Genomic DNA, 72089 nt, shown 5'->3' on the forward strand with positions numbered 1-72089 from the left:
AATTGGATTATGATGTGCTTCAGTGTGTCATCCTTATGTCTCTTGTGCTAAGGGTTCCTTGGTTTTTAGATCTCAGGGATTACAGTTTTTCTCAAATTTAAATTTTTTCAGCCACAGTTTTTTGAAATATTTTTTCTTCTACTCCTCTCCACCTTCTTCAGGAACTCCAATTACACATATATTAGTCCTGTTGGTGCTGATTTTCTGTTCAATTTTTTCCATTATTTTCTCCATGTTCCATTTTTGATAGTTTCTACTGCTACATCTTCCAGTTGACTAATCCTCTTTTGTATAACATCTATTCTATTTTAAATGCCATTTAGTATATTTTTCATCTCAGACGTTGTGTTTTTCATCTCTAAAAGTTCAAGCTGGGTCTTCCATGTCTCTACTTCCATGTTCTAGCTTCCCTTTACTTTCTTCTTGTGGAATGTTATCATTACAATAACTGTTTTAATATCATTGCTTATTAATTCCATCTTATTTGTCATTTCTGCATCTATTGATCAAGTTTTCTTCTCATTATTGAGACATTTCCTTTTTCTTCACATGCCTGGTAATTTTCAGCTGGATGGCAGACAACATGAAATATATCTTATTGTGTGTTGGATATTGTTGGGTTCCTATAATATTATTGAGCTATGTTCTAGGATGCAGTTAAATTATCTGGAAAGATTTTGGTTCTTTGAGGGTTTTCTTTGAGGTCTTGTTAATTAGGACCTTAGCAGCCTCGGCCTAGATCTAATCTTCCGCAATGCTGAGGCAATTCTTTTCTGAGTGTTCCATCCAATCGTCTGGAAAGTATAAGATTTGTCCACTGTTGCTGGTGGGAACACCAAATATGCCTGGTTCTGTGGGAGGTTCAAGCATTGTTCTTTCTGTTTCCTTCAGGTATTTTTTCCACCAGACTTGTAGTTTACACACATACATGTGCTGATAAGTATTTAACTGAAGACTGGAGAGTTTTTGTTTTGTGACTTTGTCTTTTTCAAGCCCTGAATACTCTGCCCTGCAGAGTTTATCTGAGCTTCTTTGGTCTCCCCGGACTCCAGCTTCATCTACTCAACTCAGGACAATCACCAGGCTCAGCCTGGGTTCTCCATCCCTGAGCTGTGGCCTAGAAATGGTCTCCACTCCCTGATTCCTTTCTGTTCACAGCACCTGGGCAGCCCAGAGTCACAAGAAACTCTAGGCCATGTGGCAGAATGCCCATTAGCCCCACTTCACCACACTGTACTCTCTCCATCCAGTGCTAGCTGCAGCCACGCTGTCTCACAGTCCAGAATGCTAGCCAGAGACCAAGCTTTCTGCAGTGCCTTGGCTGGGGCCCACAGATAAGGATGGCCAAGCAGTGCTCACAGAAACCAGCAGATGCCATCAATCGGTTTTACATCCGCCAGGCACTGAGAATCTCTGGACACCAGAAGTGTCCTCTGTTGCCAGAGCTGAACGCTCAAGTGAAGACTCCAGAAGTCCTGAAATGTGGGCAGTCTCCCATCATTGTCTATCAGTGGCCACAAGGACAAACACTCTTTCCATGGCTGGTGAGATGTCCAGCACACTTGGGAATCTGGAAAGCCCCTTTTCAACTTTATGCCTTAGCTGGGCTCTCCATTTACCTCAGGTCCGGCAGTGCACATTATGGGGAACACCACTGGGTGCTGGGATGAGAATGGCACTTGGCATGTGAGCTAGGATTGAGAGCCCACTGCTCTCTTCCCCCGCGAGGCAGTGGCCTGTTACCATCTCTGGCTTCTGTCCCCTTACCAGCCTCCTCTGCTACAATTGCATTTCTGGCAGGCAGTGGATCAGGAAAGCACTGGCAGTTGAGAACCATGTGGAGAACCACTACTGGCCAAGCATTCTAAACCTGAGAGCAGAACAGGAATACAGCAGTGCTGAGGTGAACTTGACAGAGAACTTTGAGACCATGAAGGCAGCCAACACTTCCAACTTACCGCAACCTGCCTCTCCCATAGATTTATTGAAGACCAACTCAACCATCTCCATGTCAACAAGAAATGGTCCTCACTCTAAGCCATCACCCTTGGATTTAGATCATGGGACTGTCCTGTCTTTAGTATGGAACTGAAAAGCTTTAATTTCCACAAAAATGTAAGGTTTTGGGCTACAGCCTTATTAAAACAAAGAAATATGAGCATATTGGTCTACAGATGGAATATCTGGGGCTCTAAACAAACTGCTACTTGAAAGTATAATCACTGTCTTTTTGTCTGTTTCTTTAGCGTGGTAGGAAAATATCAGAAATTTCTTTGGTCATAGGGAATATAAACCATAGTTTGAACAAAAGCAGCAATAAAGCTACAAATTATTTTTTGGTGTATTTGCTTAAGTATAAGATAGCTGATTGGGGCTTTATCATGTGATGTTAGTTTGCTTAGTTTTCATTAAGTTTGTTAAACTTGAATTGTGAATAAATATATGGCTGATTCATACTGTAATTAAACTGCACATTGACAAAAACTGTACATTAAAAGTTGCTGCACATTGTCATCCAAAATAATACTTAGGTAAAACCAAAAATACTATAAACCAATGTCAAGGAACCTACCTTAAAATAAAAATACAGTTAACATGGAATTGCAAAACCAGAATGGGAGAAATATTTACCCATAAAATCTTGTTTGGAACATTGATATAACACTAGAAAATAATTTTTCTAAATAACTACAATGTTCAACTGTGAGTGTGCATCTGTGAAGACCAGGCATTTTGAATCATTGCCCTGTAGTGTGTGGCAGTACAATTTTACAGAAATACACTACAGTAATTAATGAAATTCTCTAATGGGAAGATTTAAGTGAATAAGTATTTACACTGTAAATATTTGTAATATTGGTGCTATTATTTCACAAAATAAAAAAGCTGTATTACAGCCTTTAAAAGCAAATAATAGCCTTACATTTCTAAATAAAGAAAAAATATAAATTTTATGAAATATGGTTAAAAGTAATTGATAAAATAAAAATTGGGGCACAAATTATATTATAGTTTGGACAGAGGCTGAAAAAAGTGGATGAAAATTTTAATGAGCCCTTTTTGCCTGCACTAAACTTAATCTTATAGGAGAACATTATAATATATATAGGGTTCCTACTTGCTATGTAATTTACTTTTCACACAATGTATAAATCCTTGCCTATTGGTCTTAATATTTGAACCTAAAATAACACACAAACATACAAGAGAACAAAATAAGGAAGAAATGTATGGAGACAGTGACATTATCAAAGTGGTGGAAGAGGGGGTCCCTACTTTTGTATTCCCCTGCATCAATAAAAACTAATCATCCATCCATCAACCAAAGTAACTTTATGAGAGATCCAGGCACGGGGGCTCATAACAGTAATCTCCTCCATTTAAGATCCTGAGGCAGGAGGACTGCCAGGCCAGGAGTTCAAGAACAGCCAGGGCAATATAGTGAGCTTTGGGATACAGGGCCTTATGAAACCTTGCTAAAACCCAAGATCGAAAATTGTCATTTTGAGAAGGCAGGCCCTTTGGGTAATAAGGGGTCATGTTATCCAAAGCAATCTGTAAGTTAACTCAAATCCCTATCAAAATCCCTGTCCCAATTTTTATAGTAATAGAAAATGTAAGCCTACAATGTAGGCTGAATCGCCAAACCAATCATGAGGAATAAGAAAAAAGCTGGGGACATCATACTCGTGACTCACACAAAACAGTTCAAAAGTCACTGTTTGTAGATAAACTGGGGAAACCCTGCTAGGTACTCAGTGGAAGCCACACTCAACCACACATCTGCTATTAGTCCCAGCATATAGCAGAACCTGCCCTAGTGCCTGCTCCACAGAACAAAGCCCTGAAAACAATCCAGCCTGCCGAAAAACATGACAGAACTCACAACCATACGTGCTCCTGGCAACAAGCCCACTAAAGGTAAAACTCACTCCAGATTCGGCAGCGACCTTGTGATGCAGCTAGAAGCCTTTTTACTGCAAACCCAGTAAAGATCTCATCAGCCTTGAGACCCAAAAGATGAAGATCTTTACCTACTAAAACCAGTTTATAAAAATGAAAAGAGGTGGCTGGGCACGGTGGCCCAAACCTGTAATCCCAGCATTTTGGGAGGCCGAGGTCAGGTGTTCAAGACCAGCCTGAACAAGATAGTGAAACACTGTCCCTACTAAAAATACAAAAATTAGCCGGGCATGGTTGTTGGCGCCTGTAATCCCAGCTACTCGGGATGCTGAGGCAGAGAATTGCTTGAACCCAGGAGGTGAAGGTTGCAGTGAGCAAAGATCGTGCCACAGCACTCCAGTCTGGGTGACAAAGCGAGACTCCATCTCAAAAACAAAACAACAACAACAACAAAAAAAAATGAAAAGAGGTGTTTGCTCCTTCAAATGCAAAAACACCAATGCAAGTCTATATTATGCCCATTCTAACGGTTCTATTTTAACATAGAACTGGAAGTCCTACATAGAATAATTAAGTCCTACGTCAAAAACTTAAGCAAGAGAAGCTAAAAGATCCAAACTGAAAATAAGAAATACCGTCACTGTTTGTAGATGACATAATATTATATATAAAAAACATAAATAATACATTTAAATAGTGCATTTAATTCATCTATATATAAATAGTGCATCTAATAAATGCACTCAGTAAAGAAGCAGAATATACAATTAACATACAAATATCAGGTTTGTTTCTGTATGCTAGCAACAAACCAATAAAAAAGAAAATTAATCTCATTCACAATAGCAACAAACTAATAGATTTCTTAGCAATAAATTTAACCAATGTGGTGAAAGATCTTTACAATAAAAAATAAAATATACTGATGAAAAAATTTTAAAAAAATACAAATAAATATAAATATATTATATGTTTATGGATTAGAAGAATATAGTCTAAAAGCCATATTATCCAAAGCAATCTGTATATTAATTTAACTTCCTATCAAAATTCCTGTGTCACTTTTTACAGTAATAGAAAATAAATTCTGCAGTGTATATAAAACTATAAGAAATATTGAAAGGCCAAAGCAATCATGAGGAATAAAACGAAATCTGGGGACATTATACTTTATTATTTAAAACTACATTTCAAGACTACAGTAAACATAATAGAATGGTATGTTTATAGGAACCCACAAGAAAACCAATGGAACAGAATACAGAGCCTATAAGTAAATCTATGCATCTAAAGTTAATCTTTGACAAGGGCACTATGAATACACAATACAAAAAGTGCAGCCTTTTCAATACTTAGTGCTGGGAAAACTGGATACTCACAAGCACAATAATAAAACTTGATCATATTTCTTACGCCAGACACAAAAATTGACTTAAGACAAATTTAATACATAAATTCTTAAAATAAAATCTTTAAAAAAGCATAGGAAAAGCCTCCATGATACTGGTCTTGGCAATTTTTTTTAAATATAATATCAAAAGTATAGCAATAAGATCAGACATAAAGTTGTAGTGTATTAAACTATTGTGCACAGGAAAAGATAAGAAAACTTTTAAGATGAGATAAAATATTTGCAAATCATACATGATAAGAGGATAGTATTCAAAATATAGCAGAAACTCATACAAATCAGAAGCTAAACAATAATAATTATAATACCCAACTAAAAAATAGGCAAAAGACTAAACATTATTTTCTAATATTATTATACTTTAACTTTTAGGGTACATGTGCACAATGTTCAAGTTTGTTACATATGTATACATGTGCCATGTTGTTGTGCTGCACCCTTTAACTCGTCATTTAGCATTAGATATATCTCCTAATGCTATACCCCCCCGCCCCCATCCCACAACAGTCCCCAGTGTGTGATGTTCCCCTTCCTGTGTCTATGTGTTCTCATTGTTCAATTCCCATCTATGAGTGAGAACATGCGGTGTTTGGTTTTTTGTCCTTGAGATAGTTTGCTGAGAATGATGGTTTCCAGCTTCATCCATGTCCCTACAAAGGACATGAACTCATCATTTTTCATGGATGCATAGTACTCCATGGGGTATATGTGCCACATTTTCTTAATCCAGTCTATCGTTGTTGGACATTTGGGTTGGTTCCAAGTCTTTGCTATGGTGAATAGTGCCGCAATAAACATATGTGTGCATCTGTCTTTATAGCAGCATGATTTACAATCCTTTGAGTATATACCCAGTAATGGGATGGCTGGGTCAAATGGTATTTCTAGTTCTAGATCCCTGAGGAAATGACACACCGACTTCCACAATAGTTGAACTAGTTTACAGTCCCACCAACATTGTAAAAGTGTTCCTATTTCTCCACATCCTCTCCAGCACCTGTTGTTTCCTGACATTTTAATGATCGCCATTTTAACTGGTGTGAGATGGTATCTCATTGTGGTTTTGATTTGCATTTCTCTGATGGCCAGTGATGATGACCATTTTTTCATCTGTTTTTTGGCTGCATAAATGTCTTCTTTTGAGAATTGTCTCTTCATATCCTTTGCCCACTTTTTGATGGGGTTGTTCGCTTTTTTCTTGTAAATTTGTTGGAGTTCATTGTAGATTGTGGATATTAGCCCTTTGTCAGATGAGGAGATTGCAAAAATTTTCTCCCATTCTGTAGGTTGCCTGTTCACTCTGATGGTGGTTTCTTTTGCTGTGCAGAAGCTCTTTGGTTTAATTAGATCCCATTTGCCAATTTTGGCCTCTGTTGCCATTGCTTTTGGTGTTTTAGACATGAGGTCCTTGCCCATGCCTATGTCCTGAATGGTATTGGCTAGGTTTTCTTCTAGTGTTATTATGGTTTTAGGTCTAACATGTAAGTCTTTAATCCATCTTGAATTAATTTTTGCATAAGGTGTAAAGAAGTGATCCAGTTTCAGCTTTCTACATATGTCTAGCTAGTTTTCCCAGCACCATTTATTAAATAGGGAATCCTTTCCCCATTGCTTGTTTTTCTCAGGTTTGTCAAAGATCAGATAGCTGTATATATGCGGCATTATTTCTGAGGGTTCTGTTTTGTTCCACTGATCTATGACTCTGTTTTGATACCAGTACCATGCTGTTTTGGTTACTGTAGCCTTGTAGTATAGTTTGAAGTCAGGTAGCATGATGCCTGCAGCTTTGTTCTTTTGGCTTAGGATTGACTTGGCGATGCGGGCTCTTTTTTGGTTCCATATGAACTTTAAAGTAGTTTTTTCAATTCTGTGAAGAAAGTCATTGTTAGCTTGATGGGGATGGCATTGAATCTATAAATTACCTTGGGCAGTATGGCAATTTTCACAATATTTATTCTTCCTACCCATGAGCATGGAATGTTCTTCCATTTGTTTGTATCCTATTTTATTTCATTGAGCAGTGGTTTTTAGTTCTCCTTGAAGAGGTCCTTCCCATCTATTGTAAGTTGGATTCCTAGGTATTTTATTCTCTTTGAAGCAATTGTGAATGGGAATTCACTCATGATTTGGCTCTCTGTTTGTCTGTTACTGGTGTATAAGAATGCTTGTGATTTTTGCACATCGATTTTGTATCCTGAGACTTTGCTGAAGTTGCTTATCAGCTAAACGAGGTTTTGGGCTGAGATGATGGGGTTTTCTGGATATACAGTCGTGTCATCACAAACAGGGACAGTGTGACTTCCTCTTTTCCTAATTGAATACCTTTTATTCCCTTATTCTGCCTAATTGCCCTGGCCAGAACTTCCAACACTATGTTGAATAGGAGTGGTGAGAGAGGGCATCCCTGTCTTGTGTCAGTTTTCAAAGGGAATGCTTCCAGTTTTTGTCCACTCAGTATGATATCGGCTGTGGGTTTGTCATAGATAGCTCTTATTATTTTGAGATACGTCCCATCAATACCTAATTTATTAAGAGTTTTTAGCATGAAATGTTGAATTTTGTCAAAGGTCTTTACTGCATCTATTGAGTTAATCATGCGGTTTTTGTCTTTCGTTCTGTTTATATGCTAGATTATGTTTATTGATTTTCGTATGTTGAACCAGCATTGTATCCCCAAGGATGAAGCCCACTTGATCATGGTGGCTAAGCATTTGGATGTGCTGCTGGATTCGGTTTGCCAGTATTTTATTGAGAATATTTGCATCAATGTTAATGAAGGATATTGGTCTAAAATTCTCTTTATTGGTTGTGTCTCTGTCCGGCTATGGTATCAGGATGATGCTGGCCTCATAAGATGAGTTAGGGAGGATTTCCTCTTTTTCTATTGATTGGAATAGTTTCAGAAGGAGTGGTACCAGCTCCTCCTTGTACCTCTGGTAGAATTCCGCTGTGAATCCATCTGGTCCTGGACTTTTTTTGGTTGGTAAGCTAGTAATTATTGCCTCAACTTCAGAACCTGTTATTGGTCTATTCAGAGATTCAACTTCTTCCTGGTTTAGTCTTGGGACAGTGTATGTGTCAAGGAATTTATCCATTTCTTCTACATTTTCTAGTTTATCTATATAGAGGTGTTTATAGTATTCTCTGATGGTAGTTTGTATTTCTGTGGGATCCGTGGTGATATCCCTTTTGTCATTTTTTTTTTTTTGCGTCTATTTGATTCTTCTGTCTTTTCTTCTTTATTAGTCTTGCTAGTGGTCAATCAATTTTGTTGATCTTTTCACAAAACCACCTCCTTGATTCATTGATTTTTTGAAGGGTTTTTTGTGTCTCTATTTCCTTCAGTTCTGCTCTGATTTTAGTTATTTCTTGCCTTCTACTGGCTTATGAATGTGCTTGCTCTTGCTTCTCTAGTTCTTTTAATTGGGATGTTAGGGTGTCAATTTTGGATCTTTCCTGCTTTCACTTGTGGGCATTTAGTGCTATAAATTTCCCTCTACACACTGCTTTGAATGTGTCCCAGAGATTACAGTATGTTGTGTCTTTGTTCTCGTTGGTTTCAAAGAACATCTTTATTTCTGCCTTCATTTCGTTATGTACCCAGTAGTCATTCAGGAGCAGGTTGTTCAGTTTCCATGTGGTTGAGCGGTTTTGAGTGAGTTTCTTCATCTTGAGTTCTAGTTTGATTGCACTGTGGTCTGAGAGACAGTTTGTTATGATTTCTGTTCTTTTACATTTGCTGAGGAGTGCTTTACTTCCAAGTATGTGGTCAATTTTGGAATATGTGTGGTGTGGTGCTGGAAATAATGTATATTCTATTGATTTGGGGTGGCGAGTTCTGTAGTTGCCTATTAGGTCCGCTTGTTGCAGAGCTGAGTTTAATTCCTGGGTATCATTGTTAACTTTCTGTCTCGTTGATCTGTCTAATGTTGACAGTGTGGTGTTAAACCCTCCCATTATTTCTGTGTGAGAGTGTAAGTCTCTTTGTAGGTAACTCAGGACTTGCTTTATGAATCTGGGTGCTCCTGTATTGGGTGCATATATATTTAGGATAGTTAGCTCTTCTTGTTGAAGTGATCCCTTTGCCATTATGTAATGGCCGTCTTTGTCTCTTTTGATCTTTGTTGGTTTAAAGTCTGTTTTATCAGAGACTAGAATTGCAACCCCTGCCTTTTTTTTTCTATTTGTTTGGTAGATCTTCTTCCATCCCTTTATTTTGAGCCTATGTGTGTCTCTGCACGTGAGATGGGTTTCCTGAATACAGCACACTGATGGATCTTCACTCTTTTCCAATTTGCCAGTCTGTGCCTTTTAATTCGAGCATTTAGCCCATTTACATTTAAGGTTAGTATTTTTAAGTGTGAATTTGATCCTATCATTACGATGTTAGCTGGTTATTTTGTTCGTTAGTTGATGCATTTTCTTCCTAGCCTTGATGGTCTTTACAATTTGGCAAGTTTTTGCAGTGACTGTTACCGGTTGTTCCTTTCCTTGTTTAGTGCTTCCTTCAGGAACTCCTTTAGGGCATTTCTGGTGGTGACAAAATCTATCAGCATTTGCTTGTCTGTAAAGGATTTTATTTCTCCTTCACTTATGAAGCTTAGTTTGGCTGGATATGACATTCTGGGTCCAAATTCTTTTCTTTAAGAATGTTGAATATTGGCCTCCACTCTCTTCTTTCTTGTAGAGTTTCTGCTAAGAGATCTGCTGTTAGTCTGATGGGCTTCCCTTTGTGGGTAACCCGACCTTTCTCTCTGGATGCCCTTAACATTTTTTCCTTCATTTCAACTTTGGTGAATCTGACAATGTTGTGTCTTAGAGTTGCTCTTCTCGAGGAGTATCTTTGTGGTGTTCTCTGTATTTTTTGAATTTGAATGTTGGCCTGCCTTGCTTGATTTGGGAAGTTCTCCTTGATAATATCCTGCTGATTGTTTTGCAACTTGGTTTAATTCTCCCGGTCACTTTCAGGTCCACCAATTAGACGTAGATTTGGTCTTTACACATAGTCCCGTATTTCTTGGAGGCTTTGTTCGTTTCTTTTTATTCTTTTTTCTCTAAACTGCTCTTCACACTTCATTCCATTCATTTCATCTTCCATCGCTGATACCATTTCTTCCAGTTGATCGCGTTGGTTACTGAGGCTTGTTTATTCATCACGTAGTTCTGGTGTCATGGTTTTCAGCTCCATCAGGTCCTTTAAGGACTTCTCTGCATTGATTATTCTAGTTATCCATTTGTCTAATTATTTTCAAGGTTTTTAACTTCTTTGCCATTTGTTTGAACTCCCTCCTTTAGCTTGGAGTTGTTTGATCTTCTGAAGTCTTCCTCTCTCAACTCATCAAAGTCATTCTCTATCTAGCTTTGTTCCATTGCTGATGAAGAGCTGCGTTCCTTTGGAGGAGGAGAGGTGCTACGACTTTTAGAGTTTCCGGTTTTTCTGGTCTGTTTTTCCCCATCTTTGTGGTTTTATGTACCTTGGTCTTTGATCATGGTGAAGTACAGATGAGTTTTTGGTGTGGATGTCCTTTCTGTTTGTTAGTTTTCCTTCTAACAGTCAGGACCCTCAGCTGCAGGTCTGTTGGAGTTTGCTAGACGTCCACTCCAGATCCTGTTTGCCTGGGTATCGGCAGCAGTGTTTGCAGAACAGCGGATATTGTTGAATCAAAAATGCTGCTGCCTGATCATTCCTCTAGAAGTTTCATCTCAGAGTAATACCCAGCCTTGTGAGGTGTCAGTCCAACCCTACTGGGGGGTGCCTCCTAGTTAGGCTACTCGGAGTTCTGGGACCCACTTGAGGAGGCAGTCTTCCCATTCTCAGATCTCCAGCTTCATGCTGGGAGAACCACTACTCTCTTCAAAGCTGTGGGACAGGGACATTTATATCTGTAGAGGTTATTGCTGTCTTTTGTTTGTCTGTGCCCTGCCTCCAGAGGGGGAGCCTACAGAGGCAGGCAGTCCTCCTTGAGCTGTGATGGGCTCCACCGATTTCGAGCTTCCCAGCCACTTTGTTTACATACTGAAGCCTGAGCAATGGCGGGCGCACCTCCCCCAGCCTCACTGCCACCTTACAGTTTGATCTCAGACTGCTGTGCTAGCAATGAGCGAGGTTCCGTGGGCATAAGTACCTCTGAGCCAGGTGCAGGATATAATCTCCTGGTGTGCTGTTTGTGAAGCCCATTGGAAAAGCACAGTATTTGGGTGGGAGTGACCCGATTTTCCAGGTGCCATCTGTCACCCCTTTCTTTGACTAGGAAAGGGAATTCCCTGACCCCTTGCAGTTCCCCAGTGAGGTGATGCCTCACCCTGCTTTGGCTTATGTGTGGTGCACTGTACCCACTGTCTGGTACCCACAGACTGGCACTCCACAGTGAGATGAGCCTGATACCTTAGTTGGAAATGCAGAAATCCCCCATCTTCTGCATCTCTCAAGCTGGGATTTGTAGACTGGAGCTATTCCTATTTGGGCATCTTGCCTCCAACGACCAAGACTAAATATTTTTTACAAACATATTCAAAAATCCAACAGGTGTGTAAAAAGATGCTAAACATTACCATTCATGAGAAAATTGCAAATGAAAAGATACCACTTTACAGCAGTTGGAATGGCTAATATCAAAAAAAGAGATATGACAAGTGTTAACAAGGCTGTGACAAAATATTTCTGTACAGTCTTAATGAGTTGTAAACCGGAAGAGTCATTATGAAAATTAGTATGCAGGTTATTTTTAAAAAATTGAACTATTGTACAATCCCCAAATTCCACTTCTGTCTATAAACAAAATAAAATCAGCATCTCAAAAATAATCTGCACCCCTGTATTCAATGCAGCATTATTCACAACTGTCAAGAGTACTTTTTTAAAAAAATGACTTATCTGTAGATGCTGAATGGATAAGAAAAATGTGGTAAAGTAGACAACTGAATATTATTCACCCATAAAAAGGAATGAAATTCTGCTATTTCAACAACATGAATGGACCGGGGTACATTATGCTATGCAAAATAAGCTGGGCACAGAAAAACAAACACTGTATGTTCTCGCTTAAATTGAGAATTTAAAAAGCCTGAATTCACAGAAGCAGAGAGTATAATGGTAATGACCAGGCCTGGAGGTGGAAAAAATGATAAGTTGCTCAAAGAGTACAAACTTTCAGTTATAAGATAAATAAGTTTTGGGGGTCTAATGTATAGCTTTAAAATGTAGTTAATAACAGTTTTTTGTATGCTTAAAATTTGCTACAACAATAGGAGACCTCAAATGCTCTCACTACAAAATCATAACCATGTGAGGTGATATAAATGTTCATGAACTTAATTGTATTAAACATTTTACAATATATATCTATCAAATTATTATAATGTAGACAATGCATTATTATGCAATTTTTATTGGTCAAAAAATTAATGTTATGTACACATGCATATATTCACATAAGTGTGTATATACACATATATAAAACATATAGATATATATCAATTACATATGTTGTTATATATATACTTGTGTGTGTGTGTGTATATATATATATATATATATACACACATACATATCTATGACAAAATCCTAGTAAGCTTCAAAGTAAACAAGAGAAAATTATAAAATGATAACTATTAAAAAATCAGGAAACAAATGGGTATTTAATACATGCTCAGCAATATTCTAAGTTACTCAATGGCAAAGTACATGTTTTAAATGTAGAAAGTAGATACATTAAACCACGTTACAGTTTAGGAATTATGGCACAGAGTGTTTACAGCTTTACCGTCAATACATAACAAAAACTTAAAATTTTGAAGTAAAATAACATTAGGTTTTATTATATGGGGCAGAGGCTTAGTGTTCTGATAAAATTATTGAGTATGAATTTCTGTAGAATCACATTTGAAACCTTCACAGGATATGAAATTATAAATCAGAAAACATACGACATCTGGATGTGGTGTTTCTGCGATTTCTATCTAAACCAAATCCCAATATCTCCACTACTCTCACACATTTTAGACAAGAGTCAAAATGGAAATTAGACAATGTTTAACATAGAGTTCCTTAAAAATCACAGACGGTCCCATGTCCTCAAAAGCAATAAAAGAGCAAGCAGCCAGGTCCTCCAGTCCCTTGCAAGCCATGCAAAGGGTTTGATTTTCTTTGTAACTTAGATGAATGATCGTTGAAGGGGAAGTCCAGTCCTAGAAAACTGAAGAGCATGGGGCAGAAGATGTCTGTCTCTAATAAAAGCAAGAGAAAGAAACTAGGGCTTCTCAGAAAAGATTTCCATTGGAGTATAGCTTCGCAAACCACACTTTAAGATCTGGCTTTCTCCTTGACCTTTGGAAATCTCATCTGTGTCATCTGCCTTATTCACTCCCCCCTCTTTGGATGTTTGGCTACTATCTCCTGTCTCCTCACACTCTGGGGCTTTTTCTTTTTCTCAATGTAGGTGATCAGGTTTAGCTTAGAGAACAGCCAAGGACTCTGTATTAGAAAATGTAATATGACTTATGCTGTGATTTTCCAATTACTACTTAGTACTGTGTTCAGTGGGAAAAAAAAGAACATTATAAAAGAGTCTAAAAATGTAATAACAAATACTATTTCCTCACAGAAACGTTATGATATTTAAAAACTTTTCTAAATTTGTGGGTCCTTAGCTCCACGACCCAGAGCTGCTGAATCAAAACTTGGTGGTGGTTGGCTGGGCATGGTGACTCACACCGCTGATCCCAGCACTTTGAGAGGCCAAGGCAGGCATATCACTTAAGTCCGGGAGTTTGAGGCCAGCCTGGGCAACATGGCGAGACCTAGTCTACGGGTTGAGGGTGGTGAGGAGGGGGACAGGTGATGGTAATGGGAGGTGGTAATGCGATTATAAGGTGTGGACAATCATATTTTGTACCTCTAAATTTGTGGAGTTACCACTAATCTAAAATTAAGGATACATATCAGCTGAAGAAAGAAAAACATTTATGTCGAGATGAAACCTCCTCGTGGGGGTCCGCAGCTGCAATACCGCCAGGAGGCAGCATCCCACCTCTTCTGCCTGGCTGCAGCCTCACCAGGAGCCCGGCTCCAGCTGGGGCGCTGTGGCAGGTACTAGACCCCAAAGGCACAGGCTAGGGTTTCCTGCCCTCCGGGGTGTCTTCCCAATCCCCGGACCCCAGGCAATTCAATTCATTCCTCAAGTGCCACTGCAACTGTCCAAGCTGGGGCAGCAGGTCCCACAGTCGCCAGCCAAGACCTCCACTCCAGAACATGTGGGCTGCTTTCCCCGGGGGAAGGACATTGTTTTCGCCAGCCACGAATAAATCCGTCCCTGTGCACCCTGTTTCCCATTGCCACTGACTTCGTGTAAACTCAAGTCCTGAGGACACAAGAGAGACCCAGGCCTGGCCCCGTGGACACGCTTGGTGCCATGGCTTCCACCTGATGGACGGGTGCACTCTACAAATCTCAGGGACCACCACACCTAGGAGACAGAAGGACCCTATGAAACGCACCCCCAAAGCAGCCAACCAATCCAAGAAAAAAAAAAACCAAACACGTCTCAGGGCTCCGTTGGTTTTCCAACTTGGGCGGTCCTGACCCCCTGTTCTAGCCTGGCCCAAGCACCCTCCACCTCACCCTGGCCTGCTCAAAGTTGCCCTGTCTACCTGAGCAGAGCCTCCTTTTCCAAGGCTCTGTCTCTCTTGCTCTACAACTCCCTCACCGTCTCCCTTTCTCTATTTCCCCCTCCACCTCTCGCTCTTCTGTCACCTTCTGTCTCTCTCCTCTTCCACCTTTCTCTCTCTCCCTACATTTCTATCTCTCCATCCCAGTCTCTGTAGCTCTCTTTCAAGCTGTGTCTCTGTCTTTGCCTGTATGTACTTGTGTGTGTGTCCGTGTGTGTGCTTGTGTGCCTGTGTGCGTGCACGCATGTGTATCTGTGTGTGTGTTGGGGTGGGTTTGCTCGTGGTGTTGGTGTGGTGTGTCTGGATGTCCGTCAGCCCCTCTTTCCCGGGATCAGGCTGCCGGGGATCTAGTGCCAGCGTGGGGCAAATCAGGGCCTACCTTTCCCATTGGCCATGGGCGGGTACTCGTCGGGACAAGCAATGATGGTGTGGGCATTGTGAGATAAAGGGCTGGGCAGGCTGTTCGCCTCTGGGCAGCCCTGGCAGCTCTGGGTCTGTGGGGCAAGAGGGGGCCTTGCAGGAGGGGCAGCGAGGGATCCAAAACAACTTTTCCGTGGTAAGGCAGAGGACTGGAGGGGATCCCAGAACTGTGGGCCCCGGGCCCTGATGCCTCCGAGCACACCCTGTCCTGAGCCGGCGCAATGTGTTGGAAGCTCGGGAGCTCATGAGCCAGGGGAAGGCCTGGAGTGTCAGTGAAAGGGAGGCCTCCTGGTGGGCCTGGAGCCAGAGCAGGGGACTGAGGCATCACAGCCTGATGATGCATTCCTGTTTGCTGCAACATTGGCAGTCTCCAAAATAGCCTGTTTGGAAACTGCAAAGGAGAGTGAAGACACAATGCTGCTTTTCCATGCTTCGCTGGAGGTTTCTGTGTCCCCACAGAGCTCGGGAAACAAACAGTCCACATGGTCACGCTTTTGGGGGCCAGAGACCAGTGAGCAACAGGCCACCTTGCAGAGGGCAAAGGAACGTGGAATCCGGAATCATGGTTCACTCGGCTTGATTGTGACTCCTGTGTGGATGGGAGTATCTGCCTCGTGCTCTGTTGCAGGCTTAGCATGGGGATATGCCATCCGTGAACCATGTGGATGAAAAACAGACAACCATTCGAGTCTCGGCTCTGCTCTTTGGGGAATTCGCTCATTCCTTGGGAGGTAGAATTCATCTTAATCGCTCCCAGATGAATTAACCCAGGCTGAAAATCCCGAGGGCCGGTGAGGGCACCGTCGGCATACACGGCCTTTGGCCGAGCACTCAGCCTGCACTGGGCACCCAACATTTTCCCAGAATTCGAGGTCCTGCTGGTCCTGGAGGCCGAAGACAGCTTTTCTCTTTGCCTTCCTTTCTCTGTTTCTTGCTCATTTTCTCCCTCTGTCCATCCTTCCCTCTATTCTTCCTTCTCTCCCTCTCTCCCTCCCTCTGTTCTTCTCTCCTTCCCTCTCTCCCTCCATCCATACCTCCATTTCTCCCTCCTTCCCTCCCTCCATTCTTCTCTTTTTCTTTCTCTCCCTCCCTCCATCCCTTCCAAGTTCCCTCCGTTCATCCGTCCTTTCCTCCCTCTGTCACTCCCCCTCACTTTGTCTGCATTCCTTTCCCCATCTCTGCCTGGCTTCACTCCTGCCTAGAAAGAGCAGATCCACAGTTTGAGAGATCTCGGGGTCTACATTTAGTTGCCAGGAACTCCACGTGATGCCAGGGAGTATGGCAGGGCATGGGTGCGCGAGTGATGGTGGATCGGGGAGGCAGTGGAGTTGAGCCATGGAAAAGAGAGCAGGCCTGTCCACTGCCCCGGCCGGTGTTTCCCGGAGTGGAGTTCTCCACTTACACCACTGAATAACGCGGGGGCGGGGGGGTACAAGGCGTAGGGGGGCTGGGGAAGGGAAGAGAGCCCTGCCTGGGCTGGTCCCAAACCCTAGCCGGCTGCCCATGGACCCACGCATGGGCAGTAGACGGCCCATCTCTGAGTACCTGTGCTGGCTCTGAAATCCCTGAGATGCTCAGAAAAGAATGACAGCCCTCCTTTCTGTGGAGTCTCTTGCCGAACCTGGACTCAGGAATCCTAGACAGGTCAGCTGGAAGGGAAGACACAGGTCTCCATACCGAGCCAGAGGTTCACTGCGAAAGAAGGGCCACCCTCCTGTCCCCATCCTTTCCCAACCCTGCGTCTGAAAGCTCCTCCAACTGAGCCCAGTGTTCTTCCTGGCTGAGGAGTGGTTCCAGAAAATAGGGCTCTTCCACGTCCTTCAACTGCCCCAGTGGCTCCATTGCTAGGAAACGATGTGCCTTTTGCTGAAATTCTGGGGTCGACAGGAGTTCATATAGCAGGGTGGATGCGAGTGCAGATGTACGCTCCAGCTCCTGGAGCGGTTGGGAGGGTGTCTGATTGGCTTACATCTGCTTCTGACACGCAGAGGCCTCCATGGGCGTGAGCTGCGGAGGTAGATGTGCCTCAGCTTCGCGTCCCCACGTGCCCTGGTGACTTGGAGACTCTGGCCCCAGCCCCAGTACGGACTCATGTGGGACGTGTGCAGTGCAAGCACACCTTGCTCCTGTGACTCAGCCTGAGCGGCTCAAGTTGTCCCACTGAGCAGGTACCTAGAAGGCCACCTTGCTGTGGGTCCTGGTCCCCCTGCCATCTGTTTGACTCAGCGTGAGCGGCCCAAGCTGTCCCATTGAGCACACACACAGAAGGCCACCGTAGTGCGGATCCTGGTCCCCCTGCCGTCTGTTTGGGTGCTGAGGTCACCCAGGTGTCTGAGGGTGGGTCAGCGCCACTTCCGAAGGAGCCAGGACAGCAAACCCAAAATCCCCGTGTTCCACGGCAGGTTGGGAGATTCTGTCTGCCTGGGAAGCCTCGCTGGGCTGCAGTAGAGGGGTGAACATTGCTGCCTGGCTAACAAAATCCCCCTGTACCCCACGCCCTGGTGGGGATGAAGGCGACCAGGGAGGGAGGGTGGCACCCTTGTGGGCTGCATTGCACAGGCCGTCTGCATGCGTGGATTCCCTGCCACCCTGGCCTGGATGCCTGAACCTTCGATTCTGACACGAAATCTGAATCCAGGACTCTAAAAGGCAGGTCTCTCTGGCCAGTTCAGGTAAGGGTTCCACTCAAAGCACGCTGGCAGGGCATCTTTTTCGTTCCGGTTACAAACGAGTCCCTTTGCTGTCCTCGTCCTCAGGCTTCCACGGGGAAAGGGCTGTCAGAAAGTGTCGGGAGAGCCATCATGGGGGCACCTGGCCGGAATTTCATGGAGAGACAAGGGCAGAGAGTGGACGGCAGCTCCCGTGTGCCTCAGTTGGCCTTTGTGCTGCATATAGGTCCAGTCAGGAGTCCGACCCCACCAGTGGCACTTATAAAGACCCACCAGCTTCACCCCTTCACGAATATGCATGAGTACCCAAGGGCCCTGGATAACCCGCCCTCTGAAGCCAGAGACCACAAACACAGGGCCAAGTGTGGTAGATGATGAAGGTGGGGCCAGATCGGCCAGGAAAGTGTGGCTTCTGGGGCTGTCTCTCTGAGTTCTCCAGAATTCTACAGAAACTGGAAGTTTCTCTCTGGGCTCACACACGATTTCAGGGAGAAACCACCTTGGAAGGGTGGAGTGTAGAACTGAACATCCATGATAGTCTTGAGTTTTTCATGCCCTCTCTGTGGAGGCGGCAATGCCTGTGGGTGTTGCTGTTGCCGTGATAGTCTCACACACGCAGGTGTGTGGATCGCATTCATTTTCTTTTTTATTTAATTTTATTTTTTTATTTCTGCCTCTTAAAGTCAATAATAAAGTCACAAGTGTAAAATGAATGCATTTAAAAACATAAAAATACATTTCAATGACAAGAAGTATGCAATGATCATGAAAATCTACTGTACACTTTGCCAAAGTCAAAGAATGAAAGACATTATGGAAAACCCAATCTTCAAATATATCCTTAACAAAAACTCTCTCCTGCATAGTAAAAGCATCATCTAAACAGCAGTTCCAACAGAGAAAAAAAAAACAAAACAGCAGGGTAGATGGGACAGACAACTTTCCCCAGGTTTTCCAGATAAAAACATTTGGTCACCAGGAATTCAAGATAACTTCAAAAGCCACATTTAATTCAGAATAAAATGAACATTTCTGACAGATGACAACAGTATGATACTGATTTTTTTCTTTCCTAGATACAAATCATATGGGGCATTTCTTAGCAGTTTAGCAATCATCTAAGAATAACTGTAGAAATAACCCCAATTCCACCATCCTAGCCACTGGTGTAATACAAATAATCTTCCATTGATACTGCCTTTCACATAACTAAAATATCCTCACTTACTTGGAACAATTTCATGCTTACACATGATCACAAACACTTGTTTTCAGATGTTTTGGAATTATTCGGGCTGAGATTTTTGAAACAATATCTTAATCTTAGCAGAGAGATAATAATCCTTTCATTATACTTTGATTGGGCTTCCTTAACCAAATCTGAGCAACTACTTTAAGAATAATCCTGGTGGTAATCCATGATACTCTCAAATTTTTCCCTTTAAGAAATATATAATCCATGTAACTCTAGCAAGTATGTTACATTGCACACTTTCTTAATAAGTAATGGCTGTTTTCAGGCCTTATTAGGAAAACAAACAAGCAAACAATGGCAATTAATACCTGTTTTTTATCACTGATAAGCTACAATAAAGCTCAAATATGGACAGTTTAATTGTGTGATATTAAGTAAAAAATGAAAACCATTATAGTTTTACCAAAAGAAACACAAAAAATATGGGAAGAAGTCAAATGAGCAGGGCATGAGTCCCAAAGATTACACTATGATTCTGAACAGGATTTTCCAAACAAAAGGTATCTAGATACAATTTCTGTGAATATTTCTTGTACTAGAAAGATCCAAAGCAAGTGTAGGCTCAGCCCTACCTTGTCAAGGATAAATATTCAGGTAAACTAGAAGTTCCATCTGCTAAAGTGCATCCACTGACCAGGTCTACCACGGCCCTGCTACTTACAGACATCTAAGAAAGTGGTCTCACTCATGCTCATTCACTTGTTCTGTGGCCTATCAAGAGTCACACATAATGATGATTTTGCTTTTTAAAAAAAAACAAATACTTTATACAGTGAACTATAGAAAAAACAATTCTAAATATAATTTAAAAATTCTAGAGAGTCGGCGCAGCCAAGATAGCTGAATAGGAACAGCTGCAGTCTACAGCTCCCAGTGTGACTGACACAGAAGACGGGTGATTTCTGAATTTCAATCTGAGGTACCCGGTTCATCTCACTAGAGAGTGCTAGACAGTGGGCACAGGGGAGTGAGTGCAGCGCGCCATGTGCAAGCCGAAGCAGGGCTAGGCATTGCCTCAATCAGGAAGTGCAAGGGGTCAGGGAGTTCCCTTTCCTAGTCAAAGAAAGGAGTGACAGATGGACCTGGAAAATCGGGTCACTCCCACCCTAATACTGCACTTTTCCGACGGGCTTAAAAAAGGGCAAACCAGGAGATTATATCCCGCACCTGGCTCAGAGTGTCCTACACCCACGGAGTCTCACTGATTACTAGCACAGCAGTCTGAGATCAAACTGCAAGGCGGCAGCGAGGCTGGGGGAGGGGTGCCGCCATTGTCCAGGCTTGCCTAGGTAAACAAAGCAGCTGGGAACTTCGAACTGGGTGGAGCCCACCACAGCTCAAGGAGGCCTGCCTGCCTCTATAGGCTCCACCTATGGGGGCAGGGCACAGACAAACAAAAAGACAGCAGTAACCACTGCAGACTTAAATGTCCCTGTCTGACAGTTTGAAGAGAGGAATGGTTCTCCCAGCATGCAGCTGGAGATCTGAGAACGGGCAGACTGCCTCCTTAAGTGGGTTCCTGACCCCTGAACTCCAAGCAGCCTAAGTGGGAGGCACCCTCCAGTAGGGGCAGACTGATACCTCACACGGCCGGGTACTCCTCTGAGTCAAAACTTCCAGAGGAACGATCAGACAGCAGCATTCGTGGTTCATGAAAATCTGCTTTTCTGCAGCCACCGCTGCTGTTACAAAGGCAAACAGCGTCTGGAGTGGACCTCTAGCAAACTCCAACAGACCTGCAGCTGAGGGTCCTGTCTGTTAGAGGGAAACTAACAAACAGAAAGGACATCCACACCAAAAACCCATCTGTACATCACCATCATCAAAGACCAAAAGGAGATAAAACCACAAAGATGGGGAAAAAACAGAGCAGAAAAACTGGAAACTCTAAAAAGCAGAGTGCCTCTCCTCCTCCAAAGGAATTCAGTTCCTCATCAACAACGGAGCAAAGCTGGAGGGAGAATGATTTTGACGAGTTGAGAGAAGTCTTCAGATGATCAAACTACTCCAAGCTACAGGAGGAAATACAAACCAAAGGCAAAGAAGTTAAAAAACATTGAAAAAAAATTAGACGAATGTATAACTAGAATAAACAATACAGAGAAGTGCTTAAAGGAGCTGATGGAGCTGAAATCCAAGGCTTGAGAAATACGTGAAGAGTGCAAAAGTCCCAGGAGCCAATGCAATCAACTGGAAGAAAGGGTATCAGTGATGAAAGATGAAATGAATGAAATGAAGCGAGAAGGGAAGTTTAGAGAAAAAAGAATAAAAAGAAACGAACAAACCCTCCAAGAAATATGGGACTATGTGGAAAGACCAAATCTACGTCTGATTGGTGTACCTGAAAGTGACGGGGAGAATGGAACCAAGTTGGAAAACACTCTGCAGGATATTATCCAAAAGATCTTCCCCAATCTAGCAAGGCAGGCCAACATTCAGATTCAGGAAATACAGAGAACGCCACAAAGATACTCCTCGAGAAGAGCAACTCCAAGACACATAATTGTCAGATTCACCAAAGTTGAAATGAAGGAAAAAATGTTCAGGGAAGCCAGAGAGAAAGGTCGGGTTATGCACAAAGGGTAGTCCATCAGACTAACAGTGAATCTCTCAGCAGAAACTCTACAAGCCAGAAGAGAGTGGTGGCCAATATTCAACATTCTTAAAGAAAAGAATTTGGACCCAGAATGTCATATCCAGCCAAACTAAGATTCATAAGTGAAGGAGAAACAAAATACTTTACAGACAAGTAAATGCTGAGAGATTTTGTCACCACCAGACCTGCCTTAAAAGAGATCTTGAAGGAAGCACTAAACATGGAAAGGAACATCTAATACCAGCAACTGCAAAATCATGCCAAATCGTAAAGACCATCTAGGCTAGGAAGACCCTGCATCAACTAACGAGCAAAATAACCAGCTAACATCATAATGACAGGATCAAATTCACACATAACAATATTAACTTTTAATGTAAACGGACTAAATGCTCCAGTTAAAAGACACAGACTGGCAAACTGGATAAAGAGTGGCGACCCATCAGTATGCTGTATTCAGGAAACCCATCTCACGTGCAGAGACACACATAAGCTCAAAATAAAAGGATGGAGGAAGATCTACCAAGCAAATGGAAAACAAGAAAAGGCAGGGGTTGCAATCCTAGTCTCTGATAAAACAGACTTTAAACCAACAGAGATCAAAAGAGACAAAGAAGGCCATTACATAATGGTAAAGGGATCAATTCAACAAGAAGAGCTAACTATCCTAAATATATATGCACCCAATACAGGAGCACCCAGATTCATATAGCAAGTCCTGAGTTACCTACAAAGAGACTTAGACTCCCACACAATAATAATGGGAGACTTTAACACCCCACTGTCAACATTAGACAGATCAACGAGACAGAAAGTTAACAAGGATACCCAGGAATTGAAATCAGCTCTGCACCAAGTGGACCTAATAGACTTCTACAGAACTCTCCACTCCAAATCAACAGAATATACATTTTTTCAGCACCAAACCTATTCAAAAATTGACCACATAGTTGGAAGTAAAGCTCTAATCAGCAAATGTAAAAGAACAGAAATCGTAACAAACTGTGTCTCAGACCACAGTGCAATCAAACTAGGACCCAGGATGAAGAAACTCACTCAAAACTGCTCAACTACATGGAAACTGAACAACCTGCTCCTGAATAACTACTGCGTACATAACGAAATGAAGGCAGAAATAAAGATGTTCTTTGAAACCAATGACAACAAAGACACAATATACCAGAATCTCTGGGACACATTTAAAGCAGTGTAGAGGGAAATTTATAGCACTAAATGACCACAGGAGGAAGCAGAAAAGATCCAAAATTGACACCCTAACATCAGAATTAAAAGAGCTAGAAAAGCAAGAGCAAACACATTCAAAAGTTAGCAGAAGGCAAGAAATAACTAAAATCAGAGCAGAACTGAAGGAAATAGAGACACAAAAAACCCTTCAAAAAATTAATGAATCCAGGAGCTGGTTTTTTGAAAGGACCAACAAAATTGATAGACTGCTAGCAAGACTAATAAAGAAAAAAAGAGAGAAGAATCAAATAGATGCAATAAAAATGATAAAGGGGATACAATCTCCAATCCCACAGAAATACAAACTACCATCAGGGAATACTACAAACACCTCTATGTAAATAAACTAGAAAATGTAGAAGAAATGGATAAATTCCTCGACACATACACCCTCCCAAGACTAAACCAGGAAGAAGTTGAATCTCTGAATAGACAAATAACAGGCTCTGAAATTGAGGCAATAATCAGTAGCTTACCAACCAAAAAAAGTCCAGGACCAGATGGATTCACAGCCGAATTCTACCAGGGGTACAAGGAGGAACTGGCACCATTCCTTCTGAAATTATTCCAATCAACAGGAAAAGAGGGAATCCTCCATAACTCATTTTATGAGGCCTGCATCATCCTGATACCAAAGTTGGGCAGAGACACAACAAAAAAAGAGAATTTTAGACCAATATCCTTCATTAACATTGAAGCAAAAATCCTCAATAAAATACTGGCAAACCAAATAAAGCAGCACATCAAAAAGCTTATCCACCATGATCAAGTGGGCTTCATCCCTGGGATGCAAGCCTGGTTCAATATACACAAATCAATAAATATAATCCAGCATATAAACACAATGAAAGACAAAAACCACATGATTATCTCAATAGATACAGAAGAGTCCTTTGACAAAATTCAACAACCCTCCATGCTAAAAACTCTCAATAAATTAGGTATTGATGGGACATATCTCAAAATAATAAGAGCTATCTATGACAAACCCACAGCCAATATCATACTGAATGGGCAAAAACTGGAAGAATTCCCTTTGAAAACTGATACAAGACAGGGATGCCCTCTCTCACCACCCCTATTCAACATAGAGTTGGAAGTTCTGGCTAGGGCAATTAGGCAGGAGAAGGAAATAAAGGGTATTCAATTAGGAAAAGAGGAAGTCAAATTGTCCCTGTTTGCAGATGACACGATTATATATCTAGAAAACCCCACTGTCTCAGCCCAAAATCTCCTTAAGCTGATAAGAAATTTCCGCAAAGTGTCAGGATACAAAATCAATGTACAAAAATCACAAGCATTCTTATACACAAATAACAGACTAACAGAGCGAAGTCATGAGTGAACTCCCATTCACAATTCCTTCAAGGAGAATAAAATATCTAGGAATCCAACTTACAAGGGACATGAAAGACCACTTCAAGGAGAACTACAATCCACTGCTCATTGAATTAAAAGAGGATAGAAACAAATGGAAGAACATTCCAAGCTCATGGGTAGGAAGAAACAATATCGTGAAAATGGCCGTTCTGCCCAAGGTAATTTATAGATTCAATGCCATCCCCATCAAGCTACCAATGACTTTCTTCACAGAATTGGAAAAAACTACCTTAAAGTTCATATGGAACCAAAAAAGAGCCACATCGCCAAGTCAATCCTAAGCCAAAAGAGCAACCCTGGAGGCATCACGCTACCTGACTTCAAACTATACTACAAGGCTACAGTAACCAAAACAGCATGGTACTGGTATCAAAAGAGAGTCATAGATCAGTGGAAGAGAACAGAACCCTCAGAAATAATGCCGCATACATACAGCTATCTGATCTTTGACAAACCTGAGAAAAGCAAGCAATGGGGAAAGGATTCCCTATTTAATAAATGGTTCTGGGAAAACTGGCTAGCCATATGTAGAAAGCTGAAACTGGATCCCTTCCTTACACCTTATACAAAAAATAATTCAATATGGATTAAAGACTTAAACATTAGACCTAAAACCATAAAAACCCCAGAAGAAAACCTAGGCATTACCATTCAGGACACAGGCATGGGCAAGGTCTTCATGTCTAAAACACCAAAAGCAATGGCAACAAAAGGCAAAATTGACAAATGGGACCTAATTAAACTAAAGAGCTTCTGTACAGCAAAATAAACTACCATCAGAGTGAGCAGGCAACCTACAAAATGGGAGAAAATTTTCGCAACCTACTAATCTGACAAAGGGCTAATATCCACAATCTACAATGAACTCAAACAAATTTACAAGAAAAAAACAAACAACCCCATCAAAAAGTGGGCGAAGGACATGAACAGACACTTCTGAAAAGAAGACATTTATGCAGCCAAAAAACACACGAAAAAAATGCTCACCATCACTGAACATCAGAGAAATGCAAATCAAAAACACAATGAGATACCATCTCACACCAGTTAGAATGGCGATCATTAAAAAGTCAGGAAACAACAGGTGCTGGAGAGGTTGTGGGGAAATAGGAACACTTTTACACTGTTGGTGGGATTGTAAACTAGTTCAACCATTTTGGAAGTCGGTGTGGTGATTCCTCAAGGATCTAGAACTAGAAATACCATTTGACCCAGCCATCCAATTACTGGGTATATACCCAAAGGACTGTAAATCATGCTGCTATAAAGACACAAGCACAACTATGTTTATTGCAGCATTATTCACAATAGCAAAGACTTGGAACCAACCCAAATGTCCAACAGTGGATTAAGAAAACGTGGCACATATACACCATGGAATACTATGCAGCCATAAAAAATGATGAGTTCATGTCCTTTTTAGGGACATGGATGCAATTGGAAATCATCATTCTCAGTAAACTATCCCAAGGACAAAAAACCGAACACTGCATGTTCTCACTCATAGGTGGGAATTGAACAATGGGAACACACGGACACAGGAAGGTGAGCATCACACTCTGGGGAATGTCGTCGGGTGGGCGGAGGGTGAAGGGTTAACTTTAGAAGATATACCTAATGCTAAATGTCGAGTGCTAAATGGGTGCAGCACACCAGCATGACACATGTATACATATGTAACTAACCTGCACATTTTGCACATGTAATCTAAAACTTAAAGTATAATAATAATAAAAAAATTCTAGAGAGTTAAGATAACCTCATTTTTTAAAATACTGAAAATGTAAAGGGTCCATATAAAAAGTTGTGTTAAGTACATACTTCCTATTTTAATAATTCACTTGCTTTGCTCTTAATAACTCTGTGAAAGAAGTCCATATTTTACTCATGTCTTTTGGAAAGAGATTTAAAAGCAAAAGTAGCTGTGCTGTGAAATTTCATAAAATTTGTGGGATTTATGCAAGCTGAATTATTCAGTATTTTGTATTGTTATTACAGTCATATATTGCCCAGAATATATATACAGCAACCCAGCAACAGTGATTGCAACAAAATTAAGGTAAATAGGTCTACAATCATTTGATTTCCTTATTAGATAAATGAAGTTTTCTTAGAGGAAATGCAAATTCAGATCAGGTTACATAAGTTTAACTATTATTTAAACCTTATATAAAATTAAATCTAACCCTCACAACTGCAAATCTGTAAGGAATCACTGTAAGGAATCTACAGGACTTGGCTCGTATTTTCATGTGACCCACACTTAGAAATTTCATAAATGATGAGATGCAGACCAAGGGGATTCCTCAAAGGGCTCCACCCAAAAGGAAAGGAAAGAGAGTTAAACAGAGAATTACCACTTACGTATTTGTGGGTGATCAGCTTATTCCTCAGCCTCTAGACAGTGAGGAGGATGAAAAAATGGAAGAAGATAGCAAAGAAGAGGAAGAAAAAGATCACAGTGAAGCGATGAAGCCAGAGGAGTAACCTCGAAATTTACTGAGAGAAAAAATCATGAAACTGCCCCTCCCTGAATCTTTAAAAGCTTACTTGACATATTTTAGAGACAAATAACTTAGATCAAGAAGAAAGAATGCCTATTGATAATTCCTTTAGTCCTGAAAATGCAGCATTTGTGAGGAGTTAAAAGAATTATTTCTTTCATCAGAGCAAATTATAGTGGAAAAAATATCACTTGTTACTCTCAGTAACTTAAATTATGTATTGAGTGAATAAAAGAATCCCTTTTATAAAATCTATTTTTCTTTAAATCTTGGAAAACTGTTGTTTTAGCTCAAAGTGATTTCAAAGTGGAATGCAACAGTAGTGAAGACTTGTGTACCATAAATTCTTTTCTGATTCCTTACGAATCTCGTTCATTTTCATGTAGAAAACGAGAGCAAAACTACAGAGAAAAGAAACGCCCGGTGCATCACGGCCTGACGATGGTTTCCTGTTTCCTAAGAAATGGGGAGTCTCCACTATGACCTGTTTCCAAAGAGGAAACTGGAAAGGAGAGCGAAAACAAGATGCTGCTTTTCCACTATTCTCTTGAGGTTTCTGTGTCCCTACAGAGCTCGGGAAACATACAGTCAAAATGTTCACGCTTTCGGGGGCTAGAGACACAAGAGCAACAGGCCCCCTTGCAGAAGACAAAGGAACGTGGAACCCAAAACCATGGTTCAGTCGGCCTGAGTGGGCCGACTCCTGTGTGGGCGGGACTATCCACCTCACGCTCCGCTGCAGGCTCAACGTGGGGCTATCTCATCTGTGAACCATGTGGATGAAAAATGGACAATCATCCGAGTCTCTGCTCATTACTCTCTGGGTAATTCGCTTATTCCTTTGGAGACGAAATTCGTCTGAATCGCTCCCAGATGAGGTAACCCAGGCTGGCGATCCAGAGGGCCGGTGAGAGCCCCGCAGACCGACGGGGCTGTGGGCCGAGCACTTAGCCTGCCCTGGGCACCCAACATTTTCCCGGAGTGCAAGATCCTGCTGGTCGTGGAGCAAGAAGACCGCTTTTCTCTCTGCCTTCCCCTCTTTGTTTCTTGCTCCCACCCTCCATCCCTCTTTCCCTCCGTCCCTCCCTCAGTTCCTCCCTTACTCCCTCCCTTCCTCCTTCCCTCTCTCCCTCCTATCCCTCCAAACCTTCCAAGGTCCCTGGGTCCATCCGTTCTTTTCTCCCTCCATCGCTCCCTTCCTTTCTGTCTCCGTTCCTCTCCCCATCTTTGCCTGAGTTCCCTCTCGCGTATAAAGGGCAGCACCCCAGTTTGCGCGTGGTCTCGGGTCTGCATTTAGCTGTCAGAAACTCCACGGTGATGTCGAGAAAGCTGGCTGGGTAAGGGTAGGCGAGTGACGGTGGGGCGGGGAGACAGAGGTGGCGAGACGCGGAAAGAAGAGTAGGCTTGGCACCTGCCCTGGCCAGTGTTTCCCGGGATGGAGGTCTCCGCCCGCCCCACTGAAGAACGCGGTGGGGTCACAAGAGGGAAGGGATGAGAGCTCCGCCTGAGCTGGTTAGAAAACCTAGGCTGCTGCCTGCTAACCCGCGCATGAGCAGTAGACACTCCACCTCCCGGTACCTGGACGGGCCCTGGGATCCCCGGGATGCTCAGGAAAGAATGACAGCCCTCCTCTGAGTGGAGTCTCTCATGGGACCTGGAACTCAGAGATCCTAGGCAGGTCAGCTGGAAGGGAAGACACGCCTCTCCATACCGAGTCAGAGGTTCACCGAGAAAGAGAGGCCGCCGCCCTGCCCCCACCCCGCCCCATCCTCGCGTCTTAAAGTTTCTCCAGCAGAGCCCGGTGTTCTTCCTGGCTGAGGAGTGGTTCCAGTGGAGCGGGCTCTTCCACTTCCTTCAGCTTCCCCAATGGCGCCGGATCTAGGAAAGGTTGTGCCTTTTGCTGAAACTCTGGGGTTGACAGGAGCTCATCTAACAGGCTGGAGGTGAGTGTAGACGAGCGCCCCGGCTCCTGAAGCGGTTGAGAGGTGCCTGGATGGCTTGCATCTGTGCTTGATGCGGAGGCCTCTTGGGTCAGTAGCTTCGGAGGTGGAGGTGCCCCTTCTTTGGTTTCCCACACCGCCCTGGCGACCTGGGGCTCCAGACCCACCGCAGACTCCGGTGGGACATGGGTGGTGCAAACACACCTTGCCCCTGTGACTCAGCTTAAGGGGGCCCAAGCTGTCCCACTGAGCATGCGCCCAGCAGGCCGCCATGCTGCGGATCCTCATCCTCCTGGCATTTGTTGGGGTGCAGAGGCCACCAAGGTGTCTGAGGGTGGGACAGTCCTACTTCCAGAGGAGCCAGGGCAGTGAACACAAAAATTCCCACGTGCAATGGCAGGTTGAGAGATTCCTTCTGCCTGCACAGCCAGGCTGGGCTGGAGCGGGGGGACGGCCCTTGCTCCCTGGCTCACGAAAGCCCCCTGTGGGAGAGCCCCAGGCATGCAGGACGTGTGTGGTGCAGAAAGCCCCGTTCCCCATGCAGAGATGTGGGCGAACTCGATTGAGGAGTGAGGAGGATGACACCCACTGAGGGTGTTAATTAGTAACCACAGTGGCCTCAAAGAGCTTAAATGGAAGGAAGAATTGCAGTTCTCTCACTTTAAGTAAAGAGCTAGAAATGATTAAGCTTACTGAAGATGTAAAATTTTCATCGCTAGAGAGACTTCAACACTTGGCTTCAAAACTTCAAAGGATGGGCTGACTGTCTTTGAGGACCATTGCAGTTGGTGACTTTAAGTTAGAGCCAATGCTCATTGACCACTCTGAAAATCTCAGTGCTCTTAAGAATTATTCAAAATCTATTCTTTCTGTGCTCTAGAAATGGAACCTCACAGACTGAGTGACAACACAACTGTTAACAGTATGGTTTACTGAATATTTTAATCCCACTATTGAGACCTACTGCTCAGAAAAAAAAAAAAAGAGTCCTTTAAAGGGATTGCTGCTTGTCCTGGTGCAGTGGCTCACACCTATAATCCCTGCACTTTGGGAGGCCGAAGTGGTTGGATCGCCTGAGATCAGAAGTTGGAGACCAGCCTGGCAAAAATTATGAAACCCCATGTCTAATAAAAATACAAAAAATTAGCCGGGCATGGTGGATGTACTTGTAATTTCAGCTACTTGGGAGGCTGACACAGAAGAATGGCTTGGACCCTGGAGGCGGAAGTTGCAGTGAGCCAAGACCACGCCACTGCCCTCCATCCTGGGCAACAAGAGGGAAACTATATAAAGGAGAAAAAAAAAAAAGGAAAGAAAAGAAAAAAGGAAAAAAGATTGCTGCTTATTAATAATTCTCCTTGCTACCCAGAAGCTTAGATGGAGATGTACTTGGAAATTAATGTTATGTTCATGGCTGCTAATACAATATCTATCCTTCAGCCTGTGGATCAAAGAGTGGTTTTGACTTTCAAGTGTTTTTATTAAATAATAAATGCATTTTGTAAAGGTATAGCTGTCATAGATAGTAATTTCTTTGATGAGTCTGGATAAACTGAATTGAAAACCTTTTGGAAAGGTTTCACCATTAATCCCTTCATGATATTTCAAACTCCTCCTGTGAATCACAAATGTCCTTAATAGCAAATGCCATTAAGAACATTTGTGTTTGATGGGAGGAGGTTGAAATATCAACATAAGAGGTGTTTGGAAGAAGTTGATTCCAGCCCTCATGGATGACTTTGAGGGCTCAGGATGTCAGAGGAGGAAGTCCCCACAGATGTGGTAGAAATCACACGACAATCAAAATTAGAATTAGGGCCTTAAGATGAGATTAAATTGCTGTAAACTCATGATGAAACTTGAACAAGTGGAGAGTTGCTTCTTATGGATGAGCAAAGAAAATATTTTCTTGAGATGGAATCTACTCCAGGTGGAGATGCTATGAACATTGTTGAAATAACAACAAAGGATTTAGAATATTCCATAAACCTAGTGGATAAAGCAGCAGCAGGGTTTGAGAGGGTTTACTCAATTTTGAAGGAAGTTCTACTGTGGATAAAATGTTATCAAACAGCATCACATGCTACAGAGAAATCTTTTGTGAAAGGAACAAACTTCATTGTTTTAAGAAATTGACACAGGTACCCAAACTTCAGCAGCCCCCATACTGATCAGTCAGCAGCCATCAACATAGAGGCAAGACCCTCACTGTAGAGAAAGGAAAGAGAGATCAGACTGTTTCTGTGTCTATATAGAAAGAAAAGACATAAGAGACTCCATTTTGAAAAAGACTTGTACTTTAAACAATTGCTTTGGTGAGATGTTGTTAATTTGTGGCTTTGCCCCAGCCGCTTTGCCCCAGCCACTTTGTCCCAGCCACTCAGACCCAACCTGGAGCTCACAAAAACATGCGTTGTATGAAATCAAGGTTTAAGGGATCTAGGGCTGTGCAGTACGTGCCTTGTTAACAAAATGTTTACAAGCAGTATACTTGGTAAAAGTCATCCCCATTCTCTAATCTTAATAAACGAGGGGCAAAATGCACTGCAGAAAGCCGCAGGGACCTCTGCCCTTGAAAGCGGGATATTGTCCAAGGTTTCTCCCCATGTGAAAGTCTGAAATATGGCCTCATGGGATGAGAAAGACGTGACTGTCCCCCAGCCCGACACCCGTTAAGGGTCTGTGCTGAGGTGGATTAGTAAAAGAGGAAAGCCTCTTGCAGTTGAGATAGAGGAAGGCCACTGTCTTCTGCCTGCCCCTGGGAACTGAATGTCTCAGTATAAAACCCAATTGTACATTTGTTCAATTCTGAGATAGGAGAAAATCCGCCCTATGATGGGAGGGCAGACATGTTTGCAGTAATGCTGCTTTGTTATTCTTTACTCCACTGAGATGTTTGGGTGGAGAGAAACATAAATCTGGCTTACGTGCACGTCCAGTCATAGTACCTTCCCTTGAACTTAATTGACATAGATTATTTTGCTCACATGTTTTTTGCTGACCTTCTCCTTATTATCACCCTGCTCTCCTACTACATTCCTTTTTGCTGAAATAATGAAAATAATAAGCAATAAAAACTTCTCCTTATTATCACCCTGCTCTCCTACTACATTCCTTTTTGCTGAAATAATGAAAATAATAAGCAATATAAACTGAGGGAACTCAGAGGCCGGTGCCTGTGCAGGTCCTTGGTATGCTGAGTGCCGGTCCCCCGGGCCTACTATTGCTTCTCTATACTTTGTCTCTGTGTCTTACTTATTTTCTCAGTCTCTCGTCCCACTTGACTAGAAATACCCACAAGTGTGGAGGAGCAGGCCACCCCTTCACTCACCAGCAAAAACATTATGACTTGGTAAGGTTCAGATATTCATTAGTATTTTTCAGCAATGAGGTATTTTAAGTTAAGGTATGTACATGGATTTTTAGACATAATGTGATTACTAATTAATTAATTAATAATTATTAAATACTCATTAGACTACAACACAGTTTATGCATAACTTTTATAAGTACTGGGAAACAAAATGTTTATGTGACTAATTTGATTGTAACATTTGCCTTATTGTGGTTGTCTGGAACCAAACCTACACTATCTCTGAGTATTCTTGAAAGTTTTTGGTTGTTCTTTGTTTTGAGAAGGGGTTTTGCTCTGTCACCCAGGCCAGAGTGCAGTGGCATGATCATAGCTCACTGCAGTCTCAAACTGCTGGGTGAAGTGATTGTTCTACCACAGCCTCCTGAGTAGCCGGGACTACAGGCATGCAGCAATATGCTTGGATTTTTTTTTTTTTTTTTTTTGAGACGGAGTCTCGCTCTTTAGCCCAGGCCAGAGTGTAGTGGCTCTATCTTGGCTCACTGCAAGCTGCACTTCCCGGGTTCATACCATCCTCCTGCCTCAGCCTCCCGAGTAGCTGGGACTACAGGCGCCCACACCAGGCCCAGCTAATTTTCTGCATTTTTAGTAGAGATAGGGTTTCACCGTGTTAGCCAGGATGGTCTCGATCTCCTGACCTCGTGATCCACCCGCCTCAGCCTCCCAAAGTGCTGGGATGACAGGAATGATCCATCGCGCCCGGCCTGTCTTTTCTTTCTAGTGGCACAAGCCCCATGGAGTGTGGTGCGTCTCATCTGCGATGCTTTTGAACAGTGTAGAAAGTGTTGCTGTCTGTATTTAATTTTTTCCTACATGTATGGCCGCGATCGATCACAAGATCAATAAGCCCTTCTCCGTATTCTACTTCCCTTTCTATCAATGGAGAACTTTGATTGGATTTTTCCTGCCTACAGGCAGGAATGAGTCTGCTGTTTTGTTTTTTATACCCGAGGGGACTGAGCCTGAAGGCCTGGAGCGTGGCCACCCTCCCCCAACCCCCAGCTGGTGATTGTGGTGGTGGTGGTGGTTGTTTTGTGTTCCAGCTTCTGTTCTATTGCAGTTGTTGTTGCTGCTGCTGCTGCTGGTGCTGTCGTCGTTGTTTTGGTATTTTACAGACTTAGGGGGTGTACCTGCTTGTTTGTTAGATCAGCATACTACTGCCTCCGGATGTAGAAGTGGACCTCCAGTGTATCCGATACCCACGTGGCGAACGTTGTCTCTGACGGGCGATTTATTCATCCCTCGTCCCCCTGTTGTCCTCCTCCTCCCTTTTGGAGTGTCTGTTATTTCCATCTTGATGACCGTGTGCGTACCCACTGTTTACCTCCCACTTTTAAGCAGAAGGCAGTTCACTGGGTACATACTTGCTTCCAGCTCTATCCATGTTGTGGGAAAAGACGTGAAATCACTCTTTTTTGTGCCTACACCATTAGAGAATTTTAACTTTCTTGGTGATTGTTTTTCTTTTTTCTTTTCTTTTCTTTCCTCCTCCTCCCCCTTTTTTTTCATTTTTTTCAGCTGGGCTCTCCTACTTGTGTTGCTCAGTTGATCAGGTTGGTCTCCTGGCCTTGACACTTCTCCCGTCACATCCACCGCCTGGTTGTTGAAATGAGCATCTCTTGTAAAATGGAAAAGACAAAAAAAAAATAAAGAGAAAGACAAAAAGTATGGGGTGAACGTTTCTCTTGCCACCTCCCAGGGTGTACCTTGGACCCGATAGGACGGAGGGAGCTTGCCTGTGTGGGTTTTCTGTGCTAAATCCTCCCGGGGGCCTCCTTCCCTCTCCCCCTTGTCCCTGCTTCTCCCCCAGCCAAGGCTCCCACCGCCGCTGTGGGATTTTCCGTGGGAGAGGTATCGGAGAGGACTGATGCACCTTCCAGATCTATATCCTGCCTGACGTCTCTGGCTCAGCATCCCCCACTGGCTACCTGGCACCTTCCAGCGAGCTCTGAGGCTGATGCGCCGTCCCCCTTCATGTCCCACCACCCTCTCCTGGCTGGCCGTTGCCTGGTGACCCCAAGGGAACTGCGATGACGTTTTCTTTTTTCTTTTTTTAAATTTTATTATTATTATACTTTAAGTTTTAGGGTACATGTGCAGAACGTACAGGTTTGTTACATATGTATACGTGTGCCATGTTGTTGTGCTGCACCCATTAACTCGTCATTTAGAATTAGGTATATCTCCTAATGCTATCCTTCCAACCTTCCCCCACCTCACAACAGTCCCCGGTGTTTGATGTTCCCCTTCCTGTGTCCATGTGTTTTCATTGTTCAATCCCCACTTATGAGTGAGAACATGCAGTGTTTGGTTTTTTGTCCTTGCGATAGTTTGCTGAGAATGATGGTTTCCAGTTTCATCCATGTCCCTACAAAGGACATGAACTCATCATTTTTTATGGCTGCATAGTATTCCATGGTGTCGAATCCTCCAGTGAAGACTTCCACCAGATACCCCGGGTGGGCCGGATGGGATGAGACTGGGCCACCCCGGACCATGCTGTTCTTGGGGGTATGTTGACATACAGGGTGGACTGGCAGCCCCAGAATTGTAAAGGGTGTCCAGGTATGGAAATGTCACATAGGATGTCCTCCGTCCCGTCAGCCTGCCTTCAGCTTCCTCAGGCATGAAGACAACTTCCCATCAGAACCTCTTTTCTTTCCTTTCTCCACCACACACGAGATGCATGAGAGGGAGAAACAGCTCAATAGATACTGCTGACCTTCATTTGTGGAATCTTCAGTCATCTACACACAGACAGGTGAATAGGCAGGTACCCAAATCAAACACCATTTCCACGTCCTCATGGTGGGATTGGTCTCTCTCTCTCACACACACACACAATTTCCACATCTAGTTCACAAACCACACTAATTTACCCTTTTCACAGTACGCAGTCTGAGTAAAACCCACCCCACCCTCCACCGTGTGGTTGACAAAACTCCTTCTCTACAATTTATAAAAAAGATCATCTGGGCTGGGCACAGTGGCTCACGCCTGTCATTCCAGCACTTTGGGAGGCCAAGGTGGGTTGATCACTTGAGGCCGGGAATTCAAGACCAGGCTGGCCAACATAGTGAAACCCCATCTCTATGAAAAATAGAATTACCAGTTCTGGTGGCATAGGCTTGTAATCACAACTACTCAGGAGACTGAGGCAGGCGAGTTGCTTGAATTGGGGAGGCCGAGGTTGCAGTGAGCTGAGATCATGCCATGGCAATTATTGAGACAGAGCGAGACTCCCCCTCAATAATAATTATAATATTTTATAAGATTAGTTTTCCGTGGTAATACCTGCCTGTAGTCGCAGCTACTCGGGAGGCTGAGATAAGGAGAAGAACACTTGAGGCCCCACAGGTCGAGGCTTCAGTCAGCTGTATCCTGGGCAGTCACCAGTCAAGGAGATATGCCCCTCCCCGTTTTCTTTTCTTTTCTTTTTCTTCTCTTTTCTTCTCTCTTCTTCTCCCTCCCTCCCTTTCTTTCTTTCTTTCTTTCTTTCTTTCTTTCTTTCTTTCTTTCTTTCTTTCTTTCGTTTCTTCCTTCCTTTCCTGCCTGACTGCCTTCCTGCCTTTCTTCTTTCCTCCCTTCCTCCCTTCCTTCTTTCCTCCTGCCTCAGCCTCCCAATGTGCCGGGATTGCTGGCGTGAGGCACCATGCCTGCTTGGCCTAAAGAGACACCCTTTGAAAATAAGACACAGACAGCACCTTCCAGTGATCTGATTGATTGATTGACTGATTTAGAGGCAGCATCTCACTCTGTCAACCTGGCAGTGGTGCCATCATAACTCACTCACTGCAGTGTGGACGCTCCTGGACTCAAGCAATCCTTCCACCTCAGCCTCCAGAGTAGAGTACCTGGACCACAGGCATGTGCCACTCTGCTCAGATAATTTTTATTTATTTATTTATTTTGTTTCCCGAGACAGAGGTTCTCTCTTGTTGCCCAGACTGGAGTGCAATGGCACTATCTTGACCCACCACAACCTCTGCCTCCTGGGTTCAAGTGATTCCCCTGCATCAGCCTCCCCAGCAGCTGGGACTGCAGGCATGCGCCATCTCGTCTGGCTGACTTTGTATTTTTAGTGCAGACGGGGCTTCTCCATGTTGGTCAGGCTGGTCTTGAACTCCCGACCTCAGGTGATCCGCCCTCCCTGGTCTCCCGAAGTGCTGGGATGGCAGGCATGAGCCACCGAGCCTGGCCTTCATTTTTCAATGTTTTACCACAGGTAGGATTTCATCATTTTGTTGCAACCCACCTGACCCGGTGCCTCAAAGTGCTGGCATGACAGGCGTGAGCCACTGCGCCTGGACTCTGGGGAATGATTCACGACCACGACCACTGTACTGATTCTTTCTTTCTTTCTTTCTTTCTTTTCTTTCTTTCTTTCTTTCATTGATGATTTTTTTATTAGTGATTGATTGATTGATTGATTTTGAGACAGAGTCTCGCTCTGGGCGAGGTGAGGCAAGGCGAGGTGCAATGCTTTGGAAGCTGCAGCACTGCCTTCTAAAGCCCCATTCAAATGCACAAAGCCCTATTCGCTTCCTGGACTTGGAGCTGATGCCTTCCATTACCTTGGGTTTCTCTCCATTCAGAAGCTTTTACAGGCACAACCCCACACAGAGGCTGGCTACGGCTGAGGATTACGGGATGTGGTGGGGCTGGAAACTCTTTCCCCTATTGTTGCAAGCTCAGCCAAGATATCCCCCGACCCCCATCGCTTGCTCACCCTTTGAGATCCCCTCCCTCCACCACCTTGGAGGCTGACCTCTTACTTTAATTTCTGTCTTTATTCCTATCCTGCGTTTGAGGAGTGTGTGCAGGAATGAGGGTGTGTAGGGGGAGGGGGAGTGGGGTGGGGACAGAGGGGAACGTCCTAAGGGTCGATTTAGTGTCATGCCTCTTTCACCGCCACCACCGAAGATGAAAGCAACAATCAGTTAAATACCGCGTGTTCTCATCCATAAGTGGGAACTTATAGATGAGAGTTCTGCGTGGGCAGAACGAGGGACACGAGAGACGCGGGAGCCTACTTGAGGGAGGAGGGGTGGAAGGAGAGGCAGCTTCAGGAGAAACCAAAACAAAACGAAACATGAAAACTGTCGAGTACTGCGCTCAGTGTCTGGGTGATGAAATCATTTGCACACTGAATCTCCCATCAGAAATTTACCTATGTAACAATCTTGCACATGTATGCTTGAACAAGAAATGAAAGTTAGAGGAGAAAAAGAGAGAGAGGGAGAGAAGGAAAGAGAGAGAGAGAGAGAAGTGAAACGAAACACCACCTCCTTGACCTGAGTCAGGGGGTTTCCGGCCTTTTGGGGGAACATTTAGCGACAATGTAGTATTTGGGCCTGTTCTTTCTTTTTTTCTTCGTTTCTTTTTTTTTGGACTGAGTCTCTCTCGCTCTGTCACCCAGGCTGCGGTGCAGTGGCGCTGTCTTGGCTCACTGAAACCTCTGCTTTCCGGGTTCCAGTGACTCTTCTTCGGTAGCTGGGATTACAGATGCGCACCATGACAGACGGCTAATTTTTCTATTTTTAGTGGAGATGGGGTTTCTCCATGTTGGCCGCGTTGGTACTGAACTCCTGACCTGAAGTGATTTGCCCTCCTGGGCCTCCCAAAGTGCTGGGGCGACAGGCCTGAGCCGCAGGGAATTCAGCCTTTAAAAGTGCCGGCCCTGCCAACTTTCACTGCGGCCCTTACACTCAGAATGACGTGTCCTCTCTGCCATAGGTTGATTCTTTGAGTCCCCTATGCCATTGCACTGTAGCCTGGGCAGCAAGAGCGAAACTCCGTCCCCCCACCTTCCAGTGCAAAAAATAAACAAATAAATAAGTAAATAAATAAAATAACTACACGTGACCTATAAGTGCGTGTTCCCATGAGTGATTTCTAATAAATGGCACTGTACACTGAAAGCAGTGGCTCACGTCTGTCATCTGAGCACTTTGGGAGGACGAGTTGGGTGGGTCACGAGATCAGGAGTTCAAGACCAGCCTAGCCAACATGGTGAAACCCCGTCTCTACTGAAAATACGATTACAGGTGGAGCAGGCACCTGTAATCCCAGCTACTCTGGAGGTTGAGGCAGGATAATCACTTGAACCTGGCAGTCGGAGGTTGCAGTGACCCGGGATGGTGCCACTGCACTACAGCCTGGACGACAGAGTGAGATTCGGTCTCTAAATAAATAAACAGAAAGAAAGAAAGAAAAGAAAAGAAAGAAAAGAAAAGAGAAGAGAAGAAAAGAAAAAAGAAAAGAAAAGAAAACCAGAAAAGAAAGAGAAAATGAAAGAAAAGGCACTATATTGCTACTCGGCTAGGACCTTCTCTCTGTGTTTCTCTCTGTCTCTCTCTGTCTGTCTTTGTCTTTCTCTATCTGTCTCTTTCTCTGTCTGTCTGTCTCTTTCTTTCTCTCTATCTCTGTCTCTCTCTCTCTGTCTGTCTCACTGTGTCTGTCTTCTGTTTAACTCTCTTTCTCTGCCTGTCTGTCTCTCTCTGTCTCCCTCCCTGTCTGTTTCTCTCTCTCTCTGTCTCTCTCTTTCTGTCTGTTTCTCTCTGTCTCTGTCTGTCTCTGTTTCTCTCTGTCTCTCTCTGTCTGTCTCTGTTTTTCTCTGTCTGTCTCTTTCTTTTTCTGAGTCTCTCTGTCTGTCTCTCTCACTCTCTCTCTCTGTGCCTATCTTGTCTTACTGTCTTTCTCTACCCGTCTGTCTCTCTCTCTGTCTGTCCCTCTTCCTCCCTTTCTGTCTCTCTCCCTCTCTCCCTCACTTTCTGTCTGTCTGTCTCTCTTTCTGTCCGTTTCTGTTTCTCTGTCTCATCTCTGTCAGTCTCTCTTTCTGTCTGTCTCTCTCTGCCTGTCTCTCTCAATGTGTCTGTCTTCTGTCTTGCTCTCTTTCTCTGCCTGTCTGTCTCTCTCTCTGCCTGCTTTTCTGTTCTCTCTCGCTCTGTCTCTCTTTCTGTCTCTCTCTGTCTGTCTCTGTTTGTCTCTTTCTCTGTCTGTCTGTCTCTCTCTCTCTTTTTTTTTTCACATGGAGTCTCACTGTGTCGCTAAGGCTAGAGTACAGTGGCACCATCTTGGCTCACTGCAAACTCCGCCTCCCAGGTTCACGCCATTCTACTGCCTCAGCCTCCCGAGTAACTGGGACAATAGGCGCCTGCCACCAAGCCCGACTAATTTTTTGTATTTTAAGTAAAGACGGGATTTCACCAAGTTTGTCAGTATGGTCTCGATCTCCTGACCTCGTGATCCACCCGCCTCAGCCTCCCAAAGTGCTGGGATGACAGGAATGAGCCACCGCGCCCAGCCTGTCTCTCTCTTTCTTTCTTTCCTCTCTCTCTCTCTCTCTGTGTGCCTATCTTCTGTCTTACTCTCTTCTCTGCCTGTCAGTCTCTCTCTGTCTGTCTCTCTCCCTCCCTGTCTGTTTCTCTCTCTCTCTCTCACTCTCGCTCTCTCTGTCTCTCTCTCTTGCTGTTTCTCTCTGTCCGTCTCTGTCTGTCTCTTTGTCTGTCTCTCTCTTTCTTTCTCTCTGTCTCTGTCTCTCTCTCCCTCTGCCTGTCTCTCTCACTGTGTCTCTCTTCTATCTTACTCTCTTTCTCTGCCTGCCTGTCTCTGTCTCCCCCACTCTTTCTGTTTCTCTCTATATATCTCTCACTCTCTCCATCTCTCTCTGTCTGTTTCTCTCTGTCTCTGTCTTTCTCTGTCTGTCTCTGTCTCTCTCCCTCCCTGTCTGTCTGTTTCTGTCTCTTTCTCTATCTCTGTCTCTCTCTGTTTCTCTCTGTCCATCTCTGTCTTTCTCTGTCTGTCTCTTTGTCTGTCTCTCTCTTTGTCTCTGTCTCTTTCTCTCTCTCTCTGCCTGTCTCACTCACTGTGTCTGTCTTCTGTCTTACTCTCTTTCTCTGCCTGTCTGTCTGTCTCTCTCTCCCTCCCTTTCTCTCTCTCTCTCTGTCTCTCTCTTTCTGTTTCTCTCTGTCTGTCTCTGTGTGTCTGTCTGTTTCTGTCTTTCTCTGTCTCTCTCTCTGTTTCCTCTCCGTCTGTCTCTGTCTGTCTGTCTGTCTCTCTCTCTGTCTCTCTCCCTCCCCGTCTGTCTGTTTCTCTCTGTCTCGGTCTCTGTCTCTCTCTCTTTCTGTCTGTTTCTCTCTGTCTCTCTCTGTCCATCTATGTCTTTCTATGTCTGTCTATTTCTCTGACAGTCTGTCAGACCCCCCATGACGGAGAGGGCCCTGCCCCTTCCACGAAAGTGAGAAGGACCTGCTTAGAGAGGCCGAGAGGAATCGAGACAGACAGGCCTTGCTACGCTTCACCACTCGGTGTATGATTTTGGGAGGTCGAGGCCGGGTCCCCACTTGGATGGAAGGGACATTTTCAGACTTTTCTCTCTGTCACATGTGGCGTCCCTACTTCTCGTATTTCCCTGATAAGCTCCTCGACTCAAAAATACATGGTTAAGGCCAGGCGTGGTGGCTCATGTCTGTCATCCCAGCACTTCCGGAGGCCGAGGCGGGGGATCACTTGAGGTTGGGAGTTCGAGACCAGCCTTGCCACCATGGTAAAACCCCGTCTCTACAAGAAATACTAAACTGAGTCAGGCATGGTGGGGTATGCGCCTGTAATGCCAGCTACTTGGGAGGCTGAGGTGGGAGAATCACTTGAACCTGGGAGGCGGAGACTGCAGTGAGCCGAGATCGTGCCACTGCACTACAGCCCAGGCTGTAGAGTGAGTAGGACTCTCTCTCTAAACAAATAAATAAATAAATAAATGAATAAATAAATAAATAAATGCATTCTTTTCCATGCTGACTGACACTTGCACACATCGGTTGTCTTCGGGCATCATCTAGCGGCCACTGTTCTTGAAAGTCTAGGTGACATGGAGGGAGATCTTGCTTACTTCACTGAGCCTGGGCAACGGGTTTCTCTCTCTCCCTTCTGGAGGTCCCTCCCTCTCTCCCTGGTTGCCTAGGGAACCTCCGCCCTGGCGGGGGCCCTATTGTTCTTTGATCAGCGCTTTAGTTTTCTTTGTGTGTTGGTTTCTTTCATGCGCGTAGACTCTTCTACTTGGGTTATAGGAGGGGTCACTTTAATTTTCAAGTTGCCTCCCGGCTCCCCCCACTACCCACGTCCCTTTACCTTCATTTAGTGAGTCAGTTAGGTGGGTTCCCCCCAAACCCCCCACCCCCCGCCTCCCAACACCCTGCTTGGAAACCTTCCAGAGCCACCCTGGTGTGCCTCCGTCTTCTCTCCCCTTCCCCCACCCCTTACCGGCGATCTCATTCTTGCCAGGCTGACATTTGCAACGGTGGGCATCAGGCCTCACTCGGTGGCCACCATTTTTGAAGATGGGGGTGGCACGGTCCCACTTCCCTGGAGGGAGCTCGGGCTGATGGCATAGCCCTTGACCCGCGTGGGCAAGCGGGCGGGTCTGCTGTTGTGGGGTTTTTCCCCCCACTTCCCTCCTCAGGCCTCCCTCCCTACGAAAGCTTCACCCTGGCTGGGTCTCCATCACCTTTTATCATGATGTTTTAGTTTCTCCGCCCATCAGCCAGTAGTTTCACAATGGGAATGGCATCACAGCTCTAGTCTGGGCGTTGTTAGTATTTGCCCATAATAGAAACGTTTTCTGAAAACTAATACTTTGCTCACTTAAGATTTCCAGGGACGGTGCCTTGGCCCGTGTTTGTTGTTTTGTTTTGTTTTGTTCATGTTTTTCCTTTTTCGTATGTATTTCTTTTCAGGTGAAGTAGAAATCCCCAATTTTCAGGAAGACGTATCTTTTCCCCAAGACACGTTAGGTGCTGTTTTCTCCTGTTGTTAACTAGCACTTTTGTGAATCTCTCAACGTGTAGTGAGAGCCGGTTGATTTTTACTTCAGAACATCTTATTTTCTAGAAATCCATAAGCGAATGCTGCTGCTGCTCTTGCTGCTGCTGCTGCTGCTCTTGTTGCTGTTGTTGTTGTTTTCAAAGCACACCCCGGCCACCCTTTATGGAATCAAAAGCCTTATAAAATATGTGTAATTATTTCCTGACCACGCCATTCCTCCTCCTGTCTCTGACTCTCTGTCTCTTTCTCTGTCTCTCTCTCTCTGCCTGTCTATTTTTTTCTCTCTCTCTTTGCCTGTCTCTCTCACTGTGTCTGTCTTCTGTCTTAATCCCTTTCTTTGCCTTTCTGTCTCTCTCTCTCTGCCTGTCTGTCTGTCTCTCTCTCTCCCTGTCTGTCTGTTTCTCTCTGTTCGTCTCTGTCTTTATCTCTGTCTGTCTCTTTCTTTCTCTCTGCCTCTCTGTCTCTGTGTGACTCTCTCTCTGCCTGTCTCTCTCACGGTGTTTTTCTTCTCTCTTTCTTTCTCTGCCTGCCTCTCTCTCTCTCTCTTTCTCTCTCTCTGTCTCTCTCTGTCCATCTCGCCTTTCTCTGTCTGTCTCTTTTTCTGTCTGTCTGTATCTCTCTTTCTGTCTTTGTTTCGCTGTCTCTGACTCTCTCACTGTGTCTGTCTTCTGTCTTATTCTCTTTCTCTGCCTGTCTGTCAGTATCTCTCTCTCTCTCTCCCTGTCTGTCTGTCTCTCTCTCTCCCTGTCTGTCTGTTTTTTTCTCTCTCTTTGCCTGTCTGTCTCTCTGTCTCTGTCTCTCTGTCTCTCTCTCTTTGTGTCTGTCTTCTGTCTTACTGTCTTTCTCTTCCTGTCTGTCTGTCTCTCTCTCCTTGTCTGTTTCTCTCTGTCTCTGTCTCTGTCTGTCTCTCTCTCTGTCTGTTTCTGTCTCTCCCTCTGTCTGTCTCTTTCTCTCTCTGTCTCGTTCCCTCTGTCTGTCTTTCTCTTTCTTTCTCTCTGTCTCTCCAACTGTCTCTGTCTCTGTGTGTGTGTGTGTGTCTGCTTTCTGTCTTACTCTCTTTCTCTGCCTGTCTGTCTGCCTGTCGATCTGTCTCTCTCTGTCTATCTCTCTCTCTTTCTGCCTCTGTCTCTCTTTCAGTTTCTCTCTGTCTCTTTCCATCTGTGTCTTTCTCTGTGTCTTTATCTCTCTGTCTCTCTCTGTCTTTCTCTCTTTGTGTATCTTTGTTTCTCTCTATCTGTCTCTCTGTCTCTGTCTCTGTGTCTCTCTCTCTCTCTTGCTCGCTCACTCTCTGGCTCTCTCTATCTCCCGCCCTCTCTTTCTTGGAAAAATATGTTCAAGTACATCTAATCTAATCCATTACCACGGCCTGAATTCTTAACTTTAGACATCCCAGATGTGATCTCCGTACAAAATGCTGTACAGAACTGGAGAGTTGATTTCTGGACTTGGATACCTCATAGATAGTACATATTAATAAAGATCCAACCCTAAAATCTGGGTTTGCCTCTAGCTCGACTGTCTCAAAAAATCATACCTCTCTTCACCTAGGATGCTGGGAGGGTTTTCTCAATGTGCATCTGCTCATGTCCTTCATGACCTTTGACCAAGCCCTGTCCCTTCTGTCTGAAATATGTATCTGCAAACACTTCTCTCCATTTCCACAACTACCCACGGCCCATTGTGGAACCACTGGCTCTTTGAAAAAAAATCCCAGAAGTGGCTTTGGCTTTTTGGCTAGGAGGTCTAAACCTGCTGAGAACTTTCCTGCCCAGGATTCTGTGTGAACAAAAGTGCTTCTGATGGGAGCTGGGATCCTCAGGACCATGCTTGCTAGCTCTGGATGAGTCTCTGGAAGGACGCACGGGACTCCACAAAGCTCACCTGTCCCACCGAGGTCAAATGGATACCTCTGCATTGGCCCGAGGCCTCCAACTTACATCACTGTCACCAACCGTTACCTTCAGCATCCTTGTGAGCCTGGCCAAGGCCCCGACTCCAGGGAGACTCTTGGGAGCCTGGCCTTCATCAGCTAAAGTCCAAAGGGATGGTGACTTCCACCCACAAGGTCCCCACTGAACTGCAAAGATGTGGAGCGTAGGTCAGAGAGGGGACCAAGAGGGGAGACGTCCTGACAGGCAATGAGTTCCCTAGGCTCTGGCCACCCCACTCACGTCCCATGTACTGAGCACCCACGGGACACCACCGCTTTATCCCCTCCTCTGTCCACAGCCACCACAACGCCACCCCACAACCCAGGCACACACACTGGTGGTTACAAAACCACACGGCCTGAATAGAGCCTGACGGAGTGAGAGCTCATTTCACGAAGCGGGGGGGGTGGGTTGGGGTGGTGTGGGATGGGGGTTGGGGGTCTGTAGAGAGCCTGATTCTCCCTCGTGAGTGGCTACAGGATACAAATGAATATCACTTCTTGGGCGGAGGGGCTTCTTTAGGCCGTCACGTTTGCCTTCAACGTTTGTGGGACTGTCTCTCAAACCCTTCCTTGAGGCCACAAAATAGATTCCACCCCACCCATCAACGTTTCCCCGGCTACTGGATGTATCCTGTCAAGAGACCTGAGCCTGACACGTTGAGTTAAACACCTTTATTGGCTTTCTGTGTTTGTTTGCTTCTGAGATGGAGTCTTGTTCTGTCCCCCCATGGCTGGAGTACAGTGGCGTGATCTCAGCTCACTGCAACCTCTGTCCCCTGGGTTAGAGTGATTCTCCTGCCTCAGCACCACCACACCTGGCTCATTTATTTATTTTTCGTAGACACGCGATTTGACCCTGTTTCATTGGTTTTCACTGGAGATTCTAGATTTGAGTCACACCTCATTGTGTGCCATATAATGACTTCTTTTTTTTTAAAGCACAATATATCTGCTTTATTTGAGTGGCTTTGTATATCGTTATAATTGTGTTATAGATGAAGAAAAGGTATTAAACATGGTGCTAATGATAGTGAAAGTGAAAAGAAAAGAAAGACTACCTATTTTGTAGATAGAACAAAGTTGCTCAGTATTTAGAGTTACCTAAATACGTCAGCATTTAAACTCCTCCTACTAAAAGCTTGCCAGTCTGAATAATCCTCCTTTAAACACAATTTTGATATGGATAAGGTTTTTAAGAATGTGACTCCTGCGGAATAGCTGGACAGACAATACACATTTAAAAAAGAACAGCACAAGGATCCACCAGACTTGGGAAAAAAATCAAAAACAACACAAGCCTTATGAAGAACTGAGTTCTTAAAATATTATGGAGAACATAGCTATTGGAAGAGATGGCAATATTGGCAAGTTGATTGTTACATTGGTTAGCAATAGCTAGCACTATTTTTCTGGCAATCTTTCAGGCACTGCAACTACTACTGCAAAATGATATATAATCCATTAAACAACATAATCACAAATCAAAAAATATTTTAGTAATATAATGCTTCAGATTTAGAAGCAAATCAAGTGTTAAAACTCAACTGCTATATTAACTAACCCCAAAGATAACTGTATCTGACAAAAAAGCTTCTGCAGAGTTACTACTTCAGAATTATACTTTCTCCTGATATTTATTTTATTTTATTTTTACTTTATTTTTTTCTTGAGACAGCGTCTCACTCTGTCGCCCAGGCTGGAGTGCAATGGCATAACCTTGGCTCACTGCAACCTCCACTTCCCAGGTTCAAGCGATTATCTTTCCTCAGCCTCCTGAATAGCTGGGACTACAGACGCCTGCCACCATGCCCAGCTAATTTTTATACTTTTAATATAGGCGGGGTTTCACCATATGGTCTCGATCTCTTGACGTTGTGATCTGCCCACCTTGGCCTCCCAAAGTGCTGGGATGACAGGCATGAGCCACCATGCCTTGCCTTCTCTTGATATTTAAACTTTTAAGTCAGTCCAGAGAAATACAATAAATGTCAACCGTAAGTATGGTGTTGAGGCAGAAGTAGGACCAAACTTTTTCATATGTTATTCAGTTGATAACAATATGACCTGGGTAGTAATTTCCTATGTGTCTACTTATACACAAATACAAAAAAGTAAAACAGAGATACTGCTAAATAAAGAATACATTAAGTTCTTAATAGCAACTCAATAAACTGGAACATTGTCAAAAAGCAACTAGTGAACTTTTTCATTGTTTTTTCTATTATCCAATAAGTGAATTATGCTATTCCTTTCCAATTTCCCAAGCACTTTTTGTCCCAATCACCATTTTTGTGTTCGAAGAAAATGTAACAAATCAAGTAACAAAACTAAACAAGCAAACAAACAAAACACAACTACAGTATCTGCAAAAGTTTTGTAGAAGACTGAAACTGTTGAGTATAAGCATCTCGTATTCTATTATCATTAGTTAACTGAAGAGTTTGTTAAAGACATACATTTCATAAAAAAAGTTAGTTTGAAGTTATTGACCAGTAGGTACCATTCGTAAGTATTAGTAACAAAATTCATGACAATAAAGAGCTATCTAACAAGAAAAATTAGTTACTACCAGCACCATCAACAAGACTTTGTCTTTACAATTCATTACCACTTACCATGCATTGTAATGTCTAGGATTGACTCTGATAGCATTTCAAAAACAAGCTAATGCTTTGTCCAATTCTTCAGTTAAGACAAACCCTCGCCCTAATAAAGTATAGGCATAAGCATAATTTGGTTCCACTTGGATAGCTCTCTGGAAGAATTTATTTGCAATATTGTGTTCCCGTTGCAGACTGAAACAGTTCCCTGCAGCACACCAGGCCTCTGGCGAATTTTTATCCATCTCTGTTAAGTCTTTTGACAGAAATGAAAGAGCGACATCTTTTTGAAGATGCCAAAGTTTTGTAGAGTAGATTTCCATGCCTTCGACTCTATAATTCTCAATCCTTCTAACCTCTGAGAATATTCTTTCAGCTTGCATGTACTCTGAAAGTTCAAAATAGGACCTTCCAATTTGGCACAGTACCCAACCAGTATTGAAGTGGTGAGAAGGTAGATGGCTCGAAATATTTATAGCCTCTTTGCAGTGGTATGAACATAAAGCTAAATAACCTTTCCCCCTTTCACGAAGAAGGCTCATCAAGCCTTCTGCTGCTGCTTTTTGTAGATTAAAAGCCTGAATCTGAGGTGTGATTGTGGATATTTCCTATTCTGAATTGATGGAAGAGTCCAATTTTGTAATTTCCAGGTTGTCATTTATATTAGATTGAGTTATTCCTCTTTTATTAGTTTTACTTTTTGTTTTTCTGTTTGGGATTTTAGGTGGAAACTTCATTTTTAATTTCTTCCTATTCTCCTTGGTTGTGGAACTGTCACTAGTAAAGACTCATGAACTTCTTCGATGCAGTGCATTTGGGGGAGATGTCATAGTGGGGCTCATTACCTGAGTTGTTGTAGTTATTTATGGACCAGAACTTTCTGTTAGTGAAAGAATTGGAGTGACCTCTCGGCTATTTCCACTCTGCGAGAAGACAGATTTTGCTCCAGTTTGGCCAATTCTGGCAACAGACTTTTTTGAAGGGACTCCAGTGGATGGCACATCAATTATAGAAGGTGTATTACTGTAGTTTTGTAAATAAGATCTATCTCCAGGACTTGGGGTTTCTAATGGCAAAATCCCAAAACTTGGGGTAAATGGACTAAGAGCTGCTGGTCCTGTTAATAAACTTCGACCAGTTTTTGGTTTATTTTGAACCTGTTTAGATAATATGGAAGTTCCTATTCCCAGTGGGATAGTTTCAGGTGAAATTACAGCTGAATCAATAAAAGACACTGGGGAACCTGTATTCAACGAATACTTTGAATTGGAAGATTCTAAATTGACTCTGTTTAATTCAATTGTGTCCTGGGGTATTTCCATAAGAATGGTCTCAGGCTGTCTGTGACATAAACTGTGATTAGGTACTTGTGTTGTGCAAGAGTTGGGCAGAGAGTTGCTAAAGTTCTGTAAAGATGTGAATTTACATGTTTGGTCAGGATCTGGCTTTTCATCTATTTCACATAATGATTCAAAGGGATAACAGAGGAAAGGATTTAAACTAAGTCTCTTTTGGAAACATTCTTATCCTTTGGCAAGCCGATCTGTCTTGCAATATACACATCCTAACAATGGAAGGGGAAAGCAAACTGAATCACCAAACTCAGTAGCAATATCATCATGGCTTTTCTCCTTATTAAACACTCCACCAGATAAGATTTGTTCCCAGTCTGCAAGCTTACTGAGATCAACACAACATTTTGCAAGCAGGTATTTGCATTGTGGTGTAGGACAACTGTGTCTTTTCAAGAGTCTATATGCTTTATAGCCCTTTCCTGGGAGGTAAGAACAGGTCGCCATTAAAAACAAGGCTTCTTTTGAGTGTACTTCTGCATAAAGGCGTTCTGTGAGGAAAACCCCATCTCGGTAAGCATAGTGGTTTAGTGCTTGCCATATAGCAGCCTGGAAGGGTTCCTGCAGCACTGTCATCCTCGAGGCAAAGGCCCAATTTCTGCAGTGCCTCAGGAAACCCCCACCCCACCCACCCCCCCTCCCCCCTGTAGCGGCTCCGGCCCGGCCACCCTCGGCTCATTTAAATTCACCAGTTACCGGGGGATGGGGGTGGCCGACCCAGAATGACTTCTTTATCCTGCCGACTCTGGAAAGCCCGACCCCTTGTGATCCATTGCAAAGCGAATGTCACCTCATGTTTGGGAAACAGATCCACTCCCAAATTCAGTGGAGGGATGTGGCATGTAGGACAAAGGACTCTCTTCCTTCTGATTTGGTCTGCACAGCGGGGCCTAGGGCTGGAGTCCTCTCTGTGAGGACTGCTGACTCCCTCTACCTTGGGTTCCATTGGCCCCACCCTGGGACATGGGTCTTGGCAGATTCTGGCCCTTCCTGGCCCTTAAGTTGCTGTCAGAAACCCCATCTCGTGTTCGGATGCCCCGAATAACTGTGGCTCGTGCCTCTCTTGAAACATTGGAAATCTCTCCTCTACACATGGTCACCTAAAACCTCAGGAGCTCGGGACACACATCTGCCATCCACCTCACTGCTTTCGGGAGAGAATGCTGAGAGTCTTTTGCCAACTCTCTCTTGACTTGAGTTCTTCATGGGTGTGTGGTTAAGACGTAGTGAGACCAGATGTATCAACTCAGGCCGGGTGCTGGTGGGTCACACCTGTAACCCCAACAATTTGGCAGGCCGAGACTGTAGGATACGTTGAGGAATAGCTTAACCCTGGGGAGGTTAAGGCTGCAGTGTGTGAGCCATAATGGAGTAATTTGGATCCAGCAGTTTTCTAAACAGTCATTTTGTAGAATCTGCAAAGAGATATTTCTGAGCTCATTGAGGCCTATGGTGAAAAGGGAAATATTTTCGAATAAAAAGAAAACAGAAGCTTTCTGAGAAACTTCTTTTTGATGTGTGTATTCATCTCACAGTGTTGAAACTTTTTTATTGAGCAGTTTGGAAACAGTCTTTTTGTAAAATCTGCAAAGGGATATTTATTAGCCATTTGAGACCTAAGGTGAAAAAGAGATATCTTCACATATAAACTAGGCAGAAGCATTCTGAGAAAGTTCTTTCTGATGTGTGCATTCATCTCACAGAGTTGAACCTTTCTTTTGTTTGAGCAGTTTGGAAACAGTCTTTTTTTAAAATATGCATATGGATATTTGTGAGCCCTTCACAGCCTATGATGAAACAGGAAATACCTTGACATAAAAACTAGACAGAATCTTTCTGAGAAAATGCTTTGCAAAGTGTGCTTTCATCTCACAGAGTTTAACTTTTCTTTTGATTGAGCAGTTTCTGAACAGTCTTTTTGTAGAATCCACAAATGGATATTTGCAGCGCTTTTAGGCCTATGGTGAAAACGGAAATATTTTCACAAAAACACTAAAAAGCAGCTTTCTGAGAATCTTCTTTGTGATGCCTGGATTCATATCACAGAGCAGAACCTTTCTTTTGATTGAGCAGATTGGAAACAGTATTTTTGTACAATCTGCAAATGGATATTTCTGAGCCGTTTGATGCCTGTAGTGAAAAAGAATTATCTTCACATAAAAACTAGACAGAATCATTCCGAGAAACTTCTTCCTGATGTGTGCATTCATCTCACAGAGTTGAACCTTTCTTTTCATGGAGCAGTTTGGAAACAGTCTTTTTGTAGTATCTGCAGAGGGATAATTGTGAATGGTTTAAGGACTATGGTGAAAAAGGAAATAGCTTCACAAAAAAACTAGACAGAAGCATTCTGAGAAACTTCTTTTTTATGTGTGCATTCATCTCACACAGATGAATATTTCTTTTCATTGAGCAGTATGGAAAGAGTCTTTTGGTTCAATCTGCAAAGGGATATTTCTGAGCAGTTTGAGGCCTATGGTGAAAAAGTAATATATTCACATAAAAACTAGACAGAAGCATTCTGAGAAACTTCTTTTTTATGTGTGCATTCACCTCACAGGGTTGAAACTTTCATTTCGTTGAGAAGTTCAGAAACACTCTTTTTGTAGAATCTGAAAGGGATAATTTTGAGTCCATTGAGGCCTCTGGTGAAATAGGAAATATTGTTACATAAAAACTAGACAGAAGCTTTCTGAGAAACTTCTTTGTGATGTGTGCTTTCATCTCACAGAGTTGAGCCTATCTTTTGATTTAGCAGATTGGAAACAGTCCTTTTGTTGTATCTGCAGAGGGATATTTGTGAACGGTTTGAGGCCTATGGTGAAAAAGGAAATACCTTCACATACAAAGTAGACATAAGCATTCTGGGAAACTTCTCTGTGATGTGTGCATTCAACTCACAGAGGTGAACCTTTCTTTAGATTGAGCAGTTTGGAAACAGTTCTTTTTTAGAATCTGCAAAGGGATATTTCGGAGCCCATTGAGGCCTAGGATGAAAAAGAAATATCTTCACATAAAACTGGATAGATGCATTCTGAGAAACTTCTTTGTGATGTGTCCATTCATCTCACAGAGTTGAACCTTTCTTTGGATTGGGCAGCTTGGAAACAATCTTTTGGAAGAATCTGCAAAAAATATTTGTGAGCTCTTTATTGCCTACGGTGAAATAGGAAATATCTTCACATAAAACTAGACAGAAGCTTTCTGAGAAACTACTTTGTGATATGTGCTTTCACCTCACAGAGTTGAACCTTTCTTTTGAATGAGCAGTTTGGAAACACTCTTTTTGTAGAGTCTGTAAATGGATATTTGGAGCACTTTGAGACCCATGGTGAAAAAGGAAATATCTTCATATAAAAACCAGACAGGAGCATTCTGAGAAACTTCTTTGTGATGGGTGTATTCATCTCACAGATTTGAACATTTCTTTGGATGCAGCAGTTTGGAAACAGTCTTTTTGTAGTATCTGCAGAGGGATATTCATGAGCAGTCTATGACCTATGGTTAAAAAGGTTATATCTTCACAAAAAAAACTCGACAGATCTGTTGTGAGAAACTTCTTTGAGATGTATGCATTCAACTCACAGAGTTGAACATTTCTTTGGATTAAGCAGTTTTCTAAACAGTCCTTTTGTACAATCTGCAAAGGGATATTTCTGAGCCCATTGAGGCCTATGGTGAAAAAGGATATATCTTCACATGAATGCTAAACAGAAGCTTTCTGAGAAACTTCTTTGTGATGTGTGCATTCATCTCACAGTGTTGAAACTTTCTTTTGATTGAGCAGTTTGGAAACAGTCTTTTTGTACAAGCTGCAAAGGGATATTTCTGAGCCATTTGAGGCCTATGGTGAAAGAGAAATATCTTCACATAAAAACTAGACAGAAACATTCTGAGAAATTTCTTTGTGATGTGTGCATTCATCACACATATTTGAACCTCTCTTTTGATTGAGCAGTTTGGAAACAGTCTTTTTTTAGAATATGCAAAAGGATATTTGTGAGCCTTTTCAGGCCTATGGTGAAATAGGGAAAATCTTCAAATAAAAACTGGACAGAAGCTTTCTGAGAAACTTATTTGTCATGTGTGCCTTCATCTCACAGAGTTGAACTTTTCTTTTGATTGAGCAGGTTGGAAACAGTCTTTTTGTAGAATCTGCAAATGGATATTTGCAACGTTTTATGCCTATGGTGAACAGGAAATATTTTCACATAAAAACTAGACAGAAGCATTCTGAGAAACTTCTTTGTGATGTGTGCATTCATGTCACAGTGTTGAAACTTTCCTTGGATTAAGCAGTTTGGAAAGAGTCCTTTTGTAGCATCTGCAAAGGGATATTTGTGAGCCCATTGAGGCCTACGGTGAAATAGGAAATGTCTTCACATAAAAACTAGACAAAAGTTTTCTGAAAATCTTCTTTGTACTGTGTGCTTTCATCTCAAAGAGTTGAACTTCTCTTTTGATTGAGCAGTTTGGAAACACTCTTTTTGTAGAATCTGCAAAGGGATATTTGGAATGCTTTGAGGCCTATGGTGAAAAAGGAAATATCTGCACATAAAAACTAGACAGAAACTTCTGAGAAACTTCTTTGTGATGCGTGCTTTCATCTCAGATTTGGACCTTCCTTTTCATTGAGCAGTTTGGCAACAAGTCATTTTGTAGAATCTGCAAAGGGATATTTGTGAGCAGTTTGAGGCCTATGGTGAGAAAGTAAATACCTTCACATAATACCTAAACAGAAGTATTTTGAGAAAACTCTTTGTGATGTTTGCATTCATCTCACTGAGTTGAAACATTCTGTTCATTGAGCAGTGTGTAAACATACTTTTTGTGCAATCTTCAAAGGAATATCTGTTTGCGGTTTGAGACCTATGGTGAAAAAGTAATATCTTCACATAAAAACAAGACAGAAGCATTCTGAGAAACTAATTTTTTATGTGTGCATTCATCTCACAGAATTGAACCTTTCCTTTGATGAAGCAGTTCGGAAAGAGTTTTTTGTAGAATCTGAAAAGGGATAGTTGTGATCCCTTTGAGGCCTAAGGTGAAATAGGAAATATCTTCACATAAAAACTAGAAATAAACTTTCTGAGAAACTTCTTTGTGACGTGGGCTTTCATCTCAAAGATTTGAACCTTTATTTTGATTAAGCAGTTTGGAAAGACTCTTTTTCTAGTATCTGCAGAGGGCTATTAATGATCAGACTGAGGCCTATAGTGAAAAAGGAAATGGCTTCTCAAAAAAACTAGACAGAAGCATCATGAGAGACTTCTATGTAATGTGTGCATTCATCTCACCAAGTTAAATCTTTCTTTTGATTGAGCTGTTTGGAAACACTCTTTTTTGTAGCGTCTGCAAGGGTATAATTCTGAGCCCTTTGAGGCCTATTTTGAAATATGAAATATCTTCACATATAAACTAGACAGAAGGTTTCTAAGAAACTTCTTTGTGACGTGTGCTTTCACCTCACAGAGTTGAACCTTTCTTTTGATTGAGCAGATTGGAAACACTCTTTTTGTAGAATCTGCAAGTAGATATTTGGAGCGCTTTGAGGCCCATGGTGAAAAAGGAAATATCTTCACAAAAAACTAAACAGAAGTTTTCTGAGAAACTTCTTTGGGATGTGTGCATTCATCCCACACATTTGAACCGTTCTTTTGATTGCTATGGTGAAAAAGGAAACTTCTTCACATAAAACTATACAAAAGCATTCTGAGAAACTTCTTTGTGATGTGTGCTTTCATCTCACAGAGTTTAACCTTTCTTTTCATTGTGCACTTTGGAAACAGTCTTTTTGTAGAATCTGCAAAGGGATTTTTGTGAGCAGTTTGAGGCCTATGGTGAAAAAGGAAATACCTTCACATAAAAACCAGACAGAAGCTTTTTGAGAAACTTCTTTGTGAAGTTTGCATTCATCTCCCAGAGTTGAATCTTCCTTTTCATTGAGCTGTTTAGAAACAGTCTTTTTGCACAATCTGTAAAGGGATATTTCTGAGTGGTTTGAGGCCTATGGTGAGAAAGAAATGTCTTCACATAAAAATCAGACAGAAGCATTCCGGGAAACTTCTCTGTGATGTGTGCATTCATCCCACAGATTTGAAACTTTCATTTCATTCAGTATTTCAGAAAGAGTCTTTTCATAGAATCTGCAAAGGGATATTTCTGAGCCCTTTGAGACCTATGATGAAATAGGAAATATCTTCACATAAAAACTAGACAGAAGATTTTTGAGAAACTTCTTTGTGATGCTTGTGAACCTTCTTTTTGATTGAGCAGTTTGGAAACAGTCCTTTTGTAGAATCTGCAAAGGGATATTTCTGAGCCCTTTGAGTCCTATAGTGAAAAAGAAAATGTCTTCACATAATAACTAGACAGAAGCATTCTGAGAAACTTCTTTGTGATGTGTGCTTTCATTTCACAGAGTTGAAAGTTTCCTTTGATTGAGCAGTTTGGAAACACTCTTTTTGTAGAATCGGTAAATGGATATTTGGAGCGCTTTGAGGCATAAGGTGAAAAAGGAAGTATCTGTACATAAAAACTAGACAGAAACTTTCTGAGAAACTTCTTTGTGATGCATGCTTTCATCTCACAGATTTGAACATTTCTTTTCATTGAGCAGTTTGGGAACAAGTTATTGTATAGAATCTGCAAATGTATATTTGTGAGCGGTGTGATGCCTATGCTGAAAAAGTAAATATTCACCTAAAAACCAGACAGAAGCTTTTAGAGATAACTTTTTGTGATGTTTGCATTCATATCAAAGAGTTGAACCTTTCTGTTCATTGAAGAGTTTGGAAACATTCTTTTTGTGCAATCTGCAAAGGAATATTTCTGAGTGGTTTCAGGCCTGTGGTGAAAAAGAAATATCTTCACATAAAAACTAGACAGAAGCATTCTGAGAAACTTCTTTTTTATCTGTGCATTCACCTCACAGAGTTGATCCTTTCTTTTCATTAAGCAGTTTGGAAACAGTCTTCTTGTAGTATCTGTAAAGGGATATTTGTGATCCCCTTTAGGCCTATGGAGAAATAGGAAATATCTTCACATAAATACTAGAGAGAATCTTTCTGAGAAACTTCTTTGTGATGTGTGCTTTCATCCTACACAGCTGAACCTTTCTTTTGATTGATCACTTTGGAAACAGTCTTTTTGAAGAGTCTACAAATGGATATTTGGGGAGCTTTGAGGCCTAAGGTCAAAAAGGAAATTTATTCACATAAAAACTAGACAGAAGCATTTTGAGAAACTTCTTTGTGATGTGAGCTTTCATTTCAGAGAGTTGAATCTTTCTTTTGTTTGAGCAGTTTGGAAATAGTCTTTTTGTAAAATCTGCAACGGGATATTTCTGAGCCATTTGAGGTCTATGGTGAAAACGAAATATCTGTACATAAAAAAGTAGACAGAAGCATTCTGAAAAACTTCTTTGTGATGTGTCCATTCATGTCACAGAGTTGAACCTTTCTTTTGATTGAGCAGTTTGGAAACAGTTGTTTTGTAGAATCTGCAAAGAGATATTTGTGAGCTCGTTATGGCCTGTGATGAAATATGAAATATCTCCACATGAAAACTAGACAGAAGATTTCTGAGAAACTTCTTTGTGATGTGTGCTTTCTTCTCACAGTACTGAACTTTTCTTTTGATTGAGCAGTTTGGAAAGTCTTTTTGTGGAATCTGCCAATGGATATTTGGAGCTATTTGAGGCCAATGGTGAAAAAGGAAGAATCTTCACATAAAAACTAGAGAGAAGATTTCTGAGAAACTTCTTTGTGATGTGTCAATTCATGTCACAGAATTCAACCTTTCTTTCGATTGAGCAGTTTGGAAACAGTCTTTTGTAGAAGCTGCAAAGGGAAATTTCTTAGCCTTTTGTGGCTTATGGTGAAAAAGAAATATCATCACATAAAAACTAGGCAGAAGCTTTCTGAGAAACTTCTTTGTGATGTGCCCACTCATCTCACAGAGTTAAACCTTTCTTTTGATTTAGCAGTTTGGAACATGTATTTTCTTAGAATCTGCAAATGGATATTTGTGAGCCCCTTATGGCCTATGTTGAAATATGAAATATCTTCACATAAAAACTAGATAGAAGCTTTCTGAGAAACTTCTTTGTGATGTGCACTTTCCTCTCACAGAGTTGAACCTTTCTTTTTATGGGGCGGTTTGGAAACACTCTTTTTGTAGAATCTGCAAATGGATATTTGGAGCGTTTTGAGGCCTATAGTGGAAAAGGAAATATCTTCACATAAAAACTAGACAGTAGCTTTTTGAGAAAACTATTTGTGACATTTCCATTCATCTCTAATAGTTGACAATTTCTTTTCATTGAGCAGTTTGGAAACACTCTTTTTGTACAAACTGCAAAGGGATATTTCAGAGTGGTTTGAGGCCAATGGTGAAAAATAAATATCTTCACATGAAAACTAGACAGAAGCATTTTGAGAAACTTCTTTGTGATGTGTGCATTCATCTCACAAATTTGAACGTTTCTTTTGATTTAGCAATTTGGAGAAAGTCTCTTGGAAGTATAAGCGGAGTTATATTTGTGAGCAGTTTAAGGCCTATTGTGCAAAAGGAAATACCTTCATATAAAAAGTAAACAGAAGCTTTCTGAGAAACTTCTTTGTGATGTGTGCTTTTGTCTCACAAAGTTTCACCTTTCTTTTGATTGAGAAGTTTGGAAACTTTCTTTTTGTAGAATCTGCAAATGGATATTTGGAACAATTTGAGTCCTATGGTGAAGAAGGGAATATGTTCACATAAAAACTAGACAGAAGAATTCTGAGAAACTTCTTTGTGATGAGTCCATTCATCTCACAGAGTTGAAACTTTCTTTGATGGATCAGTTTGGAAACAGTCTTTTTGTAGAAGCTTCAAAGGAATATTTGTGAGCCCTTTATGGCCTCAGGTGAAATGGAAATATCTTCACATACAAACTAGAGAAAAGCTGTCTGAGTAACTTCTTTGTTATGTGTGCTTTCATCTCAGAGAGTTAAAAATTTATTTTGATTGATCAGTTTGGAAACAGTCATTTTGTAGAATCTGCAAATGGATATTTGGATCACTTTGAGGCCTATGTTGAGAAAGTAAATATCTTCACATGAAAAAAAGACAGAATATTTCTGAGAAACTTCTTTGTTATATGTGCATTCATCTCACAGGGTTGAACCTTTCTTTTGATTGAGCAGTTTGGAAACAGTCTTTTTGTAGAATCTACAAAGGGATATTTCTGAACGGTTTTATGCCTATGGTGAAAAAGAAATATCTTCACATAAAAACTAGACAGAAGCATTATGAGAAATTAATTTATTATTTGTGCATTCATCTCACAGAGTTGAAACTTTCTTTTCATGGAGCAGTTCGAAAACTGTCTTTTTGTAGAGTCTGCAAAGGGATATTTGTGAGCCTTCTGAGGCTTATATTGAAATAGAAAATATCTTCACAAAACAAGTAGACAGAAGCATTATGGGAAACTTCTTTGTGATGTGTGCTTTCATCTCTCAGATTTGAATCTTTCTTTTCATTGAACAGTGTGGAAACTCTCTTTTTGTAGATTCTGCAAAAGGATATTTGGAGGGCTTTGAGGCCTATGGTGAAAAAGGAAATATTTTCACTTAAAAACTAAACAGAAGCTTTCTGAAAAACTTCTTTGTGATGTGCATATTCATGTCACAGAGTTGAACCTTTCTTTTCATTGGGCAGTTTGGAAACCATCTTTTCATACAATCTGCAAAGGGATATTTCTGAGTGGTTTGAGGTCTATGGTGAAAAAGAAATATCTTAGCATAAAAACTACACAGAGGCATTCTGAGAAACTTCTTTTTCATGTGTGCATTCATCTCCCAGAGTTGAACATTTCTTTTCATTGAGAAGTTCAGAAACAGTCTTTCTGTAGAATCTGCAAAAGGATATATGTGAGCCCAATGAGGGCCATGGTGAAATAGCAAATATCTTCACAGAAAAACTAGACAGAAGCATTCTGAGAAACTTCTTTGTGATGTTTACATTCATCTCACAGAGTTGAACCTTTCTTTTGATTGATCCGTTTGGAAACAGTCTTTTTGAAGAATCTGCAAATGGATATTTGGAGCGCTTTGTGGCTTGTGGTGAAAAACTAAATATCTTCACATAAAATCTAGTGAGAAACTTTCTGAAGAACGTCTTTGTGATGTGTGCTTTTATCCCACAGAGTTGAACTTTCTTTTCATTGAGCAGTTTGGAAGCAGTCTTTTTGTATTATATGCAGAGGGATAATTGGGAGCGGTTTAAGGCCTATGGTGAAAAAGTGAATATCTTCACATAAAAACTAGACAGAAGCATTCTGAGAAAGTTCTTTGTGCTGTGTACATTCATCACACGGAGTTGAAAATTTCTTTTGATTGAGAAGTTTGGAAACAGTCTTTATGTCCAATCTGCAAAGGGATATTTCTTAGACGTTTGAGGCCTATGGTGAAAAAGAAATATCTTCACATAAAAAGTAGACAGAAGCTTTCTGAGAAACTGCTTTGTGATGCATCCATTAATCTCATACAGTTGAAATTTTCTTTTGATGGAGCAGTTTGGAAAGAGTCTTTTTGTAGATTCTGTAAAGGGATATTTGTTATCCCTTTATGGCCTAAGGTGAAATAGGAAATATCCTCCCATGAAAACTAGACAGAATCTTTCTGAGAAACTTATTTGTGATGTGTGATTTCCCCTCACAGAGTTGAAACTTTCCTTTGTTAGAGCAGTTTGGAAAGAGGCCTTTTGTAAGATCTGCAAAGAGATATTTTTGAGCCCACTGAAGCGTATGGTGAAAAAGGAAATATCTTCACATTAAAACTAGAAAGAAACCATCTGAGAAACTTGTTTGTGATGTGCACTTTCATTTCACATGTTGAACGTTTCCTTTGATTGAGCAGTTTGGAAAGAGTCTCTTTGGACAATCTGCAAAGGCATATTTCTAAGCCCATTGAGGCCTATGTTGAAATATGAAATATCTTCACATAAAAACTAGACAGAAGCTTTCTGAGAAACTACTTTTTGATGAGTGCTTTCATCTTGCAGAGTTGAACCTTTCTTTTGATTGAGCAGTTTGGAAGCAGTCTTTTTGTAGTATCTGCAGAGGGATATTTCTGAGCAGTTTAAGGCCTATGATGAAAAAGGAAATATCTTCACATAAAAACTAGACAGAAGCATTCTGAGAAACTACTTTGTGATGTTTGCATTCATCTCACAGAGTTTAATCTTTCTTTTGATTGAGCAGTTTGGAAACACTCTTTTTGTAGAATCTGCAAATGGATATTTGGAGTGCTTTGAGGTCTATGGTGAAAAAGGAAATATCTTCACATAAAAACTAAACAGAAGCGTTCTGAGAAACGTCTTTGTGATGTGTGCATTCATCTCAGTGCTGAACCTTTGTTTTGACTGAGCAGTTTGGAAACTGTCTTTTTGTACAATCTGCAACGGGATATTTCTGAGTGGTTTCAGGCCTACGTTGAAAAAGAAATGTCTTCACATAATAACTAAACAGATGAATTTTGAGAAACTTCCTTGTGATGTGTCCATTCCTTGCACAGAGTTGAAACTTTCTTTTCATTGATCAGTTTGGAAACCATCTTACTGTAGAATCTGCAAAGGGATATTTGTCAGCCCTTTGAGGCCTAAGGTGAAATAGGAAATATCTTCACTTAAAAACTAGACAGAACATTCTGAGAAAATTCCTTATGATGTGTGCTTTCTTGTCACAGAATAGAAGCTTTCTTTTTATTGAGCAGATTGCAAACAGTCTTTTTGTAGTATCTGCAGTGGGATATATCTGAGCGTTTTGAGGCCTATGGAGATAAAGAAATATCTTCACATAAAAAATAGACAGAAGCATTCTGAGAAACTTATTTCTGACGTGTGTATTAATCTCACAGAGTAGAACCTTATGAATGCACAATTCAGAAACAGTCTTTTTGTACTATCTGCAGAGGGATATTTGTATGCAGTTTGCAGCCTATGGTGAAAAAGTAAATATCTTCACAGAAAACTAGACAGAAGCATTCTGAAAAACTTCCTTATGACGTGTGCTTTCTTCTCACAGAGTAGAAGCTTTCTTTTGATTGATCAGTTTGGAAGCAGTCTTTTTGTAGAATGTGCAAAGGGATATTTTTGAGCCCTTTGAGGCCTATGGTGAAATAGGAAGCATCCTCATATGAAAACTAGACAGAAACTTTTTGAGAAGCTTCTTTGTGATTTTTTCCATTCATTTGATAGAGTTGAACCTTACTATTCATAAAGCAGTTTGGAAATGGTACTTTTGTGGAATCTGCAAAGGGATAGTTTTGAGCCCTTTGAGGACTATGGTGAAATAGGGAATATCTTCACATAAAAACTATACAGGAGCATTCCGAGAAAGTTTTTTGTGATGTGTGCATTTATCCCAAAGAGCTTAACCTTTCTTTTGATTGAGCAATTGGAAACAGTATTTTTTTGGAATCTGCAAAGGGATATTTGTGAGCCCTTTGAGGCCTACGGTGGAATAGGAAATATCTTCACATAAAAACTAGACAGAAGTTTTATGCGAAACAACTTTGGGATGTGTGCTTTCATCTCACAGAGTTGAACTTTTCTTTTGACTGAGCAGTTGGGAAACAGTCTGTTTGTAGAATCTGCAAAGGGATATTTTTTTCTTATTTTTTATTTATTTTTACATTTATTTTTATTTTATTATTATTATAATTTAAGTTTTAGGGTACATGCGCACAACGTGCAGGTTAGCTACATATGTATACATGTGCCATGCTGAGGTGTTGCACTCATTAACTTGTCATTTAGCATTAGATATATCTCCTAATGTTATCCCTCTTCCCTCCCCACATCCCACAGCAGTCCCCAGAGGGTGATGTTCCCCTTCCTGTGTCCACGTGTACTCACTTTTCAATTCCCACCTATGAGTGAGAATATGCGGTGTTTGGTTTTTTGTTCTTGTGATAGTTTACTGAGAAAGATGATTTCCAATTTCATCCATGTCCCTACAAAGACATGAACTCATCATTTTTTATGGCTGCATAGCTTCAAGGAGAATAAAATACCTAGGAATCCAACTTACAAAGGACGTGAAGGACCTCTTCAAGGAGAAATACAAACCACTGCTCCATGACATAAAAAAGGATACAAAGAAATGTAAGAACATTCCTTGCTTATGGGTAGGAAGAATCAATATCATGAAAATGGCCATACTGCCGAATGTAATTTATAGATTCAATGCCATCCCCATCAAGCTACCAATGACTTTCTTCACAGAATTTTAAAGGGATATTTGAGAGCGCTTTGAAGCCTATGGTGAAACAGGAAATATCTTCATATAAAAACTAGACAGAGGCTTTCTGAGAAACTCCTTTGTGGTGTGTTCTTTCATTTCAGGAGTTGAACCATTCTTTGGATTGAGCAGTTTGGAAACAGTCTTTTCGTATAATCTGCAAATGGATATTTCGTGGGCTTTGAGGCCTATGGTGAAAAAGGAAATATCTTCACATGAAAACTAGACAGACGCTTTCTGAGAAACTTTTTTGTGATGTTTGCATTCACCTCACAGAGTTGAAACTTTCTTTTCATTGAGTAGTTAGGAAATAGTGTTTTTGTTCAATATGCAAAGGGATATTTCTGAGCGGTTTGAGCCCTATGGTGAAAAAGAAATATCTTCACATGAAACATAGATAGAAGCATTCTGAGAAACGTATTTGTGATGTGTTCATTTATCTCACAGTGTTGAAACTTTCTTTAGACAGAGGAGCTTGGAAAAAGTCTTTTTATAAAATGTGCAAAGGGATATTTGTGAGCACTTTGAGGCCTATGGTGAAATAGGAAATATCTTCACATAAAAACTAGACAGAAGCATTCTCATAAACTTCTTTGTGATGTGTGTGCTCATCTCATGGAGTTAAAACTTTCTTTTGACTGAGCAGTTTGGAAACAGTCTTTTTTTAGAATATGCATAGGGATATTTGTGAACCCATTGAGGCTTATGGTGAAATAGGAAATATCTTCACATAAAAACTAGATAGAAGCTTTCTGAGAAACTTATTTGGGATGTGTGCATTCCCCTCACAGAGTTGAAACTTTCTTTTGATTGACCAGTTGGGAAACTGTTTTTTGTAGAATCCAGAAAGGGATATTTGTGAGCCCTTTGTGGTTTATGGTGAAACAGGAAATATCTTCACATAAAAACTAGACAGAAGCTTTCTGAGAAACTTCTTTGTGATGTGTGCATTCATCTCACACAGTTGAACTTTCCTTTGATTTAGCAGTTTAGAAGCAGTATTTTTGTAGAATCTGCAAGTGGATATTTGCAGCTCTTTGAGGCCTATGGTGAAAAAGAAATATCTTCCCATAAAAATTAGACAAAAGATTTCTAAGAAAATTTTTGTGATGTGTGCATTCATATCACGGAGTTGAACATTTGTTTTGATTTTGAGCAGTTTGGAAACAGTCTATTCATAGAATATGCAAATGGATATTTGTAGCACTTTGAAGCAAGTGGTGAAAAAATTCCTCTCACAGAGTTTAACTTTTCTTTTGATTGAGCAGTTTTGAAACAGTCTTTTTGTAGAATCTGCAAGGGGTAATTCTGAGCACTTTGAGGCCTATTCTGAAAAAGGAAATAGCTACACATAAAATTAGACAGAAGCTTTCTAAGAAATTTTTGTGATGTGGGCTTTCATATCACAGAGTTGAGCCTTTCTTTTGATTGAGTAGTTTGGAAACAATCTTTTTGTGGAATCTGCAAATGGATATTTGGAAGGATTTGAGGCCTATGGAGAAAAAGGAAATATCTTCACATAAAAACAAGACAGAAACATTCTGAGAAACTTCTAGGGATGTGTGCTTTCGTCTCACACAGTTGAAGGTTTCTTTTCATTGAGCAGTTTGCAAACAGTCTTTTTGTAGAATCTGCAAAGGGATATTTGTGAGCAGTTTGAGGCCTATGGTGAAAAAGGTAATATCTTCACATAAAAACTAGACCAAGGCATTCTGAGAAACTTCTTTGTAATGTTTTCATTCACGTCACAGAATTGAAGTTTCTTTTCATTGAGCAGTTTGGAAACAGTCTCTTTGTGCGATCTGCAAAGGGATATTTCTGAGTGGTTTGAAGCCTATGCTGAAAAAGAAATATCTTCACATAAAAAGCAGACAGAAGCATTCTGAGAGTCTCCTTTGTGATGCGTGCATTCATCTTACAGATTTAAACATTTCTTTTTATTGAGGAGTTTGGAAAATGTCTTTTTGTATAATCTGCAAAGGGATGTTTTTGAGCCATTTGAGGCCTATGGTGAAAAAGGAACTATCTTCACATAAAAACTAGACACATATTTCTGAGAAACTTCTTTGTAATGTGCACTTTCATCTTATAGAGTTGAACCTTTCTTTTGATTGAGAAGTTTGGAAAAAGTCTTTTAGTAGAATGTGCAATTGGATATTTGGAGCGCTTTGAGGCCTATGGTGAACAAGGAAATATTTTCACATAAAAACTAGACAGAATCTTTCTGAGAACCTTGTTTGTGATGTGTGCATTCATCACACAGAGCTGAATCTTTCTTTTGATTGAGCAGTTTGTAAACAGTCTTTTTAAAGATTCTGCCAAAGGATATTTGTGAGCCCTTTCAGGCTTATGGTGAAAAAGGAAATATCCACTAATAAAATCTGGACAGAATCTTTCTGTGACACTTCTTTGTGATGAGCACATTCAACTGACAGAGTTGAACCATTATTTTCATTGAGCAGCTTGGAAACAGTCTTTTTGTAGAATCTTCAAAGGGATATTTTAAGTGATTTATGGCTTAAAGTGAAAAAGGGAATATCAACAAATAAAATCTACACAGAAGCTTACTGAGACACTTTTTTTGTGATGTGAGCATTCATCTCACAGAGTTGAAACTTTCTTTTGATTGAGGAGTTTGTAAATTGTCTTTCTGTAGAATCTGCAAAGGGATATTTTTAAGCAGCTTATGGCTTATGGTGAAAAAGGAAATATCCACAAATAAAATCTAGACAGAAGATTTCTGAGACACTTATTTTTTTGATGTGAGCATTCATATCACAGTGTTGAAACTTTCTTTTGATTGAGCAGTTTGTAAAGTGTCTTTTTGGAAAACCTGCAAAGGGATATTTGTGAGCAGTTTGAGGCCTAAGGTGAGAAAATAAATATATTCAGGTAAAAACTAGACAGAATCTTTCTGAGAAACTTCTTTGTGATGTCAGCATGCATCTCACAGTTTGGAACTGATCTTTTGATTGAGCAGTTAGGAAACAGTCTTTTTGTAAAATCTGCAAAGGGACATTTGTGAAAGCTTTGAGGCTAATGGTGAAAAAGGAAATACATTCACATAAAAACTAGACAAGTTTTCCGAGAAACCTCTATTTGATGTGTGCATTCATCTCAAGAGTTGAACCTTTCTTTTAATTGAGCTGTTTGGAAAGAGTCTTTTGTAGATCTATAAATGGATATTTGTGAGCAGTTTGAGCCCTATGGTGAGAAGGGAAATGTCTACAAATACATACTAGAAAGAATCTTCCTGAGAAACTTCTTTGTGATGTCTGCATTCATCACACGGAGTTGAACCTTTCTTTTGATTGAGCAGCTTGGAAACAGTCTTTTTGTAGAATCTTCAAAATGATATTTGTGAACGATTTGAGGCTTATGTTGAAAAAGGAAATATGTTCACATAAAAAATAGACAGAACCTTTCTGAGAAGCTTTTTTGTGATGCGTGCATTCATCTCACAGATTTAAACATTGCTGTTGATTGAGCAGTTTGGAAACGGTCTTTTTGTAGATTCTGCAAGGGGATATTTGTGAGCAGTTTGAGGCTTATGGTGAAAAAGGAAATATCTACACATAAAATCTACACAGAAACTTTCTGAGAAACTTCTTTGTCATGTGTGCATTCATTTCACAGAGTTGAACTTTTCTTTTGATTGAGCAGTTTGGAAACCATCTTTTTGGAGCATCTCCAAAGAGATATTTGAGAGTGTCTTAAGGCATATGGTGAGAAAGTAAATATATTCACATAAAAACTAGACAGAATATTTCTGAGAAACTTCTTTGTGATGTGTGCCTTCATGTCACAGAGTTGAACCATTCTCTTGATTGAGCAGTTTGGAAACAGTCTTTTTGTAGAATCTGCAAAGGGATATTTGTGAGTGATAGGAGGCCTATGGTGACAAACGAAATATCTTCACATAAAAACCAGACAGAAGATTTCTGAGAAACCTCTTTGTGATGTGTGCATTCATCTCTCAGAGTTGAAACTTTCTTTTCATTGAGCAGTTTGGAAACATACTTTTTGTAGAATCTGAAAACTGATATTTCTGAAGGCTTTGAAGCTTATGGTGAAAAAGGAAATATCATCCCATAACAACTAGATAGAAGCTTTCTGAGAAACTTCTTTGTGATGTGTGCATTTACGTCACAGATATGAACCTGTCTTTTGATTGAGAAGTTTGGAAACCGTCTTCTTGTAGAATCTGCAAAGAGACATTTGAGAGAGCTTTGAGGTCTATGGTGAAAAAGGAAATATCTTCATATAAAAACTAGATAGAAGCTTTCTGAGAAACTTTTTTGTGATGTGTGCATTTGTCTCACAGAGTTGAACCTTTCTTTTGATTGAGAAGTTTCGAATCAATCTTTTTGTAGGATCTGCAAAGGGATATTTGAGATCCATTTTTGGCCTACAGTGAAAAAGGAAATGTCTTCACATAAAAACTAGACAAAACTATTCTAAGAAACTTCTTTGTAACGTGTACATTCATCTCACAGAGTGGAACCTTTCTTCTGATTGAGCAGTTTGGAAGCAGGCTTTTTGAATAATCTGCAGAGGTATATATGAAGGAGGTTTGACATCTATGGTGAAAAATGAAATGTCTTCACATAAAAAACAGACAGAATCTTTCTGAGATTCTTCTTTGTGATGTGTGCGTTCATCACACAGAGTTGAAACTTCCTTTTGATGGAGAAGTTTGTAAACAGTCTTTTTGTAGATACTGCCAAAGGATTTTTGTGAGCCCTTTCAGGCTTATTGTGAAAAAGGAAATATCCACTAATAAAATCTGGACAGAATCTTTCCGTGAAACTTCTTTGTGATGGGTGCATTCATCTCATGGGTTTGAACCTTTCTTTTGATTGAGCATTTTGGTAGAATTTTGGTAGTCTTTTGGTAGTCTTTTGGTAGAATCTGCAAAGTGATATTTCTGGGCGCTTTGAGGCATATGGTGAAAAAGGAAATATATGCACATGAAAACTAAACAGAATCTTTCTGAGAAACTTCTTTGGTGTGTATGCATTCATCTCACGGATTTGAAGCTTCCTTTTGATTCAGAATTTTGGGAGCAGTCTTTTTATAGAATCTGCATAGGGATATTTGTGAAAATGTTGGGGCATATGGTGAAAAAGGTAATGTATTCACAAAAAAAACTGTAGAGAATCATTCTGAGAAACTTCTTTGTGATGTGTGCATTCATCTCACAGAGTTGAACCTGTCTTTTGATTGAGCTGTTTGGAAACGTCTCTTTGGAGAATCTGCAAAAATATATTTGTGTGCAGTTTGAGGCCTAAGGTGAAAAAGGAAATATCCACAAATAAAAGCTAGAAAGAAGCTTTCTGTGAAACTTCTTTGTGCTGTGTGCATTCATCTCACAGGGTTGAACATTTGTTTTGATTGAGCAGTTTGGGAGCTTTTTGTATAATCTGCAAAGTTGTATTTGTGAACAATTTGAGGTTTATGGTGAAAAAAGAAACATCCTCACAAAAAAGCTAGACAGAAATTTTCTGAGAAACTTCTTTGTGATGTGTGCATTCATCTCACAGTGTTGAAGCTTCCTTTTGATTGATCCATTTGGAAGCATTCTTTTTGTAGAATCTGCATAGTGATATTTGTGAACCCTTTGAGGCCTATGGTGAAAAAGTAAATATCTTCATACAAAAACTAGACAGAAGCATTCTGAGAAACTTCGTCATGTTGTGTGCTTTCATCTCACCGAGTTGAACCTTTCTTTTCATTGAGCAGTTTTAAAACGTCTTTATGTAGAATCTGCATAGGGACATTTGTGAGCGATTTGAGGCCTATGGTGAAAAAGGAAATATCTTCACATAAAAACTAGACAGAAGCATTCTGAGAAACTTCTTTGGGATGTGTGCATTCAGCTCACAGTGTTGAACCCCTCTTTAGATTGAGCAGGTTGGAAACAGTGTTTCTATAGAATCTGCAAAGGGATATCTGTGAGCCCTTTGAGGCCTATGGTGAAAAAGGAAATAGCCACAAATAATATCTAGACAGAAGCTCTCTGAGAAACTTCTTTGTGATGTGTGCATTCATCTCACAGAGTTGAATCTTCCTTTTGATTGAGGAGTTTGTAAACAGTCTTTTTGTAGAATCTGCATAGGGATATTTGTGAGCCCATTGAGTCCTATGTTGAAAAAGGAGTTATCTTCACATGAAAACTAGACAGAAGGTTTTTGAGAAACTTCTTTGTGATGTGTGTGTTCATCTCACAGAGTTGAAACTCTCCTTTGATTGAGTAGTTTGGAAACAGTCTTTTTTAGAAACTGCAAGGAATATTTGTGAGCAATTTGAAACCTATGGTGAAAAAGGAATTATCTACAAATAAAATCTAAACAGAAGCTTTCTGAGAAACTTCTTTGTGATGTGTGCATTCACCTCACATAGTTGACCTTTTGTTTTGATTGAGAAGTTTTTAAATAGTCTTTTTGTACAATCTGCAAAGAGATATCTGTGAATGCTTTCAGGCTTATGGTGGAAAAGGAAATATCTTCACCTGAACCTATTAAAAAGCTTTCTGAGAAACTTCCTTAGGATGTGTGCATTCATCTCACAGAGTTGAACATTTGTTTTGATTCACCAGTTCAAAAACACTATTTTTGTAGAATCTGTAAGGAGACATTTTTGAGCTCTTTGAGGCCTATAGTTTAAAAGGAAATATCCTTACATAAAAACTATACAGAAGCTTTCAAAGAAACTTCTCTGAGATGTGTGCATTCATCTCACAGATTTGAACCTTTGTTTTGATTGAGCAGTTTGGGAAGAGTCTTTTTGTATAATCTGTAAAGGGATATTTGAAGGCGTTTTGAGGCATATGGTGAAAAAGGAAATACCTTCACATAAAAAAGTAGACAGAAGCAATCTGAGAAACTTTCTTGTGATGTGTGCATTCATCTCACAGAGTTGAAACTTTCTTTTGACTTATCAGGTTGGAAACAGTATTTTTGTAGAATGTGCAGAGGGATATTTATGAGTGGTTTGAGGTCTGCAGTGAAAAAGGAAATATTTTCACATAAAACCTAGAGAGAAGCATTCTGAGAAACTTCTTCATGATGTGCACATTCGTCTCAGAGAGTTGAACCTTTCTTTTCATTGGGCAGTTTGGAAACTGTCTTTTTGTAGAATCTGCAAAGTGATATGTTTCAGAGGTTTGAGTCCTATGGTGAAAACGGAAATATCGAAAAATGAAACATAGACAGCAGCTTTCTGAAAAACTTCTTTGTGATGCATGCATTCGTCTCACAGGGTTGAAATTTTCTTTTGATTGAGCAGTTTGGAAACAGTCTTTTCATAGAACCTGCAAAGTGATATTTGTGAAGGCTTTGAGGCTTATAGTGAAAAAGGAAATATCTTCACATAAAAACTAGACTCATGTTTTCTGGGAAACTTCTTTGTGATGGGTGTATGCATCTCAAAGAGTTGAATCTTTCTTTTGATTGAGCAGTTTGGAAACAGTCTTCTTGGAGAATCTGCAAAGGGATGTTTTTGAGTGGTTTGAGGCATGTGGTGAAAAAGGAAATATCTTCATATAAAAACTAGACAGAAGTATTCTGGGCAACCACTTTGTGATGTGTGCATTCATCTCACAGAGTTGAATTTTCTTTCATTGAGTAGTTTGGAAGCAGTCTTTTTGTAGAATATGCAAAGGGATATTTGTGAGCTTTTTGAGGCCTGTTGTGAAAAAGGAAATATCCACAAATAAAATCTAGACAGAAGACTTCTGAGAAAATTCTTTGTGATGTGTGCATTCATCACACAGAGTTGAACTTTTCTTTTGATTGAGCAGTTTGGAAACCGTCCTTTTGTAGAATCTACAAAGGGTTATTTATGAGCAGTTTGAGGCCTATGGTGAAAAAAGGAGTATCGACAACCATAACTAGATAGAAACTTTCTGAGAAACTTCTCTGTGATGTGTGCATTCATCTCACAGAGTAGAAAGCTTTATTTGATTGAGCAGTTTGGAAACAATCTTTTTGTAGAATCTGCAAAAGGACGTATGTAGGTGATTTCAGGTCTATGGTGAAAATGGAAATATCTTCACATAAAAACGAGACAGAAGCTTTCTGAGAAAATTCTTTGTGATGTGCTCATTCATTTCACAGATTTGAAGTGTTCTTTTCATTGACCAGTTTGGATAGAGTCTTTTTGTAGAACCTGCTTTGTGATATTTGTGAGCTCTTTGAAGCCTATGGTGAAAAAAGAAATATCTTCACACAAAAACTAGACAGAAGCTTTCTGAGATACTTCGTTGTGATGTGTGCATTCATCCCAAAGAGTTGAAACTGTCTTTGGATTGAGCAGTTTTGAAACAGTCCTTTTGTAGAATGTACAAAGGGATATTTGGGATCCCTTTTTGGCCTATGGTGAAAAAGGAAATGTCTACACATAAAAACTAGACAGAAGCATTCTATGAAACTTCTTTTTGATGTGTGCTTTCTTCTCACAGCTTTGAACCTTTCTTTAGATAGAGCAGGTTGGAAAATGTTTTTGTAGAATCTGCAAAGTGATAATTTGAATGCTTTGAGACTTATGGTGCAAAACGAAATACCTTCAAATAAAAACTGGACAGAAGCTTTCTGAGAAACTTCTTTGTGATGTGTGCATTCATCTCAAAGAGTTGAAGCTTTGTTTTGGTTGGGCAGTTTGGGAACAGTCTTTTTGTAAATTCTGTAAAGGGAGACTTGTGAGCACTTTGAGGCCTATATTGAAAAAGGAAACATCGTCAAATTAAAACTAGACATAAGCTTTCTGAGAAACTTCTTTGTGATGTGTGCATTCACCTCACAGAGTTGAACCTTTCTTTTGATTGAATAGTTTGGAAACAGTCTTTTTGTAGAATCTGCAAAGGGTTATTTATGAGTGGTTTGAGGCCTATGGTGAAAAAGGGAGTATCAACAAATAAAAAGTAGACAGAAACTTTCTGAGAAACTTCTCTGTGATGTGTGCATTCATCTTGCAGAGTGGAAACTTTCTTTGAGCCATTTGGAAACAGTCTTTTTGTAGAATCTGCAAAGGGATATATATAGGCAGTTTGAGGTCTATTGTGAAAACGGAAACATCTTCACATAAAAACTAACTGCTCAATGGGCGGAAACTTTTACTTCTGTGTGATGAATGCACATGTCAGAAAGGAGTTACTCAGAAAATTTCTTTATACTTTTTATGTGAAGATATTTCCTTTTTCACCATATGCCTCAACGTGCTCCCAGATATCCCTTTGCAAATTCTATGAAAAGAATGTTTCCAAACTTCTCAATAAACAGAGTGGTTCAACACTGTGAGATGAATGTGCACATCACAAAGAAGTTTCTCAGAAAACCTCCTTCTCGTTTTTATGTGAAGATATTCCCTTTTTGAACATAGTCCTCAATGCACTCCCAAATATACCTTTGCAGAATCTACAAAAAGACTTTCCAAACTGCTCAATCAAAAGAAAGTTTCAACTCTGTTAGATGAATGCACACATCAGAAAGTAGTTTCTCAGCAAGCTTCTCACTAGTTTTTATGTGAAGAGAGTCCCTTTTTCAATGTGGGCCTCAAAGCACTCAAAAATATCCCTTTGTAGATTCTAGAATAACAGAGTTTACAAACTGCTCAATGAAAAGAAATATTTACCTCTGTGAGATGAATACACATATCTTAAAGCAGCTTCTCAGAATGCTTCTTTCTAGTTTTTATGTGAAGATATTTCTTTTTTCACCATAGGCCTCAATGTGCTCCTAAATATCCCTTTGCAGTTTGTACCAAAAGGACTGTTTTCAAACTGCTAAATGTGAAGAATGTTTCAACTCTATGAGATGAATGCACACATCATGAAGAAGTTTCTCAGAAACTTTCTTTATAGTTTTTCTGTGAAGATATTTCCTTTTTCACCATAGGCCTCACCTCAAAGCCCTCACAAATGTCCCTTTGCAGATTCTACAAAAAGACTGTTTCCAAACCGCTCAATACAAATAATTATTGAACACAGTGAGATGAGTGCACACATCTCAAAGAAGTTTCTCAGAAACCTTCAGTCTAGTTTTTATGTGAATATATTTCCTTTTTCACCATAGGCCTCACAGCACTCCAAATATCCATTTGCAGATTCTACAAAAAGACTGTTTCCAAACTGCTCAACAAAAACAAAGGTTTAACTCTGTGTGATGAACGCATACATCACAAGGAAGTTTCTCAGAATTCTTCTGTCTAGATTTTAAGTGAAGATACTTGCTTTTTCACCCCTAGCCTCAAAGTGCTCACAAATATCCCTTTACAGATTCTACAAAAATACTTTTACCAAATTGCTTAATCAAAAGAAAGGTTCAATTCTGTGAGATTTATGCACACCACAACGAGGTTTCTCAGAAAGCTTCTCTCTAGTTTTTATGTGAAGATATTTCCTTTTTCACCATAGGCCTCAAAAGGTTCACAAATATCCCTTTGCAGATTCTACAAAAAGACTCTTCACACACTGCTCAATCAAAAGAATGTTTCAACTCTGTGAGATGGATGCTCACATCCCCAGAATGTTTCTCAGAAAGCTTCTGTGTAGTTTTTATGTGAAGATATTTCCTTTTTCACCATATGCTTCAAAGGGCTCATAAATATCACTTTGGAGATTTTACAAGAAAAGAGTTTCAAATCTTCTCAATGAAAAGAAACAGAAACATCTGGGAGATGAGTGCACATATCACAAAGCAGTTTCTCAGAAACATTCTGTCTAGTTTTCATGTGAAGGTAT

Source organism: Pongo abelii, chromosome 17 (genome assembly GCF_028885655.2).
Source record: "Pongo abelii isolate AG06213 chromosome 17, NHGRI_mPonAbe1-v2.0_pri, whole genome shotgun sequence".
Lineage (NCBI taxonomy): Eukaryota > Metazoa > Chordata > Mammalia > Primates > Hominidae > Pongo > Pongo abelii.